General features: G+C 41.5%; 2 protein-coding genes across 4 annotated transcripts; both read right to left on the bottom strand.

Moving 5' to 3' along the window:
* Nucleotides 1-656: 656 nt before the first annotated feature.
* On the bottom strand, nt 657-20,165 carry sycp1 (synaptonemal complex protein 1). 3 transcript variants are annotated; one of them, XM_061928781.1, is made up of 35 exons: nt 20,039-20,165; nt 16,990-17,159; nt 16,826-16,910; nt 13,755-13,792; nt 13,511-13,675; nt 13,381-13,448; nt 13,244-13,317; nt 13,089-13,147; nt 10,934-11,000; nt 10,797-10,870; nt 10,619-10,727; nt 7,489-7,583; nt 7,082-7,266; nt 6,924-6,991; nt 6,788-6,849; nt 6,594-6,710; nt 6,430-6,534; nt 6,245-6,348; nt 6,083-6,179; nt 5,940-6,010; nt 5,735-5,819; nt 5,607-5,669; nt 5,465-5,527; nt 4,973-5,035; nt 4,785-4,901; nt 4,592-4,702; nt 4,421-4,513; nt 2,620-2,685; nt 2,439-2,525; nt 2,284-2,373; nt 2,106-2,159; nt 1,946-2,002; nt 1,776-1,880; nt 1,619-1,681; nt 657-1,547 (listed from the first exon to the last, which is right to left on the bottom strand). In XM_061928781.1, exons 2-35 carry the CDS (start codon nt 17,098-17,100, stop codon nt 1,407-1,409), a joined length of 3,012 nt encoding a protein of 1,003 aa, XP_061784765.1. In that variant the 5' UTR covers nt 17,101-17,159; nt 20,039-20,165; the 3' UTR covers nt 657-1,406. The 3 variants fall into 3 exon arrangements, with proteins under 3 accessions (XP_061784765.1, XP_061784782.1, XP_061784774.1); XM_061928798.1 differs by having other exon boundaries at nt 2,284-2,370; XM_061928790.1 differs by having other exon boundaries at nt 19,998-20,070.
* A 1,586-nt stretch (nt 20,166-21,751) lies between these two features.
* slc16a1a (solute carrier family 16 member 1a) lies at nt 21,752-40,265 on the bottom strand. Its single transcript, XM_061928769.1, has 5 exons — nt 40,158-40,265; nt 30,274-30,528; nt 23,271-23,414; nt 22,418-23,191; nt 21,752-22,359 (listed from the first exon to the last, which is right to left on the bottom strand). Exons 2-5 carry the CDS (start codon nt 30,488-30,490, stop codon nt 22,151-22,153), a joined length of 1,344 nt encoding a protein of 447 aa, XP_061784753.1. The 5' UTR covers nt 30,491-30,528; nt 40,158-40,265; the 3' UTR covers nt 21,752-22,150.
* Between the last annotated feature and the right edge of the window lie 20,683 nt (nt 40,266-60,948).

Raw genomic sequence — 60,948 nt, 5'->3', positions numbered from 1 at the left:
GGCAAAGAAGACAGAGTACAACCTGGACAAAGAAGACAGGGTACACCCTGGACAAGGAAGACAGGGTACACCCTGGACAAAGAAGACAGTGTACACCCTGGACAAGGAAGACAGTGTACACCCTGGACAAGGACGATAGAGTACACCCTGGACAAAGAAGACAGGGTACATCCTGGACAAAGAAGACAGGGTACATCCTGGACAAAGAAGACAGGGTACACCCTGGACAAGGAAGACAGGTTACACCCTGGACTAGGAAGGCAGCGTACACCCAGGACAAAGAAGACAGACTACACCCTGGACAAAGAAGACAGGGTACACCCTGGACAAAGAAGACAGGGTACACCCTGGACAAAGAAGACAGTGTACACCCTGGACAAGTGGTCACCTCATGGCAGGGCTAACACAGATAGACAAACAATCACTCACATTCACACACTCGGGCCAATTTAGTGTTGCCAGTCAACCTATCCCCAGGTGTATGTCTTTTGGGGTGGGAGGAGGCTGGAGAACCATCCAAAAATATATAATATCAGTGAAGTGAACTTTTATTGCCAGGGTATCAGGCCAGACCACAGTTGGGTACACCACCACGTCTTATCTAAGTGCAGCTAGAAATGTGCTGTATCTGGCAATACCAATAAAAGCACTCAAGGTAAAGATCCCATCTCTGTTTTAATTGAAAAGATCCTTTGCTTTGCAGCCCTAACGGGTTTGGAGCTAAATATTTAAAGTGAAAAAACCAGAACAGTACAATAGTAAAAATGTGTTTTTAGATGTTGAATAATGCCAGCAGACACTGCACATTCCAGACAGTGACACCCTTGGCATTGCTCAGGGACTTTACGATGGTGATCCCGTCCGTGACAATAGACACCCACCTCAACCACAACATCCAACCAATCTAAGTTCCGCTTACCGTTTTTTCACAAAGAATAATTCTGAAAATGCCAGTAATTCACCCATGACATTTCATAAGATTAAATTACAAAGTAATTTGAACATTGCTTGTACATTTTACTGTCAAACCAATGGAAGTGCATTTAAACATGAAACCATAACAGTACCAACTCTTAAAGGAGTTAAAACCATCACCCTGTGCAAAATAAATACTACTACTACAGCAGTACAACTACCAAGCTATGACTACTACTATTACTCTTTCAGTACTATGACACTAATACTATGAAACTCTCTATCTTAATACTACACTTCTATTCTTACAAGTCTGACTACCTCACTACAAGTAGATTAGCCCACTACTGTATTACTGCTACTAAACTAAGTCATACAAATACTGTACTATAACTGTACATTGACTATGTTCTGTACTGTCATAAAAGATGACTAATACAGTTGCAATAATAAACTGAGAGTGTTTTAGTGAATAGCAGGAAAGGTACTATTCATGCAAAGATCTTCTCATGAGTCTTTTTCTTCTTTTTGTCGCAGCCAACAACGGCGGTCCAACCAGCGTCTCTCATTCTCTTCATGGCTGCTAACTTCAGGGAGTTACCAGGAGACTTAAGAACAGTGGGGCTCTGGAGCTAAAAAAAAACAAATAGTTGCAACATGTTTTAGAATGATTGGTCAGTATTGAACATTTCCACATTTCTACCTGTTTGAACATGTGTTTAGAAAGGGGGCCAGGAATACTGGGTCCTGGTGTGTTTGCCAAAATCTGTCAGGACCAGAAAGCCAAATGAATGGTTTTCATAACCCGCTGCTGACCCTGACTAACAAATTGTCCACTAATAATACAAATACATAATCACCAGGTTGTTTTGATCAGAGCTGTCAGACTTGGGCTCCAGTTCCATTGTTGTCTTTTCCCAGGTTGCAAGCTTGTTGGCACTAGGGGGTGTCCTTATTCTGTAGGTCTGTGAGAAAACACATCACTTTACAGAATGTATATATGCGTCATTAAAATGGTGTCATCAATTACTTTGATCTTTGACGTTCTGCCAACTCTGCTTGTTGCACTTCCTGAGGTACTCAAGTCCTAAAGCGTAAATTCAAAGTTTGCTTTTCAATATTGTCACTGTGATAAACAACAGAAAATGAATGAGTAAATAATCATTGTTTAATACAGGAGGGGTTTTGACCTTGTTCTTTGCTGTAGTGCCATGCGTTTTTCTGATGGATCCAGAGTCCAGTTCCTTCAACATCAAACATTAAATGTTGCAAGTTAAGCTGAATCAGTTTTCATCAAGTCAAAGTAAATTTGAATCACAAAACATCAAATGAATTCCACCATCTTTGCACAGAGCGAGTTACACAGACCTTGGAGAAGTCAAAGACACTTATCCTTGAAGAGCTGCTTCTTGGTGTGTCCACACATCTCCCTTCATTGGCTTTGAAGGCCCTTGGCTGCTAGGGTCCCCATAAAAAGTTTCAGACATCTTACAGATCATGAATTTGCTACTTGTTCATTCTACCTTCTTCTTCTTTTCTTCTGACAGCTGTAAGAATTTGAGTGATGACAATTCTTTCCTCAGATCACTTAAATCCTTTTGAAAGTTATCCTGTAAGCAAAGTAATATTAATTCTCTGCTGGACACACAATTAAAGTATAATACATTTAAACGGTGAAGCTTATCAGATTAAAATGATCCATACCTTTTCTGTCAACAGCTGCTTCTTTAGTTGACTATTTTCACTCTTAAGCGTGGAGACATTCAACTCCTATTACAAACGATATGATCAGAAAAGCATATTTTATATTAGGGCTGGGCGATATTGCCTTTTTTTAATATCTCGATATTTTAAGGCCATATCGCGATACACGATACATATGTGGATATTTTGCCTTAGCCTTGAATGAACACTTGATACATATAATCACAGCAGTATGATGATTCTATGTGTATACATTAAAACATTCTTCTTCATACTGCATTAATATATGCTACTTTTAAACTTTCATGCAGAGAAGGAAATCACAACTAAAAAAATCACTAATTTTTTTCATACGGTGTTGATGTGGAAATGTTTGCCTCGGCATTTTGATGGTGTGGACGTGTGGCACCAAACGATGTTGACATGCGGAGTGAGCACTCTTCATTCTGCAGGGGACTTTATAAATGATGCTACATATTAGCAGTGCAGCCGAGTGTCCTGGGTTCGCCTATACAGTGTACTTATCTAATAAAATAATAAACGGGAGACATCAGAGCAGGTTCGGTAGCCACCATTTCTTTAATGTCAACATCACACACCTCCTTCCACAACCACACACACCCTACGTCACAGCCCTACGGCAACTCTGGAGGGACAAAACTCCTCCTCCTTACCTAACACACTCCAGTAACTTGGGACACCCTGAACTGTTTGTTACAGCAGTAATGCTACTTTCTATAGCAACGCTTTCACCCCACACTTGACAAATTACGGTTGTCTGTTCGACATATTCCCACTTGAAGCCAAACCACAGCCAGACGATGGACCCCCTGCTGTTTTTCTTGGGAATTAATTCTTCCTTCATTTGTTACCAGCTTCGCACCTTCTTTCTCTCATATCACCGCTCGCACCACTCCGCTAGCATCACAGCTAACTTTAGCCATGCTGCTACCTCTCTGCTCAAGGAGGGCGTATACCAGGGGTGTCAAACTCAAATACAGAGTGGGCCAAAATTTAAAACTGAACAAAGCCGCGGTCCAAAGTTGAACAAATTAACCTTTTAATAGGGACCCAAACAAGTTTTGCATTGAATATTGAACAACCCCCCCCCCCCCCCCCCCGTCCGTGCGTACCTACCCGTTCTGTGCCCTATATAAACCATGGTATGTGAACGCTTCTATTAAAATCTCCTGATGATTGAGGGAACCCCTCATGAAACAGGCCTGTAGAGATGAAGTAGTCTTGTGATTTTTTTCCCCACACATACATATATTGCGCTCTACCACGGTATCGAGCACTATTTTTTGGATAATCGAATTAAGACATATATATATATATATATATATATATATATATATATATATATATATATATATATATATATATATATAGTGGAGTCTCACTCAAGCACCGCCTGACAGGTAGGCACCTCACAGACTTGTACAATAAATGCCCTTTTCGGCTTGCTGCAAACCCAATCCTGTGTCTTGGTGAGAATCAGGTGCCACAATATATATATACACATATGTATGCATATTTCATATATATATATTGTAGATATATATATATATATATATATATGTATATATATATATATATATATATATATATATATATATATATATATATATATATATATATGTATATATATATATATATATGCCTATTTTATATATATAAACACATACATACATATATATACATACACACAAATGTAATTAATGTAATACATTTTCAAGTTCAGATTGTTTAAGTTTTGAGTTAGAACTAAAGTGAGAGTGAGCATGTTCAGTTCTTATACCAGTGATTTGCTGCAATCAACTGCCTTCATCTCTCTGGTCTTTGTCTCATCAAGCTCTGCATCCTTTTCTTCTACCATGCGGTCATACTGGCTCTAGGAAGGACAAAGTCAAGTATGTGTTTAATGGTCAGTTATAGTTTGCAGGCTCCATCTCTAGAAAAGAAGATGTACTTTGTGTTTTTCCATCAGTGCCAGCATCTCTGCTGTCTTGTGCTGACACTTGAGTTCTGCATCTTCTTTGTTCTTGACAGCATCAGCTGCTGTTGATCTAAGCTTTTGTATCTGTGGACGAAAAAGTAATTCTATAAGACTAAAGGGATACATGATCAGCTAATATCATACCACATGTAATACAAAGAGAAACCTCAGAGTCACGGTCTGCAGCTACTGATGATGTTGATTCAAAATCTTTCAGTAGCTTCTGGTGCTTTTCCTCATGTTGTCTTTTGAGGTCCTGTGACTCCTTGTGTAGACTGCTTATCTAAAGACAATAAAAGTAGCATAATCATTTACAATACTTATTATATGAACAACAACAGGAAAACGGCATACCTCCTTTTCAAGTTGACTGGATTTCACAATCTCTTTTGCCACTTGCTTCTTTAGCATTTTAATCTGAAAAACACAAATTCACAGAATAGAGAAAAACCTGAATCTCTTCAGTGTTTCCCAGATGTTTATATCTTGACACAGACACACATTATTCCAATGTTAATGTTAATGAATCCTCTGATATCAAAAAATGTCTAGGTGGTGTGACCTGAAGAGAACAAACAACCAACATGTTAACAGCTAGCTACACAGCCGTGTGCCAATTACAACCAGAGGGAGTGAAAGTGGGGATGGCCATGCACACGTTAGTGAGAAATGGCACAGCCAACCGTTGAGCGGTCTTAAGTATACCAGGCTTCAACTTGTCTCAAGACTTGAATTTATATAGTGTAACATTAGGGTTGTACTGTAAAAACTGCCTTTTGAAAAAGTACAGGGGATAAGAAGTATGTCCTTTAATGGCAGAGGATGCATCTATGACTGAGTACAAACCTCGTTCTGGTATTTGTCTTGGACTTGGCGATTCATTACAGTTTTCTTCCTGAGATTAGAGAGCTACAAACCAAAGAAATAATAGGTTCATTAGTCATTAGATGCAGCAGAAAAGTGACATAACAAGGTTGTTTCTTGTCACCTTTGCCTCTGCAGCTTTGACCTGCCTCTCAGCTTTTATGAGGTTCTGCTGCAGATGTTGACACTACACAAAGACACATTATCATCAGTTTCTGACAACACTCACTAAGCTTTAGCTGACACGCTTACATTGTCCTCCATTTTCTTCTGCAACGTCGTCAATGTTTCTTCACATTGTCCTTTGATTAGTGTTGGAAGAGAGTTTATCTCCTTTCTGTAAAATATGACAAAATGTACAGCAGCTAATCTCAGCCCAGCAATCATCAATAGACTCAATTATGTTATTTGCTTTGAGCATGTCACACACTATTATGTCTCGAAAATGCAAGCTGACCTTAAACGCTGGTTTTCCTCCTCCAGTCTCTGAACATCCACTGTGAGCTTGGTGGCTTTCTCCTCACTCGCCTGCCAGTCAAATCATGTTTTATTATTAGATGAACACAACACGAGTCTACACTTGTGCAGCAATGCTCACACCTTCATGTTTGCCTCCATAGTTTTCACATTAGAGGATATGTCTTTCTTTTCAGACCGAATGTCATTAAAGTTGCACAGAAGCTCTTCATGTGTGGCCCTAAAAATCGGCACATCTCATATTAGTCAAGCATGACGAGGTAGTTTTTTATTAAAGTGACTCACTGATTTTGTGCAAGTTCTTTCTGGAGTTGCACCATTGCAATACTGTATTCTTTTGTTTTGTTCCTTTCATTGATCAATTGTTCCCTCAGCTCATGTACTTTGCTCTTTAGAATGACAAAAACCACAGCAAGTCCAATAACATCAAGAGGTTGTAAATGTTAGAATTTGAGGAATTGTGTAAAAACCTCTATGACATTGCACTTCTCCACTGAAGTTTCTTTTGCCTTTTCAGCAGCTTCACAAACTTTCCTCAGTCGCTCGTTTTCAGCTAATGTAGTCTTTGCTTCATTCTGGATGGAAGAACGTTGCTTGGTCATGGCAACATCTTTTCTGAGAAAACTGGTATTACCATGCTGAGCTGGGCTTCTTTGGCCTTTGATGCAAGCTCAATGTGGAGTTGCTTTACTGTGACCTCTAGTGCATCACTTTTCTCCTTTATCAACTCCATAGATGTCCTGCTGTTGTCCTAACAACACAATTTAACGCATCCAGTGAATTGGATGCTTGAAAGACAAAAAAGGAAAGGATCCAAGTAAAATTCACCAGTTCACTCGCAAGGATTCGAATCTGCTCATCTTTTCTTGCACTTTGCTCTTTGGTCTCAGCTGTGAAGTAAATGAAGTATTTTACTTCAAGTCTTTTTTACTGAATTCATAAAGTCGTTGTCATGGAAACTTACCTAAAAGGAATTGACTTATTTCCAGTTCCTTGCTATTTTCCAGCAGCTTTGCCTCAAAGTCCTTAGACCTTCAACATAAATTAGTTGCAGGGACAAAATGACAAGAGGAAAAACTATCCAGGGATTGGATAATCTTGTAAAGTCCAAACAGTTTATACCTCTGCTCCTCCATGGCCAATAAATTCTGCAGCTCTAGAAGGGTGGTCTGAATTTGCTCAAGCTTCTCAGCTTGTTCATGTTTTACCCTGCAAAGATCCTGCAAGCTTAAATCTTTGCTGCTGAGGACTCTCGCATGTTCCTCTTTGCTCTCCTCCAGCATTGCAGTGATGGCTTCCACATGTGTCTTTGATAAAGCAAACATGTTTCAGTGAAAGTTAAAGTACCAATTATAGTCACACACACACTAGGTGTAGTGAAATTATTCTCTGCATTTGACCCATCCCCTTGTTCACCCCCTGGGAGCAGTGAGCAGCAGCAGTGGCCGTGCTCGGGAATCAAAAGCCAACATTGCAGCGATGTAGTGTTTTGAGAAGTCTCTGTTGAACACACCAGGAATAGAACTCACCTCACTTTCTTTGCAGCGCTGCTCTGAAGAGTGCAGTTTTCCACAAAGGGATGCCATCTCCATTTTAGAACTTTTGACAACGTCACTCAGTTCATCTGCAAAAGTGTGAATAAATACAGCGTTTATATTTTGTGCAAATTATTATTTGAGTTTATTTTAATTTTAGATGTAAGCTATTTTTTCCTATATTGTTCAAATGCTTGAGTGGAAAATGTTCCTGTAAAGTTGATTTGCATGAAGGTTATCTGTACCTTTATCTGTGCCACAAAGTTTGGCAGGTGGGAGAAAATTCAAAATAATGATGTCACTGTCAAAGAATTGGGATACGGTACAACCTTATGGAACATTTACCATGAAAACACTGATGAAATTATAATGTTTTACAATATTTCCACCATGGTGAAAATCTATATTATTCAGATTTTATCTTATAACTTCTTCCTTTAATTATTTCCTTCATAAAAACGAGTAACATTTGAAAATAACAACGAACCAGTCTTTTGAATGGCTCTTTAAACGGAACAGCTCTTCAAGATTTGTCTCTTTCAGAAAGCCATAAATGCCATCTCTAGCTTCATAAAAAGGTTTAAAGCCAGCACCAGCAGACAATTTGAAATACAACCATTTAAAGAAGCTTCTTTCAAATCTGTTGAAAGCTCGTCGAGGGGAGAGCTCTCACGACTGCAGCTCGTTGTTCCCTGAACACATTTCGCCCACAATGCGGACTTGCAGGTAAAACCATTTGGCCAGTCTGGGAGATTCAATTTACTAGAGTTCATCAGAAGAACACAATTCTATATTTAAATATATTGAATTACACTTTTGTAGATATTCCTTGTATTCAAACACTTTTGTGTTTTGCCACAAAATATTCCTGAAATTGCCACACATTGTTTATTTGCACTAGCTCTTGTTCAAACTGTACTTGAAGGTTGTGTCACTCAAGACAAGCTACTGTATGTGGGTCACTGCTTGCCATGAAGGTGTGGTGATGTGATCTAGCCTTTTCCCACCAAGCCATCAAAGAAGGGAATAGGCTCCCAGACAATCTAAACAACTCAAGTTCCTCACAGGCAGTCCAAGACTGTCTTATAGACCAGCAGTCCTGCTCACATGAACAATAGCAGGCAGGTAGTTGACCATCAGATGATACCCTGGTCTGATGGCCACCAGAGTACCAGTCTAATCTTGTAACATCGCAATCTTCTTTACGTATGCAGTACCAATAAGGTATATGGCTATTGGATGATACCCTTATGGGTACCATCTGATGACTACTGCACTGTATGCTGTGTTATGTGGACTTTGATAAAAGCTGCTGCACTTGATATACTTCTGCACTTTAAATAAAGCTGCTAAAATTCTGTAACTTGACCGCCCACTGACCCTCTATGTATTGTACCGTATTTTCCGGACCATAGGATGCACCGGATTATAAGGCGCACTGGCGATGAATGATCTATTTTTTTTAATTTTTACGTTTTTTCATATATAAGGCGCACCAGATTATAAGGCGCATTAAAGGGGTCATATTATCATTTTTTTTCTAGATGTAAAATACTTCCTCGTGGACTACATAACATGTAAGGGTGGTTCTTTGCTCAAAATGTTGCATAGATGATGTTTTACATTTCTGACAGTCTCTTCAGGATGCGCCGTTTTGTGGGCGGTCTTATTTACGTGCCTCCACTTGGACAGCGTCTTTTCCCCGTCATCTTTGTTGTAGCGGTGTAGCGTGCAAGGACGGGGGTGGAAGAAGTGTCAAAAGATGGCGCTAACGGTTTTAATGACATTCAGACTTTACTTCAATCAATAACAAAGCAGCATCTCCTCATCCGTGGCTCACTAGCGCAACAGCAACGCCCGAAATGTGTCCCGTGAAAAAACGTCCGACCGGAACTCTAATAACTAAAGTTCCTTGGGTGAATAATGTAAACTCACTACGCCGATATGTTTTAGTGCTTTCATGGTGAGTTTACTGACAGATATAAGTAAGAACTTTACACTACTTTATATTAGAAATGGCAACAGCGGAGGATGAATGTCACATAACAAGAAGATAGACAAAAAGAAGAAGATTATCCGCTACGTTGTCGACACGGACTACAAAGGCGGATGCGCGCAATTTTTCAGGATTTATGCAGATCTCAAAAACAGATCAGCAGGTACTAGGAGGTAAGAAAAGTTGCTTTTGCATAATATTGCGAAACAAAATGCCAAATAATATGTCTTACCTTATACACACACCATAATAATACTCCTATGTTGAAGCACAGTACAATCCATCAAGCGGTGTGGCTTCATAGCTTACCAAAGTCATACTAAAACATTTTGATAGATTTTTGAGCACCGTGTGTAATGTTCTATATTTTCAATGGAACATTTAAAATGTTGGTGTTGTTTACTTGAGTCATATTGCCATCATATTGCAGTCTACATGTATCTCTTATGTTTGACTGCCATCTACTGGTCACACTTATCATTACACCATGTACCAAATATAATTGCTTCGAAGTCGGTAAGCAAAACCGGAATTATTCCGTACATTAGGCGCACCGGGTTATAAGGCGCACTGCCGAGTTTTGAGGGAAAAAAATGATTTTAAGTGCGCCTTATAGTCCGGAAAATATGGTACTTGTATTTTAAATTGCTTAGTATGTAAACTGCTTATGTAATTTAAATGTTGTTGTGTCATTTTAATTGTGGATGTTAAATGCGCCATAAAAGGACTCCAGATGGAAATTAGCATGGTGCTAAATCTGGTGCAGCCATCTTCTTAATGTAACTGCATATTGTCCTTCAAGTAAACAAATACAAACAAACAAACTGGTGAGAAGCACTGGTGTAAACTGGTATCAAGGAATACCAGGAACTTCACTATTTGAAAGTGTTGTGTTTAGTTACTGTTAACTTAAGTCCTGTAGTATGCAGTACACAACTGATACTGTGTTTGCTGCAAAATGTAGTTTATGGTATGCTGATGAGCACAATAAAGAGTCGTTTTGGATAGGAAAAAAAGTTGTTTTGCTTAAAGACAAAACACCATACTGAAAACGAAAGGAAATGGTGACTCAAAAAGTACGGCTCGCACCAAGGGTAGTGTTCAGCCCTACTAATGCACGTGTCTTACTTGTTGCCTCTTGAAGCTTTTTGTATTGATCTTGAGCATCACTGAGTTCACGTTGCACCTTTTCTAGTTCACCTTCTTTATCACTAAGTTTAGTTTCCAACACCGACACCTGAGAAGCAATCACATCTTTTAATAGTAATGGTAAAAATAATACCAATATTTTGTGTGTGATTCTAACTTCTTGCTCTTTCATTGTGTATTCTTGCTGATACTTCACTTTGAGCACTTCAAATTGCAGCAAGGCCTCTTTGACTGTGGGTGAAAAGGGAGACTGTAAGTCAATGTTTACATGACTTTCAAGAAGTTCATAACAACCTGATTGCATCTCCTTCTGATCAGCTTCAGCTTGACTGCGAAGGCCCTCAAATGCTGCAATCGATTTCTAGAAAAAACAATTATATATATATATATATATATATATATATATATATACACAGTATATATATATATATATATACACAGTATATATATATATATATATATATATATATATATATATATATATATATATATATATATATATATATATATATATATATATATACATATACACATATACACTAAATTAATGACTATAGAATTGGATGTGTATTCATTGGGCCTGGACAATTGTGCCAAAAACAATAATGATTATGTTGATCGATATTATAATCACAATTAACACTAGTATTCATTCATTTGAAAACATGCATATTTATTGTACCACCACAACTCAATTGTGTATATAGTTTAAAAGAACAACGGATATAAATTAGTAAAGAATAAAGTACAACAAATAAAATAATATTTGTAATAACAATACATTAAAATAAAGTAACAATAACATTCAGTTTTTCCAATTTAATTTTTTGGAATTCCGTTGTTTACCATTTTCACTTATTTTACCACCATAGATTGTGTGCTTTTTGTGTCATTAATTACATTTGATAACAGTTTTGTTAATCAAAAGCAACAATCCTCACAATTCTTGGTGCAAGACATCTTTGAACAATTTGACCAGCACTTTAAGTCAAAGCATACAAATTGTGTAAATGTATCAATAAGTGCTTTAAGTACATTGTGTTGTGTAAGGTACTGTTTTAAAACCTTTATTTTGTTAGTGCAGTCAGACCGGATGTGGTGCACAGCTCTTTTATTGTGAAGGGGGGAAGTGTGCTGCTGTTCTGAGTCTGAGGAGTTTTGAGACGACTTAAAGCTGTTAAGAAGCTCTCAAATTGTGACTGCTGTTTGTACATTGATGTTACATCCATGATGTCGTTCACAACAACACAACAGATGACATGTGTTGTGTGTGTATGATTGTTTGTACATGGATGTTACATCCATCATGTCGTTCACAACAACAAAACAGATGACATGTGTTGTGTGTGTATGATTGTTTGTACATTGATGTTACATCCATGATGTCGTTCACAACAACACAACAGATGAGATGTGTTGTGTGTGTATGATTGTTTGTACATTGATGTTACATCCATGATGTCGTTCACAACAACACAACAGATGAGATGTGTTGTGTGTGTATGATTGTTTGTACATTGATGTTACATCCATGATGTCGTTCACAACAACAAAACAGATGACATGTGTTGTGTGTGTATGATTGTTTGTACATTGATGTTACATCCATGATGTTGTTTACAACAACACAGATGACATGTGTTGTGTGTGTGTATGATTGTTTGTACATTGATGTTACATCCATGATGTCATTCACAACAACACTACAGATGACATGTGTTGTGTGTGTATGATTGTTTGTACATTGATGTTACATCCATGATGTCGTTCACAAAAACACAACAGATGAGATGTGTTGTGTGTGTATGATTGTTTGTACATTGATGTTACATCCATGATGTCGTTCACAACAACACAACAGATGACATGTGTTGTGTGTGTATGATTGTTTGTACATGGATGTTACATCCATGATGTCGTTCACAACAACACAACAGATGACGTGTTGTGTGTGTGTATGATTGTTTGTACATTGATGTTACATCCATGATGTTGTTCACAACAACACAACAGATGAGATGTGTTGTGTGTGTATGATTGTTTGTACATTGATGTTACATCCATGATGTCGTTCACAACAACACAACAGATGACATGTGTTGTGTGTGTATGATTGTTTGTACATGGATGTTACATCCATGATGTCGTTCACAACAACACAACAGATGACATGTGTTGTGTGTGTGTATGATTGTTTGTACATTGATGTTACATCCATGATGTCGTTCACAACAACACAACAGATGACATGTGTTGTGTGTGTATGATTGTTTGTACATTGATGTTACATCCATGATGTCGTTCACAACAACACTACAGATGACATGTGTTGTGTGTATGATTGTTTGTACATTGATGTTACATTGATGTTACATTACGTTCACAACAACACAGATGACATGTGTCCAGCTCTACTACTCTTTGAAATGAATATAAAGCAGTTTTGTACCTGAACACTGTTACTATTTTCCATGAAGAGGTGATGAGTTTCCTCTCTTTCAGATTCAACTACAAAACAGAATTCAAAGTCAGTTTCTTTGCAAGTGACTGATGCACATGCAAACACACACTTTTACATTTGCATTTTAACAAACACACACTTACACATTTGCATTTTAACAGCTGAGCGCTGGAAGGTTTCCTTGAGTATATTACACAAGTTGCGGGTTGCATTGTTTCTGCATGACAACATTTCATTAGAAACATCTGAAGTGTGCTCTATTCAAACAATTCAACCATACTTGTTCCTCAAATCCTCATTTTCACTCATCTGCTCTTCAAGCTTGATGCTGATACTTTCACTTTGAAACTGTAAAGAGCAAACAACACGTAGTAAAACTTTGTACTTCCTTTGTGTGAAAAGGCAGGCACCTGCAGCTCTTTAATGGCTTTGCGCTGACTCTCAATTGTTCTTTTGTTCTCCTGAAGTTTCCTCTCGCTTTGCACAGCGTCACAGTCCACTTTGGCTTTCCAGCACTGGATTTTCTCCACTTCGTCAAACATTTTGGAATAAAGCTGCACAGGACTACATTCACTCTGTGGAACAATGGCAGGAAGATGTTCAATGAGCTTTTGAGTGGTGGCAGATTGTTGACTGTTTAATGTTCATTCTCACCTCTTTTTCTCTTGGGGCAACTTGCATCTTGACGGACTCTTTTCAGGGGAGACAATTCATCAATAACAAGTGGTGACTTAAAGGGGAACTGCATCATTCACAATCCTTATGTGGGACAAGAACACATGTTTTTCTAACTCGTAAATAAATGTTAGCAAAAGTCAGCTTACAGTCGCTCTCTTCTGCTTATAAAGCACCTAAAACCTCCAAACACTTCCATCAGTGTTTTACATAGTAAGTGCATACAGTATGTAATGTACTAACATTCATTGTCATGTGTATTATTTACGCATTTTGCTCATTTCAAGCATACAGCGGCGTATTTGTTTCACAGACGCATCACAACGTTCGCTTTTCCTTCAACAACACTACTAATCATGGCAGACTTCATGAGAGACAACAAACATGAGAAAATAATAACTTACTGTACAACATCTGCTCTCACTTGAATGACGACTGATGGGATGTTTATATCTTCCCCTGTACATGAAGAATGATTCATAAATCCTCGCCAAGAAAAAGTAGGGTGCAACCGAGCATCCTTTCTGGTCTTTTTCGTGGTTTCTGGGTCTCAATTGGATGTCAAACATTGACCAACTTGATGATTTATGTCCACAACCTTCTACAATCCGGGTGAGAGGCGTGATTTAAATCTAGAATAAACTTACACTAAATCAGAGTCGATGCAGCAGCTCATGATGTCGATATACTGTAGTAGCATAAGCTACGTAGCGCTCTGTGATCAATGTGCCGCTAAATCTAGGCCCTTAACGTTGGTGCTTATAATAACAATACTGCTATTTGGTTAATATTCAGGTCATGAGTATTGTTGGCACTTTTTGGATGTTTTGGGGGGTTTTAATGTACAAAATAGGCGCAATGACGTCATGGCTCCTATTCACTCCATTGTAAGCTGACTTTGATGTACCGTATTTTCCGCACTATAAGCCGCACCTAAAAACCACAAATTTTCACAAAAGCTGACAGTGCGGCTTATAACCCGGTGCGCCTTATATATGGATTAATATAAATATTTATTTTCATAAAGTTTCGGTCTCGCAACTACGGTAAACAGCCGCCATCTTTTTTCCCCGTAGAAGAGGAAGCGCTTCTTCTTCTATGGTAAGCAACCGCCAAGGTAAGCACCCGCCCCCATAGAAGAGGAAGCGCTGCTTCTTCTACTGTAAGCAACCACCCGCCCCCATAGAAGAAGAAGCCCCCGGATATTGCGTTTCATTTCATTTGTGTGTTTACATCTGTAAAGACCACAAAATGGCTCCTACTAAGCGACACGCGTATAACGCAGAATTTAAACTTAAGGCAATATTTAACCAAAGAACTCCAACCGCTCGATATTGGTGTCAACAGGGCATTTAAAGCACGACTGCGAACGGCGTGGGAACAATGGATGACCGAAGGCGAACACACCTTCACTAAGACAGGGAGACAGCGCCGGACGACATACGCCAACATCTGCCAGTGGATCGTAAATGCCTGGGCGGATATTTCGGTCACAACTGTGGTCCGAGCTTTCCGGAAGGCAGGATTCACAGAACTGCGACGAGACGGAGCCGGCCATTTTGGATCCCGTATTCGCCCAACTTTTTAATTCGGACACCGAAGGAGAAGAATTCGAGGGATTTATGAATGAAGAATAACTTCAGAAAGTGAGCGTTATGTTTATTTTGTGTGTTGTGACATTAACGTTCGAGCAACATTAAGTTATTGATGCTTATTGATTGCACATTTGCACATTACCGTACATTTTGGGAGTGAACAGAGTTGTTAGAACGCTGGTTTTTAATATATTATTAAAGTTTGACTGACCTATCTGACTGTTTTTTTGACATTCCCTTTAGCGCAGTTAGATGCGGCTTATAACACAGGGCGGCTTATAGGTGGACAAAGTTTTGAAATATGCCGTTCATTGAAGGCGCAGCTTATAACCCAGGGCGGCTTATGGTGCGGAAAATACGGTAAGTTTATTACAGCAAAGAGTTCTTGTCTGACATACTTATCTCCATTGCAGCTAAAACTGTCTGTTGGAAATTGTGTACCTTTTCATCCAGAAAAACTGCACTAAGGTCAGATAGAATCATTCTAATGCACAATTATTTGCTCTAAATTGTGTTTTATGTTTTGAAACCATTCACAGTTTGTATTCAAAACAGCATGCCTATAACGTAAGTATACTCATGTCGCTATTGACTAAATACAATTTAATTAGAAAAATGTCACGTGTCTATAGCATGGTATGATGTTTTTTATTTACATACAGTACAGGCCAAAGGTTTGGACACACCTTCTCCTCATTCAATGTGTTTTCTTTATTTCCATGACTATTTACATTGTAGATTGTCACATCAAAACTATGAATGAACACAAAAAAAGGTGAAATAACTGAAAACTAAATAGCCATCCTTTGCTCTGATTAATGCTTTGGTTTTCACTTCACAGGTTTACTTGAAGCTCATGGAGAGAATGCCAAGAGTGTGCAAAGCAGTAATCAGAGCAAAGGGTGGCTATTTTGAAAGAAACTAGAATATAAAACATGTTTTCAGTTATTTCACCTTTTTTTGTTAAGTACATAACTCCACATGTGTTCATTCATAGTTTTGATGTGACAATCTACAGTGTAAATAGTCATGGAAATAAAGAAAACGTGGCGCAGTGGGCGAGTGGCCGTGCGCAACCCGAGGGTCCCTGGTTCAATCCCCACCTAGTACCAACCTCGTCATGTCCGTTGTGTCCTGAGCAATTGCTCCTGATGGGTGCTGGTTAGCGCCTTGCATGGCAGCTCCCTCCATCAGTGTGTGAATGTGTGTGTGAATGGGTAAATGTGGAAGTAGTGTCAAAGCGCTTTGAGTACCTTGAAGGTAGAAAAGCGCTATACAAGTACAACCCATTTATCATTTATTTATAAAACACATTGACTGAGAAGGTGTGTCCAAACTTTTGGCCTGTACTGTATATTTACGAGTAAATTAAATTAATTAAAAACTAAATGTGTTCTCGTCTCTCATAAGGATTGTGAAATATAGTTAGAATGACAAGTTAGTTACTTGACTTACCTTGTCTGCTTGCTTTAGTCAGTGCAACCACACTTTTATTGAGGAAAGGCGTGTTTTGGTCTTGGGCAAAATATTTACTGGCTCCCTAAATGAAAGCAGTCATATAAATGTATCCATTACTGTCAATCATGAGAGTGTTAGTCCGTTATTACACAACAACTTACCAGCTCGGCTCCCTTGTCCACACTTTCTTGTGGTTTGACGGCAGACACCTGGTTTCTCTGCACTCTGGGCGGCACAAGAAGTTTGAAGTTGAAGCGCCGGTCTTTCTCCATCTTGCCGAGTCACCACTTGATGTGTACACTTCTTGCCGAGTCACCACTTGATGTGTACACTTGTGGGGAAAGTCGGACAAAAAGAGACACAAGTGTTATTAATGAACGACTGGAATTAGCTAGTTACCTAATAGGCTGACCATACGTCCTCTTTTCCCCGGACATGTCCTCTTTTGCGGGCCTGTCCAGGCTGCCAGGGCGGGGTTTCTTAAATGCCTCAAATGTCCGGTAATTTGAGTTAGGGTTGCGTGTATTTTCAATGTACGTCCAGGGTTAAGAAGGGGTTAAAAACTAAACAAATTGTGAAGGTGTGCGCACGCAGCAACATTCGTGAGGGAGGGGCAGAGACATAGAGCGAGACAGACAGAACACAAGAGCGAAGCCGAAACGTAAATGCAACTTCACGGATGATTTGCGGGAAGAGTATCTGTGTTTTCGTTCTGGCCGTGACACATGGAAAGCAGAATGCACTGTGTGCAAAGCAGGAAGGTGGCAAATAAAGATCTACAAGCCCATATCCACACTACAAAGCACAAAAAAGCTGTGCAGGGCGAGAGCTTCTCTGCTGTTTTTTGTTTAAATTTAATTAACTTGTTTTTGTCAGGCTTGCCCTGGACAGTTTGGTTGTGTTTTAGTTTTTCCTCTGTGTGTGTAGTATTTCCTGTCAGCGCTCTTGTTTTGGTTCTGTTTCCTGTTTGTCTCCCTGAGTGCTGTGTCCCCTCAGCTGTGGCTGATTGGCACCTGGCCACACCTGGTGTCAATCAGCCAGCTGCTATTTAAACCTGCCTTCCCCTCCAGTCAGTGCTGGATTATTGTCATTGTCATTGTCGCTAGTACTTGTTGTCACTACTACCTGTCATAATACCTGTCATTTATACTCTGTCTACAGAGCTACAACGACAAGCACTGACTGGAGGGGAAGGCAGGTTTAAATAGCAGCTGGCTGATTGACACCAGGTGTGGCCAGGTGCCAATCAGCCACAGCTGAGGGGACACAGCACTCAGGGAGACAAACAGGAAACAGAACCAAAACAGGAAATACTACACACACAGAGGAAAAACTAAAACACAACCAAACTGTCAGGGGCAAGCCTGACAGTTTTGAGGCAGGCCCTGCGATGAGGTGGCAACTTGTCCAGGGTGTACCCCGCCTTCCGCCCGATTGTAGCTGAGATAGGCTCCAGCGGCCCCAAAGGGAATAAGCGGTAGAAAATGGATGGATGGATGGATGTTTTGAGGCATTATTTATGTTTAGATTATATACAAGAGGTTATTTATTTCTACCTCTGCACTTTTTTCCAAAACTGTGAATGTTACAGAATATAAGTGTGACTTATTTTGTAATACTGTCAAGCAGTGTTGACGTTAACACACTTTTTGTGTCTTTTTAACGCATTGAAATCAGAAAGGACGCATATTTTTATTTTTTTCTTACCATTTGCGGCCCCCAGCTAATGTTTTAAAGGCCCACGGCACATTCTAAAAATACTATTAAAATTTAAAAAAAACATAACAATAGTGAAATTAAAAGCTTAAAGGTGAAATGTAATTTAGAAAAAGTTGCAATGTTGACTAATAAAACAAAACTGTTTTTTTTTTTTTTGAAACGGTCATTGCTCAAAACTTAATATTGAATCAAAATCAATGTTATCATGAATTATTAACCTATCAAAGGTTCCCATTACTTCACATCAAATATTACACTTTGAAAAATATTTTTGGTGGAAGATTTTGCATATTTTGTGTGTTTGCCATAAAAAAAACATAGTTTTGTTTGACAAAAAAGGGCTGAAAACAAACAAAAAAACAACATAAAAAAATTCAAACATTTTGAAATGAGGAATAGATGTGAAGTTGATGTAGACTCCAGAGATTTAAATATAAAATGTATGTATGCCCTGGCACACCATTATCATCATTTCATGACCCAAGCAAAACACTTTTTACACTTTTATACTTAAATAAATACACCTACAACTTATTAAATAAAATATAGAAACAACTAGCAGCAGCGGTAAAGTTTAGATCCATGAAGGAAAGAAGAAAGTGAATGAATGTTTATAACTGAATACATCTACATATGTATACACATTTGTTTTCTTTTGTATTATCTTTTTTAATGAATTAAGTAACGTTAATGACAACCTTTTTCCAAAACACAAAAGAGAATGTGAGCTATAACAGGATAATGTATACGTTTATCATTTGTTTTCAAAACGCTTACAAAAAAGTGGCACCCCAAAAATGTACTGTGGGACCCCATTTTTATGACTTGATGGGTCCCTGGGACCACATTTTGAAAATTCTTAGCGCCAACACTGCTGTCAACAGAGGAGAAAAAATGCTTTATTTAAATAAATATATTATTTATAAAGCAAGTTGGAGTATCATTGGCAAATGTTCACCTAGTCCCGGCCTTGGCACGCTTATATGTGTCCTCTTTTTGACATGTCACTATATGGTCAGCCTATGTTACCATGAATTGATTAACGTGGACCCCGACTTAAACAAGTTGAAAAACTTATTGGGGTGTTACCATTTAGTGGTCAATTGTACGGAATATGTACTGTACTGTGCAATCTACTAATAAACGTCTCAATCAATCAATCAATAGCGTGTTTAGCTAGCTAGCTAACTAGCTCCCGCCAAACTGAACAATAGCCATCGAAACACCGAGCAACTCTCAGCGAAGGAGTTTAAAGTCGTTCGTTACCGGTAATTACTTGATGTTACCTCTTATAAACGTCACCAACAGGGTAATTACATGATGTTACCTCTTATAAACGTCACCAACAGGGTAATTACTTGATGTTACCTCTTATAAACGTCACCAACAGGGTAATTACTTGATGTTACCTCTTATAAACGTCACCAACAGGGTAATTACTTGATGTTACCTCTTATAAACGTCACCATCAGGGTAATTACTTGCTGTTACCTCTTGTAAACGTCACCATCAGGGTAAAATGCCGACATATTGAGCGCCAGGACGTCCGTCACCTCCTCAAATTAACTCCACACTGCGCTCGAGCGACGTGTCGTTCACGAAAGATCCGAGTCTTTTGAACGGTTCTTTTTAAGTGAACCATTGTGGCGTGAGCCGTCAGTTTGGGGGCCGTTTTTATGCACACGCAGAAACAAAAGTCACCCGTTTGGTAACAGGACTAAAAAACCTGATCTTTTAAGTAATTTGTTTGTTTATTTTTATTTTATTTAGTCACTATTTTTATTTGGATCCACTTTTACAGTTCGTTGTTGTGATGTCGGCCTGGCGTACACCACGAGGTCTATGAATAATACAATATTGCATGTTCATTATCTAGAACATTCCAAATGGTGACATCACTGTCACATCATGGGGCTATAGAAGATCAAATTACAGTAAAATAAAAAATAAAAAAATACAATTATTGCCAATGTTTCAGAATAATTCTTACTAATATAGTAATATTTGTGTGAATTTAAATGATTGTGATTCACATCTCGCAGTTATTGGACTGAAATGTTGAATACTTTGTCTTTGTTGATTGGTCATCATTGTGTGGATTCTGAGAGACTCACAGTCAAAATCTATTTGAGTGACAAACTGTGCACTGACTGTACTGTACTTACAGTGTCACCAGACAACACATATCTCCTTTTTTTTAGTTTATTGTAATATTGTTACTATTTTTATTTTTATTTTTGAAGAACTATGTTAATTTAATTACAAAGGCATATACATTTTGGAAATAATGTGTTTTATTTATTTAATAGTTAATATATATTAGTTATCAATTAAGTATTATCTTATTATTATATTGGCTATTGTTATTAGTTATTTTATAACATTTATTTAACATCAAATCAGTTTACGTACTCTGACGCCATCTAGTGGTCGAGGTTGGCCGCTGCATGCATGAAGAGAAGAACTACATCGAACCTTTTGACCACATTTGGTGAAAAACATTTGGTAAATAATTATTTCCCCCACAATTTCCCTTCTGTCCTATTTGTTTCTTCTTTTCTCTGTCGCCTCCTGCTCTGCTCCGGCCGCCCCAAACATGAAAAAGAGTCCAACATTTAGTAAAGTCAAATCACTCACTTCTCTCTGGACAGCAGATATGATCATCAGGCTGGAACCTATTTATTATCATCCAGACTTATGCTGTCTTTAAGTTGAAGTAGAGTGGCCACAGTAACTCATGAAGTTAGACTCATGTACTGTAAATGGGCTGCAGGACTACTTTATCGGACATTTCTCATGCAGGCTGATATCATTTGATCGTTGTTTTTTTAAGCTATCAGAACGATATGTGATATCATATCAGATTGTGACACTACTAACCTAAATATCTCTTTGTCACCTTGAGTTATGAGTGGTCCATCATTACACATATAAGAAACAAGAGGCAATTCACATGTACTATAGTGGCCTGCAATGTGGCCCTCAATGAAGAGAGTTGCTTTAAAGTTTGAGAATCATTGCTGCACACCACATTTGATGAATGATCTTTATTTGTGTGGGGCACAAGAAAGTGTTCAAGTTCCACTGGAGAACCAACAGTTTTCATTTTTGTATTGTTTCAGAAATACATTTCAAACCTGGCAAAATCAATCAATCAATCAATCAATGTTTATTTCTATAGCCCTAAATCACAAGTGTCTCAAAGGGCTGCACAAGCCACAACGACATCCCCGGTTCAGAGCCCACATAAGGGCAAGGAAAAACTTTAATATTCTTTAGAACTTGTCAATATATTTTCCATGAACAAGAATACATAAATGTTGCAATTATCAACCTGTCATAAATGGCTGAGTCAGCAGTTTGATGGACGCTGATGCAGACAAACAAGAGGAAATAATTAGTCATGTTTATATTGAGAATGTGTAGTCTTTACAGAAATACACACACTCTGTGTATGTTTGGGAGAGTAAACAATATATTGAATATCAATTTATCTAGTGTGTTAAAGTGATTGCAAACCAAAGACGTAGTAGAATATACATGTTTAAGTGCGTGTGAGGAAGAGTATAAAGGTTCTAGAAGGTGGGAGTCAGGAGCAAACGCTCAGACGGTGTCGGTGCTTCTGGCTTCCACCACCCTGGAGGACTTGGGATGTCCTGCTCTGGCCAGCCGCTCCTCCTCTTGTTTCTCCTTCCTCAGCAGACGATAGTTGAGGCCCATCCCCATGAAGAGGAAGAAGCTGGAGACGATGAGGAGGATCCCGCAGCCCTGGTAGGTGTACTTGTAGTCGTGGTAGACGTCCTTGAACTTGCCTGCCAAAGTCAAAGGTTGGTGTTTGTTGTGCAGATCAAAGAAAGAACAGTGAGTTACCTAGCAGAGGCGGGCCGAGCAGCACGGGTCCACATTCGATGATGGTCACCAGGCCCACGGCGCTGGAAAAGCGTTGGGCTCCCACCAGGTCCATCAAGGTCTCGAACAACACGGAGCTCAGCCAGCCGAAAGCAAAGCCAAAGAAGATGGAGTAGATGACAAAGCCTTTGTAGTCCACGGACATGGGGGCCAGGACGTGGCACACGCCGTTGTACAGCACAGAGGCGGCAAAGAAATACTGAATCCTGGGCCGGACCCACTTGGTGTTGGCTACAATGCCCATGGAGGGCCGGGCCACCATGTCAACAAAGGCCAGAACTGACAGCAGGAACGCTGCTTTCTCTTTTGGGATCTCCTTGCTCTTTGCAAAGTTACTGAGGAACACCAGCGGAGCAAAAAGACCAAAGAACATAATAATATTGCCCGAGATGTAGAGCAGGAAGCCGCGGTGCTTGAACAAGGACAGGTCAATGAAGCTGTTCAGGATCTGCGAGCAGCCCGACCTCCCCGTGGTCTTCTCGGCGGGCTTGGCCTTGGGTCCGATGGGCCTCATGAGGGACCCGGCCACGCAGCAGTTGAGCAGCAGGCCGCCCAGGATGAGGAAGCTTCCTCTCCAGCCGAAGCGGTCATAGAACCATGTGTTGAGAGGGGCCAGCGTGGAGAGGAAGACCGGACTGCCGGCCATGGCGATGCCGTTGGCGATGGGTCGCCGGTTGTAGAAGTATTTCCCGATCATGGTGAGGGCGGGGTTGAGGTTGAAGGACAATCCCAGTCCTGAAAACATTTACAGAGGATCAGCACTTTTCCAACAGCAGGTGGCAGCAGTGTGCATGACCAACAACAACACCAGTACCTCCCACCACACCGATGCACAAGTACAAGGCTTGCACGGAGTTGCAGAAGGAGGCGGCAACCAGACCCAGACCGGACAGACATCCTCCCAGCATCATCACACGCCGACTCCCGTACTTGTTGACCAGGATGCTGCTGATGGGACCTGAGAGTTCACAAACAGTTCAGGTGTGTGTTTGTCCACAAGAGGGCGACAGCAGAACATCTCTCGCAAAACCACTCCTGCAATCATTTGTGTCAGTGCTGTAGTCCACTTCTTTATACACTTTTAATAAATAATTTTTTTATTTGTGTCAGTGCTGCACTGCAGTGTAGTCCACTTCTTTATACACTTTTAATGTTGGGTGTTGATGTGTGAGGGAGCAGGGTTGGGGTGGGGACGGGGTTTGGTGGTAGCAGGGGTGTATAATGTAGCCCGGAAGAGTCAGGGCTGCATGGGATTCTGGGTATTTGTTCTGTTGTGTTTATGTTGTGTTAAGGTGCAGATGTTCTCCCGAAATGTGTTTGTCATTCTTGTTTGGTTTTGGTTCAAAGTGTGGCGCATTATTAGTAAGAGTGTTAAAGTTGTTTTATATGGCCACCGTCAGTGTAACCTGTGTGGCTGTTGACCAAGTATGCCTTGCTGTCACTTACGTGTGCAAGCAGAAGATGCACATAACAAGAGGCTGGGCTGGCACGAGGTTAGTACAGATTGCAAGGGGCGCTAAGTGCTGTAACATCATAGCACGCCCTTATTATTATTGTAATTGTGAAAATCAGAGAATATTAATCTCAGGAGTTTAATGCGAGAGGCGCTAAAATCCGGAAGTCTCTCGGGAAAATCGGGGGGGGGGGGGTCGGCAAGTATGCAGCTGAGCCGCATCAGAGTGATCAAAGAGCCGCGGGTTGCCGACCCCTGGCCTAGTACCTGACTGCCCCCTAGCCAGGGATACGGTGAAGACCTCAACGGCGGAGCAGGCGGAAAACGGTAGATGTAAGAAGTACCGCAACAGCTGCGATGGCGGAAGAAGGCACCCCCATATCCATGTGGGCCCAGTTATGGGGAAATAACCCAAGACCTCAACGATGGAACAGGCGGAGGATGATTGCTAACCCTATGGAGCGTCACAACGGCTGGGAGGCGGATGAAGGCTGCAGCAGAAAAGGGTCCCCAGTCGTCTTGGACTCCATGCCACTGGACCCTGATCCGGATCTGTCAAGGATGGTGTGGTGACTGTCTGTGCACCAGTCTCCCCATGTTAAACTACTGTAAGTCACGCACAGGCATCCTCCATAAAGGGATACACCCCTACCAGGAGGATCGTCATACTCGCTTCGAGTAACCGCCGATGATGATGGTGTGTGTGTGTGTGTGTGTGTGTGTGTGTGTGTGTGTGTGTGTGTGTGTGTGTGTGTGTGTGTGTGTGTGTGTGTGTGTCATGCCAATATTGGTATGACTCAGTGGTGTGCCAGCAAGGCCTTCTCTGCTGGTCTAACATAAATCATGATCATAAACCAATACAAGTTTTTATTTTTAGTTAGTTTTGTATTTACTTTTCATAAATATATAAAAGTATTCATCACATTCTCTTCATGTCATATTAGGCTCCAGTGTTGCTGTTTTTAAGTTAGAGCTTTTATCCAATGAGAATTAATCTTGCTTGTTGCCAGCGCTGGATGAAGTCCTTCTGAACCAGTGCAGTGGAAACAAACAAAGACCTTCAGTTAACAGACAGTTGCCATCAGATCAGCAGTTGTTGACAGCAGCCCATCTAGGCAGCCTCACGTTGAACATGACTGTGATTGCATACTCACTTGTCACTCCCAAGTATCCAATCACAAGTTGGGATTTACGAAAGCAGAAAGTGGCACCGGAGCTATACCCGGCCAGCGGAGAAATCAGCGGTACTCACTTTTTTAACCAACAAAAAAGCAGATTAGGTCGAGATATATATTTGCAAGGGCAATTTCAAGAAGGATATTTAAAGAGAAACTAGATCTTGTGAGACGACGTCGGCCGACCCCGGAAACGAGTTAAGCTGTCCTGGCGGTGAAATGGTTTGCCTGCCACTTCCACTCGGATCAAGCAACTACGAGCGGTACCACTGGTTTATACGCCATCAAATTCTGACTTCAAATATATTTTTCACATTCAATATGTTTTTTACAATTATTTTACTTTAGACAGAACCACGTCCGATGCGGGTTTATCTATGTTTAAATGCACCAAAAATAGCCCGACTGGTACAGTAGTGACACATTGAGGAGATTCAATGCCCAGTAGTGCACACCTGTATGGTATTTGTCATGTGGCGACATACATGGTGGTCTTTTTAGTGGTATTTATTGAAGTAGGACTAAGTAGGACATGATTGAAGGCCTAGGTGGGAAACACCACTGCTTTGACTCCACACGTCTGGGAGTGTGAGACTTTGCAAGGTGTATTGGATGTGGTAATGGATGAAAATATTATGAAGGTAATGGATGAAAATATTATGAAGGTAATGGATGAAAATATTATGAAGGTAATGGATGAAAATATTATGAAGGTAATGGATGAAAATGTTATGAAGGTAACGGATGAAAATATTATGAAGGCAACGGATGAAAATGGAGGTGCTTGCTAATGAAGTGGTGATGTGGACGTGCAGTCAAACATTCTCCTGCTGTCAGCTGAGTGTTGACACACAACATTTGTATTCATAACATAAGAAGCTTTGGATGCAAACATCCTGCTTGCTGAAGTAATGAGGGATTAGTGAACAAGCTCCTGTTGACACAACAGTAAATAACTGGTGAGTACATCATGTGTGTATGGACACAATGCAGCAGTTGACTTCACAGCAGGAAGTGTCATCCACAAACATTCTGACAAAAAGTATTGTTTGTTTGTCTGCTCTTCAAACATAATAAGTGCTAAAGTGTTTATTGTAAGAATGAGGAGAACAAAGCCTGTCATCATCTGCCAGTGAGACACACGTCACGTGCTGGCACACGAGCCATGCTGCCATCAAAACAAGCACAGCTCATCCAGCCTGCAACTACCAGTAATTGTTACTCTGAGAGAAGCTTCTTCCTCCTCCAGTGATGACACACTGTAATGATGTCATGTCAACAAACACCGTACCATACAGTAACATGTACAGTCAACTAACACCGTACCATACAGTAACATGTACAGTCAACTAACACTGTACCATACAGTAACATGTACAGTCAACTAACACCGTACCATACAGTAACATGTACAGTCAACTAACACCGTACCATACAGTAACATGTACAGTCAACTAAAACTGTACCATACAGTAACAAGTACAGTCAACTAACACCGTACCATACAGTAACATGTACAGTCAACTAACACCATACCATACAGTAACATGTACAGTCAACTAACACCGTACCATACAGTAACATGTACAGTCAACTAACACTGTACCATACAGTAACAAGTACAGTCAACTAACACCGTACCATACAGTAACATGTACAGTCAACTAACACCGTACCATACAGTAACATGTACAGTCAACTAACACCGTACCATACAGTAATAAGTACAGTCAACTAACACCGTGCCATACAGTAACATTTACAGTCAACTAACACCGTACCATACAGTAACATGTACAGTCAACTAACACCGTACCATACAGTAACAAGTACAGTCAACTAACACCGTACCATACAGTAACATTTACAGTCAACTAACACCGCACCATACAGTAACATGTACAGTCAACTAACACCGTACCATACAGTAACATGTACAGTCAACTCACACCGTACCATACAGTAACACTTACAGTCAACTAATACCGTACCATACAGTAACACTTACAGTCAACTAACACTGTACCATACAGTAACATGTACAGTCAACTAACACCGTACCATACAGTAACATGTACAGTCAACTAACACCGTACCATACAGTAACATTTACAGTCAACTAACACAGTACCATACAGTAACATGTACAGTCAACTAACACTGTACCATACAGTAACATGTACAGTCAACTAACACCGTACCATACAGTAACATGTACAGACAACTAACACCGTACCATACAGTAACATTTACAGTCAACTAACACTGTACCATACAGTAACATGTACAGTCAACTAACACCGTACCATACAGTAACATGTACAGTCAACTAACACCGTACCATACAGTAACACTTACAGTCAACTAACACTGTACCATACAGTAACATGTACAGTCAACTAACACCATACCATACAGTAACACTTACAGTCAACTAACACTGTACCATACAGTAACATGTACAGTCAACTAACACCGTACCATACAGTAACATGTACAGTCAACTAACACTGCACCATACAGTAACAAGTACAGTCAACTAACACCGTACCATACAGTAACATGTACAGTCAACTAACACCGTACCATACAGTAACATTTACAGTCAACTAACACCGTACCATACAGTAACATGTACAGTAAGTTACTGTCCTACTCCAGTAATTATGTCATGCATCATATTGTAAACTAACAAGTAACATTTACAGTACATTACTGTAAATGTCTTTACAATTATTTACTGTAACTGTAGAGCGGTGATTTTACAGTTAATTACTATAAAGTTACAACTAAATAATGCTGTACTTTTTTTGAACGCTTTGAATCCTGCGGCTTATAAAACGGTGCGGCTCATTTCTTCGCCAGCGGCCATAATGTTTAGTATTTATCAAATAGTTTTCTTGTCACACCGACAGTGACACTGAAAAGGTGTGTTATTATTTGTGCTACAGCGCCATATTTAAGTATTAATATCTGGAGTGTTGGCAACAGACACTAGACTATATGTGACCAATCTAAGTCTAAGACTATATGTGACCAATCTAAGTCTAAGACTAGATGTGATCAATCTAAGTCTGAGACTATATGTGACCAATCTAAGTCTAAGACTAGATGTGATCAATCTAAGTCTGAGACTAGATGTGACCAATCTAAGTCTATGACTGGATGTGACCAATCTAAGTCTAAGACTAGATGTGACCAATATAAGTCTAAGATGAGATGTGACCAATCTAAGTCTAAGACTATATCTGACCAATCTAAGTCTAATACTAGATGTGACCAATCTAAGTCTGAGACTAGATGTGACCAATCTAAGTCTAAGACTAGATGTGACCAATCTAAGTCTAATACTAGATGTGATCAATCTAAGTCTAAGACTAGATGTGACCAATCTAAGTCTAAGACTAGATGTGACCAATCTAAGTCTAAGACTACATGTGACCAATCTAGGTCTAAGACTAGATGTGACCAATCTAAGTCTACGACTAGATGTGACCAATCTAAGACTAAGACTAGATGTGACCAATCTAAGTCCAAGACTATATGTGACCAATCTAAGTCTAAGACTACATGTGACCAATCTAAGTCTAAGACTAGATGTGACCAATCTAAGTCTACGACTAGATGTGACCAATCTAAGACTAAGACTAGATGTGACCAATCTAAGTCTACGACTAGATGTGACCAATCTAAGTCTAAGACTACATGTGACCAATCTAAGTCTAAGACTAGATGTGACCAATCTAAGTCTACGACTAGATGTGACCAATCTAAGTCTAACCCTATATGTGACCAATCTAAGTCTAAGACTAGATGTGACCAATCTAAATCTACGACTAGATGTGACCAATCTAAGTCTAACCCTAGATGTGACCTATCTAAGACTAAGACTAGATGTGACCAATCTAAGTCTACGACTAGATGTGACCAATCTAAGTCTAAGACTATATGTGACCAATCTAAGTCTAAGACTACATGTGACCAATCTAAGTCTAAGACTAGATGTGACCAATCTAAGTCTACGACTAGATGTGACCAATCTAAGACTAAGACTAGATGTGACCAATCTAAGTCTACGACTAGATGTGACCAATCTAAGTCTAAGACTACATGTGACCAATCTAAGTCTAAGACTAGATGTGACCAATCTAAGTCTACGACTAGATGTGACCAATCTAAGTCTAACCCTATATGTGACCAATCTAAGTCTAAGACTACATGTGACCAATCTAAGTCTAAGACTAGATGTGACCAATCTAAGTCTACGACTAGATGTGACCAATCTAAGACTAAGACTAGATGTGACCAATCTAAGTCTACGACTAGATGTGACCAATCTAAGTCTAAGACTACATGTGACCAATCTAAGTCTAAGACTAGATGTGACCAATCTAAGTCTACGACTAGATGTGACCAATCTAAGACTAAGACTAGATGTGACCAATCTAAGTCTAAGACTAGATGTGACCAATCTAAATCTACGACTAGATGTGACCAATCTAAGTCTAACCCTAGATGTGACCTATCTAAGACTAAGACTAGATGTGACCAATCTAAGTCTAAGACTATATGTGACCAATCTAAGTCTAAGACTAGATGTGATCAATCTAAGTCTAAGACTAGATGTGACCAATCTAAGTCTAAGACCAGATATGACCAGTCTTAGTCTAACACTAGATGTGACCAATCTAAGTTTAAGTCTAGATGTGACTAGTCTAAGTCTAAGACCAGATGTGATCAATCTAAGTCTAAGACAAGATGTGACCAACTAAGTCTAAGACTAGATGTGACCAATCTAAGTCTAAGACTAGATGCTACCAGTCTAAGTCTAAGACCATATAAGAACAATCTAAGTCTAGGACTAGATGTGACCAATCTAAGTCTAAGACTAGATATGAACAATCTAAGTCTAGGACTAGATGTGACCAATCTAAGTCTAAGACTAGATGTGACCAATCTAAGTCTAAGACTAGATATGAACAATCTAAGTCTAGGACTAGATGTGACTAATCTAAGTCTAAGGTCCTGAACTGATGAAGTCTACTGGGATGATGGGCCGAAGTCTTCTAAGACGGACCAAAGAGTTTTCTTCATCTTTCTCAAGCTGCTGTGCCGAGTCTCAAAGACCAGCAGGATTATGGTTGTCAAGTCCAGTACTGGCATGGAGTCTGTAGACCAGTAGAACTCACCTCCTCCGTAAGTGACTGCCAGCATGATGGAGGAGATCCAGGAGACTTGGCTGCTGGTCACGTCGAAGATGGCCTCGATCTCTTTGAAGAAGACGGTGATGGACTTGGGGAAGGCGTAGGAGAAGCCGATGGAGATGAAGGCTCCGATCACCACCATCCAGCCCCAGCCTCCCTCAGGGGGGGTGTAGCCCACAGGACCGCCCACTGCTGCCGGCATCTTCTGCTTGTGTGTGTGAGCTGCAGCGAGGACTTCCTCTGCACGACAACACAACTTGGACTTTACACCACATAGTTCATGTTCACACTGAGAAACTTTGTTATGTTTGGCAAATAATCATGAACTTAGAATTTGAAAAAAAAAAAGGCATTTTTACCAGTGTGTTACATGGCCTTTCCTTTTAACACTCAGTAAAGGTTTGGGAACTGAGGAGACACATTTTTGAAGTGGAATTCTTTCCCATTCTTGCTTGATGTACAGCTTAAGTTGTTCAACAGTCTCCCTTCTCATATTTTAGCCTTCACACATTTTCAATGTTGGACTACAGGCAGGCCAGTCTAGTACCTGCACTCTTTTACTATGAAGCCACGCTGTTGTAACACCTGGCTTGGTATTGTCTTGCTGAAATAAGCAGGGGCGTCCATGGTAACGTTGCTTGTATGGCAACATATGTTGCTCCAAAAGCTGTATGTACCTTTCAGCATTAATGGTGCCTTCACAGATGTGTAAGTTACCCATGTCTTGGCCACTAATACACCCCCATACCATCACACATGCTGCCTTTTACACGTTCACCCTAGAACACTCCCCATGCTTATTTTCCTCTTTAGTCCACAGTTTCCAAAAACAATTAGAAATGTGGACTCGTCAGACCACAGAACACTTTTCCACTTTGCATCAGTCCATCTTAGATGAGCTCGGGCCCAGCGAAGCATTTCTGGGTGTTGTTGATAAATGGCTTTGGCTTTGCATAGTAGAGTTTTAACTTGCACTTACAGATGTAGTGACCAACTGTAGTTACTGACAGTGGTTTTCTGAAGTGTTTCTGAGCCTATGTGGTGATATCCTTTAAACACTGAGGTGGCTTTTTCATGCAGTAGCGCCTGAGGGATCCAAGGTGTGTAATATCATGGCTTACGTGCAGTGATTTCTCCACATTCTCTGAACCTTTTGATGATATTACGGAGCGTAGATGGTGAAATCCCTAAATTCCTTGTTGAGAAATGTTGTTCTTAAACAATTTGCTCAGGCATTTGTTGACAAAGTGGTGACCCTCGCCCCGTCTTTGTTTGTGAATGACTGAGCATTTCATGGAAGCTGCTTTTATACCCAATCATGGCACCCACCTGTTCCCAATTAGCCTGTTCACCTGTGGGATGTTCCAAATAAGTCTTTGATGAGCATTCCTCAACTTTCTCACTATTTTTTGCTACTTGTGCCAGCTTTTTTGAAACATGTTGCAGCCATCAAATTCCAAATGAGCTAATATTTGCAAAAAAGAACAAAGTTTCTCAGTGTGAACATGAAATATCTTGTCTTTGCAGTCTATTCAATTGAATATAAGTTGAAAAGGATTTGTTGTATTCTCTTTTTATTTAGCATTTACACAACATGACAACTTCACTGCTTTTGGAGTTTGTACTTTTAACATTTAAATCTCAACTTCAGGTCTATCTGTTGATTATAATTATTTTTTAATGTTTTTTTTGTTTGTTTTGTGCCCTTTTTGTCAACCAAAACTTTGTCTTTTTATGGCAAACACACAAAATATGCAATATTTTCCCCTAAAAATATTTCAAAGTGGAATTTTTGATCCTTGGAGCCTTGATCGGTCAATAATCCATAACAACATTGATTTTGATTCATTGATATTTTTGGAGATATAAAAAAACAGAAGACTCTATGAAAAATAAAAACAAAGGACCCAGTTTTCCCTCACCCGGACGCGGGTCACCGGGACTCCCTTCTGGAGCCAGGCCTGGAGATGGGGCACGATGGCAAGCGCCTGGTGGCCAAGCACAGCCCAAAGAGGCAACGTGTGTCCCCCCTCCAATGGGCTCACCACTCATGGGAGGGGCCATAGAGTTCAGGTGCGATGTGAGCTGGGTGGCAGCCGAAGGCAGGGCACTTGGCGGTCCGATCCTCGGCTACATAAGCCAGCTCTTTGGACGTGGAACGTAACCTCGCTGGGAGGGAAGGAGCCTGAGCTAGTGCGCAAGGTGGAGAAGTTCCAGCTAGATATAGTTGGACTCACTTTGACGCACAGCAAGGGGTCTGGAACCAGTTCTCTTGAGAGGGGCCAGACTCTCTTCCACTCTGGCGTTCCACGCAGTGTGAGGCGACGGACTGGGGTGGCAATTCTTGTTGTGCCCCGGCTCAAAGACCACACGTTAGAGTTCAACCCGGTGGACGAAAGGGTAGCCTCCCTCCGCCTTCGGGTGGGGGGACTGGTCCTGACTGTTGTTTGTGCTTACGCACCAAATAGCAGTTCAGAGTACCCACCCTTTTTGGATTCACTCGAGGGAATACTGGAGAGTGCTCTCCCAGGTGATTCCCTTGTCCTACTGGGGGACTTCAATGCTCATGTTGGCAACGACAGTGAAACCTGGAGAGGCGTGATTGGGAAGAATGGCCGCCCGGATCTGAACCCAAGTGATGTTTTGTTATTGGACTTTTGTGCTCGTCATGGATTGTCCATAACAAACACCATGTTCAAACATAAGAGTGTCCATATGTGCACTTGGCAGCAGAACACCTTAGGCCGCAGTTCCATGATCGACTTTGTAGTTGTGTCATCGGATTTGCGGCCTCATGTTTTGGACACTCAGGTGAAGAGAGGGGCGGAGCTTTCTACCTATCACCATCTGGTGGTGAGTTGGCTGCAATGGTGGGAGAGGATGCCAGACAGAACTGGCAGGCCCAAACGCTATGTGAGGGTCTGCTGGGAACGTCTAGCAGAGTCTCCTGTCAGAGAGAGTTTCAATTCCCAACTCCGGAAGAACCTTGAACATGTCACGAGGGAGGCACAGGACATTGAGTCCGAGTGGACCATGTTCCGTACCTCTATTGTCGAGGCGGCCGATTGGAGCAATGGTCGCAAGGTGGTTGGTGCCTGTCGTGCCGGCAGTCAAGCTGAAGAAAGAGTCCTATTGGGTCCTTTTGGCTCATGGCACTCTGGAGGCAGCGGATAGGTACCGACAGGCCAAGCGGTGTGCGGCTTCAGCGGTCGTGGACGCACAAACTCGGACATGGGAGGACAATCGGGGTAGCCATGGAAAACGACTTCCAGATGGCTTCGAAGCGATTCTGGACCACCATCCGCCGCCTCCGGAAGGGGAAGCAGTGCACTGTCAACACCGTGTATGGTGAGGATAGTGTGCTGCTGACCTCGACTGCGGATGTTATGGATTGGTGGAGGGAATACTTCGAAGGCCTCCTCAATCCCACCAACATGTCTTCCTGTGAGGAAGCAGTGCCTGGGGGTTTTGTGGTGGGCTCTCCTATTTCTGGGGCTGAGGTTGCCAAGGTACTTAAAAAGCTCCTCGGTGGCAAGGCCCCGGGGGTGGATGAGACCCGCCTGGAGTTCCTTAAGGCTCTGGATGCTGTGCGGCTGTCTTGGTTGACAAGACTCTGCAACATCACGTGGACATCGGGGGCGGTACCTCTGGATTGGCAGACCGGGGTGGTGATTCCTCGCTTTAAGAAGTTCCAACTACCGTGGTATCACGCTCCTGAGTCTTCCCGATAAGGTCTATTCAGGTCTACTGGAGAAGAGGCTACGCTGGATAGTCGAACCTCGGATTCAAGAGGAACATTGTGGTTTTCATCCTGGTCGTGGAACTGTGGACCAGCTCTATACTCTCGGCAGGGTCCTTGAGGGTGCTAGGGAGTTTGCCCAACCAGTCTACATGTACTTTGAGGACTTGGAGAAGGCATTTGGGGGAGTGCTCAGGGAGTATGGGGTATCGAACTGTCTGATTGTGACGGTCCGCACCTGTATGATCAGTGTCAGAGCTTGGTCCGCATTGCTCCACTAATAGTACTAACCTTTAACACTTCATTTTACTCATTTTCATTCATTACTAGTTTCTATGTAACTTTTTTTATATTGTTTTACTTTCTTTTTTATTCAAGAAAATGTTTTTAATTTATTTATCTCATTTTATCTTATTAATTTTTTTAAAGAGGACCTTATCTTCACCATACCTGGTTGTCCAAATTAGGCATAATAATGTGTTGATTCCACGACTGTATATATCGGTATCGGTTGATATCGGTATCGGTAATTAAGAGTTGGACAATATCAGAATATCGGATATCAGCAAAAAGCCATTATCGGACATCCCTACCTAAAATAGTTTCGTTCGGGTGTAAAAACTACGACTTGATCAACTGAAAATGCAAAACATGCAGTTCGAAGATCACAGACGGAGACGCAACAACTTCCAACTTGGTTCGACATTTGAAGTTGCACAAAGAAGGGTAAGTTTTGAATGTAAGCTAACGTTTATTGGCTAAGTAACGTGACTTTTATTTGCTGTGTACTTAAATCAGTGAGGCTGCAAACTCACTGCTAACGTTATAACCATAGACATCTTATAAGTAGACGCAGCATGGAGCGCTACTGCCTACTGGCGCTGACGAGACGCAGGGCCGCCATCTTGGAGTGGTGATCCGCTCCACTCAGTGCAATTCATTTGGCAGGAGTAATGAACATTTAATTCATCTTACCTCACTGAATACCACTGATTTTCACCCCTTTTTTGTCATATGTGTAGCTATGATAAAGGACACATGTTTTTTTATTCATAGTTTGCTTAACAGTAATGTAACATTCTTATACGCTATAAGTGACCAGATCAAAACTGGGAATATAATCCCAGAGAAGGGGAAAAAAACGGTAAGCTATTTTGAAGTTGAAGAAACGATATGATTAGGTTATATATACATGCTACATAAACAATGTATGAATACATTAGATATCTATATATCTTATAGACTGTATCTCTGTTGCTGCAGCAGCAGAGAGTTTATTCTGTCTTGACACTTTGTATTGATATTTTCTATTACATTCTTCCCTTACATGATCATGTTTACAGTGATTGTTTTATATGTATTTTTTATGTATGTTGCTTTGGATAAAAGCGTCTGCCAAATACTTCAACATAAACATATATAAACACCTGAAAGTCTTTATATCAACTAAAACCACCAATCTGTTTCACTGGATTCAGAATAACACCAAATTCTGTCTTACCCAACAATGTTAGTATTTGAATATTGTTACTTGAAGACTTATTCCTGGTTACAATTAAACTGTTAAGAAAGTATTGTCTTATATTTTGCCTAAAATGAAAATGCATCATAATCAGTGGTGGCTGGTGAATTTTGTTTTAGGTGGGGCAGAAAGTTCGTAAAGCAAACCCCTGTAGGGGGTCATCCTCCCCCAGAAGATTTCTTTGGGATTTTCACATACAAATATTGAAGATCTTTGCTCCTTCTCAACTCTGTGCTAATATTCTTTTCACAAAATACAACCAATAGTACGTTAATGTTAAATCTTACTTGTGAAAAGTAATCCCCCGATTCCTATTTTCAACAGTCCGCTCATTTGAGCAGGAAAACGCTGAACACCATCTTTGTTTTCTACCTGTCAACTGTCAGTTTAGCATCTTTGTTTTCTACCTGTCAACTGTCAGTTTAGCATCTTTGTTTTCTACCTGTCAACTGTCAGTTTAGCATCTTTGTTTTCTACCTGTCAACTGTTAGTTTAGCATCTTTGTTTTCTACCTGTCAACTGTCAGTTTATCATCTTTGTTTTCTACCTGTCAACTGTCAGTTTAGCATCTTTGTTTTCTACCTGTCAACTGTCAGTTTAGGCTGCTGGCCAGCTCCTCATCACCACTTCAAGATGGCGGCCAAATTGCTCGTGTCACAGCAGCCAATGCTGCGTCTACTTATAAGATGTCTATGGTTATAACGTCATTGCAAACACGGCAATATGTTGCGTCCACTGCAGTTCGCTACCTTATTCATACTTTTTGTCAAGTGATTTTCTTTAAGCAGGGTTGCATGAGGTACCTACACATAACGTTACGTTAGTCAATGTATCACACACAGTAACGTAACGTTAGTCAATGTATCACACACAGTAACATTACGTTAGTCAATGTATCACACACAGTAACGTAACGTTAGACGGCGGTCAGCAGCACCGCGTATTTTAGCCACCTACAAAAAGACAAACATAGTCAAATAAAGGTCAGTTAAAATGTATACTATGTTAAGAATATGTGTACATATTGCAAAGGGCCCTGACATCTAAAAAGTACAACTGTGTTCATTGTTATGTTCATGTATTTGTTATGTTTTTCATGTGTACGCACACATCAACACACATACAGTATGAGATGAGATTAATGAGATAAGGTAAGAACAGGATAGAAATTGCTGTGGAACTAGTTACAATGCAATATGCCATGGAAATACAAACCCCGTTTCCATATGAGTTGGGAAATTGTGTTAGATGTAAATATAAACGGAATACAATGATTTGCAAATCCTTTTCAACCCATATTCAGTTGAATATGCTACAAAGACAACATATTTGATGTTCAAACTCATAAACATTTTTTTTTTGCCAATAATCATTAACTTTAGAATTTGATGCCAGCAACACGTGACAAAGAAGTTGGGAAAGGTGGCAATAAATACTGATAAAGTTGAGGAATGCTCATCAAAGACTTATTTGGAACATCCCACAGGTGAACAGGCTAATTGGGAACAGGTGGGTGCCATGATTGGGTATAAAAGTAGATTCCATGAAATGCTCAGTCATTCACAAACAAGGATGGGGCAAGGGTCACCACTTTGTCAACAAATGCGTGAGCAAATTGTTGAACAGTTCAAGAAAAACCTTTCTCAACCAGCTATTGCAAGGAATTTAGGGATTTCACCATCTACGGTCCGCAATATCATCAAAGGGTTCAGAGAATTTGGAGAAATCACTGCACGTAAGCAGCTAAGCCCGTGACCTTCCATCCCTCAGGCTGTACTGCATCAACAAGCGACATCAGTGTGTAAAGGATATCACCACATGGGCTCAGGAACACTTCAGAAACCCACTGTCAGTAACTACAGTTGGTCGCTACATCTGTAAGTGCAAGTTAAAACTCTCCTATGCAAGGCGAAAACCGTTTATCAACAACACATAGAAACGCTGGCAGCTTCGCTGGGCCTGAGCTCATCTAAGATGGACTGATACAAAGTGGAAAAGTGTTCTGTGGTCTGACGAGTCCACATTTCAAATTGTTTTTGGAAACTGTGGACGTCGTGTCCTCCGGACCAAAGAGGAAAAGAACCATCCGGATTGTTATAGGCGGCATGTGTGATGATATGGGGGTGCAATAGTGGCCAAGACATGGGTAACTTACACATCTGTGAAGGCACCATTAATGCTGAAAGGTACATACAGCTTTTGGAGCAACATATGTTGCCATCCAAGCAACATTACCATGGACGCCCCTGCTTATTTCAGTAAGACAATGCCAAGCCACGTGTTACATCAACGTGGCTTCATAGTAAAAGAGTGCGGGTACTCGACTGGCCTGCCTGTAGTCCAGACCTGTCTCCCATTGAAAATGTGTGGCGCATTATGAAGCCTAAAATAGCACAACAGAGACCCCCGGACTGTTGAACAACTTAAGCTGTACATAAAACAAGAATGGGAAAGAATTCCAACTGAGAAGCTTCAAAAATGTGTCTCCTCAGTTCCCAAACGTTTACTGAGTGTTGTTAAAAGGAAAGGCCATGTAACACAGTGGTGAACATGCCCTTTCCCAACTACTTTGGCACGTGTTGCAGCCATGAAATTCTAAGTTAATTATTATTTGCAAAAAAAAAAAAAAAGTTTATGAGTTTGAACATCAAATATGTTGTCTTTGTAGCATATTCAATTGAATATGGGTTGAAAAGGATTTGCAAATCATTGTATTCCGGCTTCACGGTGGCAGAGGGGTTAGTGCATCTGCCTCACAATACGAAGGTCCTGAGTAGTCTTGGGTTCAATCCCGGGCTCGGGATCTTTCTGTGTGGAGTTTGCATGTCCTCCCCGTGACTGCGTGGGTTCCCTCCGGGTACTCCGGCTTCCTCCCACTTCCAAAGACATGCACCTGGGGATAAGTTGATTGGCAACACTAAATTGGCCCTAGTGTGTGGATGTGAGTGTGAATGTTGTCTGTCTATCTGTGTTGGCCCTGCGATGAGGTGGCGACTTGTCCAGGGTGTACCCCGCCTTCCGCCCGATTGTAGCTGAGATAGGCTCCAGCGCCCCCTGCGACCCCAAAGGGAATAAGCGGTAGAAAATGGATGGATGGATGTATTCCGTTTATATTTACATCTAACACAATTTCCCAACTCATATGGAAACGGGGTTTGTACAATGTTAACACTTTTGTGCAAATAAGTACAGTTGCATTTGTTTTTCAAATGTGTTTATTCTGTAAAGGAATGAGTTAAATGTTTAAAATGATGCTATTATGAAGTGCAATGTCAGCACTATTTTTTTTCCTGCAACTTCAAATGCACTTCTTTTAATAAATAAATACAGCGTTTTAAAAGCATACACGATCTATGTAAATATATTAGTCTGTGGTTAGAAGGACTTGAAAGGACTCGAAACTCAAAATGCAGGACTTGGGACTTGACTTGAGACTTTCAAGTCTTGACTTTGGACTTGACTCGGGACTTGACTCAAGACTTGACGGCAAAGACTTGAGACCTTGCAAAACAATGACTTGGTCCCACCTCTGGCATATAGTAAACAACACCACTACTTTCTTGTCAGCTGACCACTAGAAACTGAAACTTAACATAGGTTGTTCCTGGCATACATGTCCTACTTTTAGTGTACTACCAGTTGTAGAAACAAGATACAAACAACTTTTAATTTGAAAGAACTTCCTGACCACTGAACTTCCTTCAAGGCTGATATTAATCATCTCATTGGTTCATTCCAACCTTCTAGAATCTCCAAAAGCCTCTGAAACCTCATAAGTCCTCACCAGGACTATGACTCCTGAGGACTATTGTCACATCAGGTGACTATTTCACCTGGACAGGTAAATAACACCTTTTCATAACACCTGTGTGACCCTATGGCTGGGCCGTTATCTGATGGTGTACTCTTCAGGTCCACCATAACAACACTAAACTAATGTCAGTGTTGTTATCTCAGTAAGTTCATGAAATGTTGAACTAATCCCTGACTTTCTTTGGTTTTTAGTAGATGTTATAAAACTGTCTTGTTAAATACAACATAAAACATGGTGGTATTAATCACGATGATATGAAAACAATAATGTTTATTATTTGTGATTTGTTATTTTTTTAATTTTAATTTTAATGTATATATACTGAATATATATATATATATATATATATATATATATATTAAAGTTTTTATTGACATGGTGCATCAGACATTCCTATCCATGACGTCATATTTGCATCCATCATACATCTCTTGTCTGGTCAACATGTCAAAGTTATATTTTTAAGTTTACATCCCAACAATGCCAAATCTCCCCCAAAAGAAAAAAAGAAAAGAAAAGAGAAAAACAACACAAAAAAACCACAGAACAAACCAAAGTAGTAATAATTACAAATGAATAAATAAATAATAATACTAAAATATATTATAATAATAATAACAATATTAATAATAAAAAATGAAAGAATATAAACAGATAGTAAATGAATAAAATAATATTTTTTTGTTTGACTTCTTGGCCATACGGCCCAGCCCTATGTCCCTACTAGCATTGTGACCGTGGTCTACGTGCACCATGAGGTATTTTGGCTCGCGTGAAAGGCTTCAGCATCTTACCTCTCAAAGCGGGCCAGATAATCTCAGCAGGACACGTCCACACGAGTCATCTGAAGATGTCCACACAAACACCAATGATGTACTTCACAGATGTTCCAGAAGTCTTCTGTGGTTCTCCATCAGGTGGACCACAGAAGTGTTGCCTCAGACCTCATCAGGTGCCAACAAAGTCCAGTTGGGAGTTGATTCAGTGGCCAGAAGAAACCTGGACCCTGTGGAGCCAAGTGCTTGTGTGGGTCAGCTCTTATTGGCTTAGAACCATGGTCTTACAATGGCTGTCCCCGCCCCCTGGTCATGTGCTAGGTCTGGGTCCTTCACATGGTGACCTCAGGAAGTGCCAGCAGGTCTGGGCTCTCAGAGATAAGATGTGACACCACTTCCTCCATTGGCTGATTCATTGACTATGACCCGCCTCCAACAGATATTGTTGATCACCCCTAGAAGCACTTGAAGACCTCACAGGTCCTACATGAACCAGTCCTTTGTAGAAGCACTTGAACACCACACAGGTCCTATATGACCCAGTCCTTTGTAGAAGCATTTGAAGACCTCACAGGTCCGACATGACCCAGTCTTTTGTAGAAGCACTTGAAGACCTCACAGGTCCTACATGACCCAGTCCTTTGTAGAATCACTTGAAGACCTCATAGGTCCTACATGACCCAGTCCTTTGTAGAAGCACATGAAGACTTCACAGGTCCTACATGACCCAGTCCTTTGTAGAAGAACTTGAAGACCACACAGGTCCTACATGACCCAGTCCTTTGTAGAAGAACTTGAACACTTCACAGGTCCTACATGACCCAGTCCTTTGTAGAAGAACTTGAAGACCACACAGGTCCTACATGACCCAGTCCTTTGTAGAAGCACTGGAACACTTCACAGGTCCTACATGACCTAGTCCTTTGTAGAAAAACGTGAAGACCACACAGGTCCTACATGACCCAGTCTATTGTAGAAGAACTTAAAGACCTCACAGGTCCCACATGACCCAGTCCTTTGTAGAATAACTTGAAGACCACACAGGTCCTACATGACCCAGCCCTTTGTAGAAGCACTGGAACACTTCACAGGTCCTACATGACCCAGTTATTTGTAGAAGCATTTAAAGACCTCAAAGGTCCTACATGACCCAGTCCTTTGTAGAAGAACTTGAAGACCACACAGGTCCTACATGACCCAGTCCTTTGTAGAAGAACTTGAAGACCACACAGGTCCTACATGACCCAGTCCTTTGTAGAAGCACTGGAACACTTCACAGGTCCTACATGACCTAGTCCTTTGTAGAAAAACGTGAAGACCACACAGGTCCTACATGACCCAGTCTATTGTAGAAGAACTAAAAGACCTCACAGGTCCCACATGACCCAGTTCTTTGTAGAATAACTTGAAGACCACACAGGTCCTACATGACCCAGTCCTTTGTAGAAGCACTGGAACACTTCACAGGTCCTACATGACCCAGTCCTTTGTAGAAGAAATTGAAGACCACACAGGTCCTACATGGCCTAGTCCTTTGTAGAAGAACTTGAAGACCACACAGGTCCTACATGACCCAGTCCTTTGTAGAAGCACTGGAACACTTCACAGGTCCTACATGACCTAGTCCTTTGTAGAAAAACGTGAAGACCACACAGGTCCTACATGACCCAGTCTATTGTAGAAGAACTTAAAGACCTCACAGGTCCCACATGACCCAGTCCTTTGTAGAATAACTTGAAGACCACACAGGTCCTACCTGATCCAGTCCTTTGTAGACACACTGGAACACTTCACAGGTCCTGCATGACCCAGTCCTTTGTAGAATAACTTGAAGACCTCACAGGTCCTACATAACCCAGTCCTTTCTTCTCAAGTCTCCAATGAGTCTGGACCAAGGCTGGGGAACAAGTCACACAATCCTCAAACTGGACTTGGTTGGAGTCTGTAGTGACGTTCAATGTAGGGAGATGACAATGTACTATAATAATACTCAGTAATACTCATAGTACTAACCTGGTAATACATAAACTCCTGTAATACTCATAGTCATATAATGATGTCATACAGTGATGTCATATTGTGATGTCATAGATTGATTTCATATAATGATGTCATACAGTGACATGTGTGTTGAAATGTTTCTCTGCATTTGACCCATCACCCTTGTTCACGCCCTGGGAGGTGAGGGGAGCAGTGAGCACCAGCAGTGGCTGCGCCCGAGAATCATTGTGATGTCATACAGTGATGTCATATAGTGATGTCATAGAGTGATGTCATATAGTGATGGCATATAGTGATGTCATACAGTATTGTCATATAGTGATGTCATACAGTGATGCCATATGATGATGTCACACAGGGATGTCACATAGTCATGTCATACAGTAGTATGGAGTTAAAAAAAATAAAAAAATAAAAAATAAAAATATATATATATATATATATATATATATACATATTGTGGTATCTGATTCTCACCAAGACACAGGAAGAAATTGAAATTGAAGACCACACAGGTCCTACATGGCCTAGTCCTTTGTAGAAGAACTTGAAGACCACACAGGTCCTACATGACCCAGTCCTTTGTAGAAGCACTGGAACACTTCACAGGTCCTACATGACCTAGTCCTTTGTAGAAAAACGTGAAGACCACACAGGTCCTACATGACCCAGTCTATTGTAGAAGAACTTAAAGACCTCACAGGTCCCACATGACCCAGTCCTTTGTAGAATAACTTGAAGACCACACAGGTCCTACATGACCCAGTCCTTTGTAGACACACTGGAACACTTCACAGGTCCTGCATGACCCAGTCCTTTGTAGAATAACTTGAAGACCTCACAGGTCCTACATAACCCAGTCCTTTCTTCTCAAGTCTCCAATGAGTCTGGACCAAGGCTGGGGAACAAGTCACACAATCCTCAAACTGGACTTGGTTGGAGTCTGTAGTGACGTTCAATGTAGGGAGATGACAATGTACTATAATAATACTCAGTAATACTCATAGTACTAACCTGGTAATACATAAACTCCTGTAATACTCATAGTCATATAATGATGTCATACAGTGATGTCATATTGTGATGTCATAGATTGATTTCATATAATGATGTCATACAGTGACATGTGTGTTGAAATGTTTCTCTGCATTTGACCCATCACCCTTGTTCACGCCCTGGGAGGTGAGGGGAGCAGTGAGCACCAGCAGTGGCTGCGCCCGAGAATCATTGTGATGTCATACAGTGATGTCATATAGTGATGTCATAGAGTGATGTCATATAGTGATGGCATATAGTGATGTCATACAGTATTGTCATATAGTGATGTCATACAGTGATGCCATATGATGATGTCACACAGGGATGTCACATAGTCATGTCATACAGTAGTATGGAGTTAAAAAAAATAAAAAAATAAAAAATAAAAATATATATATATATATATATATATATATATACATATTGTGGTATCTGATTCTCACCAAGACACAGGAAGAAATTGAAATTGAAGACCACACAGGTCCTACATGGCCTAGTCCTTTGTAGAAGAACTTGAAGACCACACAGGTCCTACATGACCCAGTCCTTTGTAGAAGCACTGGAACACTTCACAGGTCCTACATGACCTAGTCCTTTGTAGAAAAACGTGAAGACCACACAGGTCCTACATGACCCAGTCTATTGTAGAAGAACTTAAAGACCTCACAGGTCCCACATGACCCAGTCCTTTGTAGAATAACTTGAAGACCACACAGGTCCTACATGACCCAGTCCTTTGTAGACACACTGGAACACTTCACAGGTCCTGCATGACCCAGTCCTTTGTAGAATAACTTGAAGACCTCACAGGTCCTACATAACCCAGTCCTTTCTTCTCAAGTCTCCAATGAGTCTGGACCAAGGCTGGGGAACAAGTCACACAATCCTCAAACTGGACTTGGTTGGAGTCTGTAGTGACGTTCAATGTAGGGAGATGACAATGTACTATAATAATACTCAGTAATACTCATAGTACTAACCTGGTAATACATAAACTCCTGTAATACTCATAGTCATATAATGATGTCATACAGTGATGTCATATTGTGATGTCATAGATTGATTTCATATAATGATGTCATACAGTGACATGTGTGTTGAAATGTTTCTCTGCATTTGACCCATCACCCTTGTTCACGCCCTGGGAGGTGAGGGGAGCAGTGAGCACCAGCAGTGGCTGCGCCCGAGAATCATTGTGATGTCATACAGTGATGTCATATAGTGATGTCATATAGTGATGGCATATAGTGATGTCATACAGTATTGTCATATAGTGATGTCATACAGTGATGCCATATGATGATGTCACACAGGGATGTCACATAGTCATGTCATACAGTAGTATGGAGTTAAAATATATATATATATATATATATATATATATATATATATATATATATATATATATATATATACATATTGTGGTATCTGATTCTCACCAAGACACAGGATTGGTTTTGCAGCAAGCCGAAAAGGGCATTTATTGTACAAGTGTTTTTAGGAAGGGCGGGGTATGGAATCAGCAAACTTAAAGTGTCCATTAATAAACATAAATATCTCCCATCTGGGGCTCTCAGTCCTTCACACAGCACACTTCTCTAAAGGTCAAAGGTCATTGCCTATCAAACAAGAGAAACACAACATAAGTAAAACATTTCACCAGTAATGTCTTTAGTGGGGAAATAGTGGATGTCTCACTTACCGCCTGATGCACCTGCCTTGACACAGAGGAGAGCCAGACCTGAATGAGGCAGAGTTAAGTAGGGTTTGTAGCTGGGCCCCACCTGGCCGCACAGCTGGTGGCACTTCAGGCTGATTGAGCAGGTACAGGGGAATGTACCGCCCCTCGATGATGCGGCCAAGGCTGGGGCGTTGTCTTCCTTGTTCCACTCTGCCTCCCTTCCCTGGCTCCTCCCCTGTGAGGTGCCTACCTGTCAGGCGGTGCTTGAGTGAGACTCCACATATGCCCCCCCTAAGCTCGCCGGTCGGTCCGGTAGCTTCTTTGTCCTCTTCATATAGGCGGGACATGGCGTCTGCATGTGGGATGGCCTTCCCAGGCCGATATTCCACGGTGAAGTGGTAATTTTGGAGTTCCAGGAACCAGCGTGTGACGCGATCGTTTCGGTCCTTATTTGTGGACATCCACTTCAAGGGGGCGTGGTCTGTCACCAAGGTGAAGGTCCTACCCCATAGGTAGTAGCGGAGGTGGTGTATGGCCCACTTGACTGCCAAGCACTCCTTTTCTACTGTGGCATAATTTCGCTCATGGCTCTGGAGCTTCCTACTAATAAATGTCACTGGGTGCTCCTCTCCATCCACGAGCTGGGCGAGCACGGCTCCAATTCCTGTGCCTGAGGCGTCAGTGTGGAGGATGAACGGCTGACAGAAGTCGGGGGCTTTCAACACCGGTTCTTCACATAGGGCTTTCTTCAACATCTTGAAGGCAGTCTCGGCCTCAGCCGTCCAGGTGACATGATGGGGCAATTTGTTCCGTGTCAGTTCATACAATGGTGTTGCAATCGTAGAGAAATTTTTAATAAACTTTTGATAATATGATACCAGGCCAATAAATGATTTTACTTGCTTTTTCGTCAAGGGTCGGGGCCATTCCCTGATGCGCTCCACTTTGCGGGCCTGGGGTTTTACGCAGCCTCTTCCTATGGTGTAGCCAAGATAATCGGTCTCAGTCAGACCCACTCGGCACTTCTTAGCGTTGACAGTCAGTCCGGCACGTCTAAGGGCTCCTAGGACTGCGTCGAGATGCTGGAGATGGAGAGACCAGCTGGTGCTGTGAATCACAATATCGTCTAGGTAGGCGGCTGCGTGTTCTTGGTGGGGCCGTAGAACTCGGTCCATCATCCTCTGGAATGTTGCCGCGGCCCCGTGGATCCCGAAAGGCAAGACGGTATATTGGAATAGCCCCTCTGGTGTGGAGAAGGCCGTTTTAGGTTTCGCCCTTTCCGTCAATGGTACCTGCCAGTAGCCCTTGGTCAGGTCCAGGGTGCTGACGAAGCGAGCAGGGCCAAGCCGCTCTATCAGCTCGTCTACTCTGGGTATGGGATAAGCGTCACACAGTGATATCTCATTCAATTTACGAAAGTCATTACAAAATCTCAAGGACCCGTCTGGTTTTGGCACAATAACAATCGGGCTGGACCATGGACTATGGGATTCCTCTATTACTCCAAGTTCTAACATTTTCTTTACCTCTTCTTTTATAGCCGCCCGCCTGGCTTCTGGGATTCGGTAGGGCCTTTGTCTTATCACCTTTCCGGGTTTGGTCTCAATGTCATGTTTGATCGCCTGGGTCCTTCCTGGCAATTCCGAGAGGCGGTCCTGGTTCCGTCCCAGAAGTTCCTTCACCTCCTGCTTTTGGGACGGGGAGAGGTCCTCTCCTATAGGTACCGGGGGAGTGGTCTGGGGAGAGTGTGCAGTTAAAAACGCAGTAGATGGCAACGGCTCTGCCGCATGCCATTTTTTCAGAATATTTACATGGTAAATTTGGTGACCTTTCCGCCGGCCTGGCTGGTTTACCTTGTAGTTGACGGGGCCCATTCTCTCAATTACCTTGTAAGGCCCCTGCCATCTGGCCAAGAACTTGCACTCGCTGGACGGAACTAATACCAGCACTTTTTCCCCAACTTGGAACTCTCGGAGTGTGGCACCTCTGTTATACGTTTTCGCCTGTTCTCTTTGGGCTTTTTCCATATGTTCTCTTACCATGGGCCAGATTTTGCGAGCCCGGGCTTGTAGTTGGGCGACATGGTCGATCACACTGCGGTGTGGCGAGGGTTGGTTCTCCCAGGTCTCTTTCGCAATGTCCAGCACGCCTCGGGGACGTCGGCCGTAGACTAGCTCAAAGGGGGAGAAGCCAGTGGACGCCTGGGGAACCTCTCTGATGGCAAAGAGGACATATGGAATGAGGTGATCCCAGTCTTTCCCGTCTTCGTCGGCTACTTTTTTTAGCATCTTCTTCAACGTACAGTTGAAACGCTCCACCAGGCCATCTGTCTGAGGATCAGTCTGAGGATGACCGTGCGTGACTGCTCGCTGACTGCTCGCTGTTTCGAAAAAGCTAAGTATCGTTCTATTTGTGTGCTTTTAAATTGTTCTGCAGCTTTCTTTATTACTTTCTCAACATATTTAGTAGTACTATTTAACTTGTAAATCACCCGATCTCTGTCTCTCCACCCCTCCCGCAGCTAGCTAGCAGCTAGCTGCTAAGCTAACGAAGCTAGCGCGGAGAAAGGCGTCGCCGGGCGCCAGTCAGAAGGAGTCTACTCCTGCACACCGTGACCAGGACTTCTCGGAAGACAGCAGGAACTTCACTCGGTGACAGAAAACACCGTGAGTATGGCTTCCTGCGCGTCTTGCACCTTACTCACGGAGAGGCTGGCTCTGCTAGAGGGCCGTGTCCGCCAGTTAGAGCAGAGTAATCTCGTAACTTTAGATGTTGCGGACACATCTGCTAGCGTTAGCTGTAGCGAGCTAACTAGCCCAGCCTGTAGCAGTCCTAAGCGGCCTACAAGCTACGGTGTACCGGTTGAGACGCATAATAGATTTAGCTCTTTAGCTAGTCCTACACCCCAGTCTACCGGGCACCACACCTTAGTCATAGGGGACTCCATCACCCGAAACATAAAGCTTAGCAAACCAGCCACAATTAAGTGCATCCCGGGGGCCCGAGCACCTGACATTGAGGCTAATCTTAGGGAGCTAACTCGCAACAGGCCTAGTAAACACGTACGACAGGCTAATCGCACCACTAGTTATGCGAATATAGTTGTACACGTTGGCTCCAATGACACTAGAATGAGACAGTCAGAGATTACAAAGAGAAACATAGCCAGGACTTGTGATCTCGCTAGAAAGATGTCCAGGCATCGAGTAATTGTCTCTGGCCCCCTGCCTGCGAGAGGCAATGATGAGAGATATAGCAGATTAGTCTCGCTTAACAAGTGGCTGGCTAGCTTCTGTAGACAACAGGGACTAACGTTTATTGATAATTGGCCCTCTTTCTGGGGCAAACCAGGCTTGCTGATGAGGGACGGCCTTCACCCTAACCAGGAAGGCGCCATCATCCTGTCTAAGAATATAGACTACTGTTTAAGTCACATTTGACTAACTACACTAGAGCAAGCCCGGTCACAGGCAATTACAGAGCCTGCTAGTCCGGGTGAGGAGTCAGTTAAGCTAGAACTAGCCAGCACCAGGCTGGATAATTCCTGTACGCATAGCAATTTTCTTAGAATAACACACAACTCACATAATGTGTTTTCTGTTGTGAATGTGTCCGGGGTAGATATGCATTCTACTGAGGTGGCAAATCATGATGCGTTCAGTCGATCGCAGCATCAAGTAAACAATCTGAAAATTCCCGTCGTATCAATTCCTAGATATGGTCGAAACTATTTAAAGTGCACTACGTATAATAAACGCAACATTATTAATATTTCTACTACGGATAATTTAAACAAAAACTCGTCAAAACAGCCCAATACTTATAATATGGGCTTTTTAAACATAAGATCATTGTCTCCCAAAACGTTATTAGTTAATGAGGTCATTAGAGACAACAATCTTAACGTCATTGGTCTTAGCGAAACCTGGCTCAAACCAGACAAATTTTTTGCGCTAAATGAGGCATCTCCTCCTAACTATACGAATGCGCATATTGCCCGTCCCCTTAAAAGGGGTGGGGGGGGAGGGGGGGGGGGTCGCACTAATATACAATGAAAACTTTAACCTTACCCCTAACCTAAATAATAAATACAAATCGTTTGAGGTGCTTACTATGAGGTCTGTCGCACCGCTGCCTCTCGATATGGCTGTTATCTACCGCCCCCCAGGGCCCTACTCGGACTTTATTAATGAATTCTCAGAGTTCGTTGCTGATCTAGTGACGCACGCAGACAATATAATCATAATGGGGGACTTTAATATCCATATGAATAACCCATCGGACCCTCAGTGCGTGGCGCTCCAGACTATAATTGATAGCTGTGGTCTTACACAAATAATAAATGAACCTACACATCGCAACGGCAATACGATAGATCTAGTGCTGGTCAGGGGTGTCACCACCTCCAAAGTTATGGTACTCCCGTATACTAAAGTAATGTCCGATCATTACCTTATAAAATTCGAAGTTCTGACTCATTGTCAACAAACTAATAATAATAATAACTGCTGTAGCAGCCGCAACATTAATGCCGCCACAACGATGACTCTTGCTGACCTACTGCCTTCGGTAATGGCACCATTCCCAAATTATGTCGGCTCTATTGATAACCTCACTAACAACTTTGACAATGCCCTGCGCAAAACCATTGATAGTATAGCACCGCTAAAACAAAAAAGGGCCCCTAAAAGGCGCACCCCATGGTTTACAGAGGAAACCAGAGCTCATAAATTATCATGTAGAAAGTTGGAACGCAAATGGCTCGCGACCAAGCTTGAGGTTTTCCATCAAGCATGGAGTGATAGTTTAATATCGTATAAACGCATGCTTACCTTAGCTAAAGCTAAATTTACTCAAATCTCATCCGCCTCAACAAAAACGACCCTAAATTTTTGTTTAGTACAGTAGCATCGCTAACCCAACAAGGGACTCCTCCCAATAGCTCCACCCACTCGGCAGATGACTTTATGAATTTCTTTAATAAGAAAATTGAACTCATTAGAAAGGAGATTAAAGATAACGCATCCCAGCTACAACTGGGTTCTATGAACACGGATACAACTGTATCTACGACGGATACTGCAATACAAAATAGTCTCTCTCTTTTTGATGAAATAACATTAGAGGAACTGTTACAGCGTGTAAGTGGGATAAAACAAACAACATGTTTACTTGACCCACTTCCTGGGAAACTTATCAAGGAGCTTTTTGTATTATTAGGTCCATCAGTGCTAAATATTATAAACTTATCACTTTCCTCTGGCACTGTTCCCCTAGCATTCAAGAAAGCGGTTATTCATCCTCTGCTCAAAAGACCTAACCTTGATCCTGACCTCATGGTAAACTACCGACCGGTGTCCCACCTTCCCTTTATTTCGAAAATCCTCGAAAAAATTGTCGTACAGCAGCTAAATGAACACTTAGTGTCTAACAATCTCTGTGAACCTTTTCAATCCGGTTTCAGGGCAAATCACTCTACGGAGACAGCCCTCGCAAAAATGACTAATGATCTACTGCTAACGATGGATTCTGATGCGTCATCTATGTTGCTGCTTCTTGATCTTAGCGCTGCTTTCGATACCGTCGATCATAATATTTTATTAGAGCGTATCAAAACACGTATTGGTATGTCAGACTTAGCTTTGTCGTGGTTTAACTCTTATCTTACTGACAGGATGCAATGCGTCTCCCATAATAATGTGACCTCGGACTATGTTAAGGTAACGTGCGGAGTTCCTCAGGGTTCGGTTCTTGGCCCTGCACTCTTTAGTATTTACATGCTGCCGCTAGGCGACATCATACGCAAATACGGTGTTAGCTTTCACTGTTATGCTGATGACACCCAACTCTACATGCCCCTAAAGCTGACCAACACGCCGGATTGTAGTCAGCTGGAGGCGTGTCTTAATGAAATTAAACAATGGATGTCCGCTAACTTCTTGCAACTCAACGCCAAGAAAACGGAAATGCTGATTATCGGTCCTGCTAAACACCGACATTTATTTAATAATACCACCTTAACATTTGACAACCAAACAATTACACAAGGCGAATCAGTAAAGAATCTGGGTATTATCTTCGACCCAACTCTCTCGTTTGAATCACACATTAAGAGTGTTACTAAAACGGCCTTCTTTCATCTCCGTAATATCGCTAAAATTCGTTCTATTTTATCCACTAGCGACGCTGAGATCATTATTCATGCGTTCGTTACGTCTCGTCTCGACTACTGTAACGTATTATTTTCGGGTCTCCCTATGTCTAGCATTAAAAAATTACAGTTGGTACAAAATGCGGCTGCTAGACTTTTGACAAGAACAAGAAAGTTTGATCATATTACGCCTATACTGGCTCACCTGCACTGGCTTCCTGTGCACTTAAGATGTGACTTTAAGGTTTTACTACTTACGTATAAAATACTACACGGTCTAGCTCCGTCCTATCTTGTCGATTGCATTGTACCATATGTCCCGGCAAGAAATCTGCGTTCAAAGAACTCCGGCTTATTAGTGATTCCCAGAGCCCAAAAAAAGTCTGCGGGCTATAGAGCGTTTTCTATTCGGGCTCCAGTACTATGGAATGCCCTCCCGGTAACAATTAGAGATGCTACCTCAGTAGAAGCATTTAAGTCCCATCTTAAAACTCATTTGTATACTCTAGCCTTTAAATAGCCCCCCTGTTAGACCAGTTGATCTGCCGTTTCTTTTCTTTTCTCCTCTGCTCCCCTTTTCCTTGAGGGGGGGGGGGGGGGGGGGGGCACAGGTCCGGTGGCCATGGATGAAGTGCTGGCTGTCCAGAGTCGGGACCCGGGGTGGACCGCTCGCCTGTGCATCGGCTGGGAACATCTCTGCGCTGCTGACCCGTCTCCGCTCGGGATGGTGTCCTGCTGGCCCCACTATGGACTGGACTCTTACTATTATGTTGGATCCACTATGGACTGGACTCTCACAATATTATGTCAGACCCACTCGACATCCATTGCTTTCGGTCTCCCCTAGAGGGGGGGGGTTACCCACATATGCGGTCCTCTCCAAGGTTTCTCATAGTCATTCACATCGACGTCCCACTGGGGTGAGTTTTTCCTTGCCCGTATGTGGGCTTTGTACCGAGGATGTCGTTGTGGCTTGTGCAGCCCTTTGAGACACTTGTGATTTAGGGCTATGTAAATAAAGATTGATTGATTGATTGATTGATGATATATAGAGGTTCGTATGCGTTTCACTTTCAGCCATTTGTACAGCATGGTTAACACTTGTGACATAAAACATGTGCCCTGGTCCGTTAAAATCTCATCGGCAATTCCCACTCGGCTAAACATCATAAACAGTTCATGTGCTATCGCTTTGGCTGAGGCTGTGCGTAATGGTACAGCCTCAGGATATCGGGTGGCATAGTCTAGTATTACCAGTATGTAGCGATGTCCTCTGGCTGACTTTGGGAGTGGTCCAACGATGTCCATTGCCAGACGTGAGAATGGGGTGCTGATGATGGGGAGCGGGACCAAGGGGTTTCGATAGGTGGGTCTCGGTGCATTCTTTTGGCATTCGGGACAGCCCTTGCAAAAGTCTTCAACTGAGGTTCTGATCATTCCACTGGGCAGTGGCAAACTCGCCCGTTTTTTGGTTGATGCTCTCTTCTGGTACGGGGAACTCCACAAAGGGGTCCCCTTCCTCTTCTGCCTCCTCCTCCTCCTTCCTGCTCTCCCGTCGCTCCTCTTCAGCCGAGCTGTCACTCCGTGGAGCCTCTGACGAGGGCCTAAACGTGGGGTAGGCTGCAAGCGGTCTCATATTTTTGAGTCCATTGTTGCGACGGCGACGCTGCCGTGGAACGGCACTTGGAATGTAGCTTGGGGTCCAGTAACGGCCAAAGAGAACACAGTCGGACCCGATGAGTAGGGGAACAGGCAGGTTTGGTACCACTCCAGCTGCTACTAGTGCATTCCCTCGGGGTGTCTGAACATGTATATGGCTCACCGGATACTGGCGGACATCTCCATGTACACACGTCACTGGAACAGTGTCTTCGCTGAGGGGTCCGGCCAGGTCAACATGTACCAGGGTCACGGCGCTCCCACTGTCCAGCAATGCATGTGCATCGGTCCCCCCGATCTTCACTGGAAGGCTTGCATGCTGTCGTCGTCCACTCCCCGTGTGGAGGCATAGTTTTCCTGCATCTGAGCTGGGGGCTGTGGCCATGGAGACATCACGGTCGCGTTCCGGGCACGCCCAAGACATGTGGTCCGGGTGTCCACACACATAACATTTCCGATGTGGGGCCCGACTGGGTCTCACGGGGGCAGCGCCCTGAGGTCGGGGTGGGGACGGAGCTGGCGGTGGCGCTCTTCGGCGGTCGCGCCCTAGCTTCTCTTCCCCGGTGGCTCTGGCCGTTTCCATACGGGTGGCTCTCAGCATTTCCATGCTCACTTGGTAGTTCTCTAATAACGCCACCAACTGCTCCACAGTTAAAGGGCTTACTTGTGCGGCATACTTCCGGGCATCAGGCGGCAAGGCTCGGATACAGCGGTCTATCACCAGTCTATCTACAGAGGGGGGGGTTCCCTTCGGTCGTTAGCCAGCGGTGTGTTAGGCGGAGCAGTGTGGCTACCTGCTGTCGCGGGGGTTGTGTGGGCTGGAAGGTCCAGTTGTGATATTGCTGGGCCCTGGCAGGCAGACTGCACCCTTGGCTGTCTAGAATGGCTTTCTTTAGTTTCTTAAAGTCTTGAGCATCCGCCAATGCCTGGTCGCTACACACCCGCTGGGCTTCTCCAGTGAGGAAAGGTGCCAGAATGGATCCCCATTCAGCTACCGGCCACTTCTCCCGGGCCGCAGTGCGCTCAAAAAGCTCCAAGTAGGCTTCCACATCATCCTCACCCGATAACTTAGTTAGGACTGCAGCGGGTGGCCCTGTACTAGCCACGTCTTTAGCAATTTTTTTTACTAATTCTTGTACCGCACCTTGAAGTTCAGCTTGGCTTTTTAACAAAGCACTCAGTGCTTCTGTGTGTGACATCATCAGAGGTTGACAAAAATCAGAGTGCCCGCATTCTCCACCATATGTGGTATCTGATTCTCACCAAGACACAGGATTGGTTTTGCAGCAAGCCGAAAAGGGCATTTATTGTACAAGTGTTTTTAGGAAGGGCGGGGTATGGAATCAACAAACTTAAAGTGTCCATTAATAAACATAAATATCTCCCATCTGGGGCTCTCAGTCCTTCACACAGCACACTTCTCTAAAGGTCAAAGGTCATTGCCTATCAAACAAGAGAAACACAACATAAGTAAAACATTTCACCAGTAATGTCTTTAGTGGGGAAATAGTGGATGTCTCACTTACCGCCTGATGCACCTGCCTTGACACAGAGGAGAGCCAGACCTGAATGAGGCAGAGTTAAGTAGGGTTTGTAGCTGGGCCCCACCTGGCCGCACAGCTGGTGGCACTTCAGGCTGATTGAGCAGGTACAGGGGAATGTACCGCCCCTCGATGATGCGGCCAAGGCTGGGGCGTTGTCTTCCTTGTTCCACTCTGCCTCCATTCCCTGGCTCCTCCCCTGTGAGGTGCCTACCTGTCAGGCGGTGCTTGAGTGAGACTCCACAATATATATATATATATATATATATATATATATGTATATATATATATATATATATATATATATATATATATATATATCAGTGTTTCCCACACATTCATTTATTTGTGGCGGCCCGCCACGAAAGAATTACGTCCGCCACAAATGGATTTTTCGGCTTTTGACTCGGTCGACCGCTCATAAAAGCAATGGGACTGTCTGTGAATGTTGCTTGTAGTTACACCTCAGGTGCAGTAGGTGGCGGTAGCCTACTATGCACTATGCAATAGCACTTAATTCACCTGGTGGGCCAGAAGAAGAAGAAGAAGAAGAAGAAGAAAAGGGACGGACGGAATCAAAATACTCGCCGGCTACTTTTCATAATGATGGCGCTTCCTACGTTTCTACCTCAAACGTCCAAAAGCTGCTGAAAGCCTTGATCCAGGATGCCATGGGGAAAAAAACTTAAATGGTGCCTTTTGGCGACAGTTAGCAGCTTGGTGGCTCATAGCCGGCTAGCTAACGTTTGCTAGCGTGGTAGCATTGCTTCATTTTTACAGATGTTATAGGTAGATAGTAGTGATGGGTCCGGCAACACCGATGCATCGGCGCATGCGTCGAGCTCATAGAGCGAAACCCTGTGTCGGTGCGCGTACCGCTTTTAGAAAGTCACGTGACCGATCATGAGCTGTTTTGGTCACGTGACCGATACGCGAACTGTGTCGCACTGACGCCTCCTCTGTGCCCTGTGAGCGGCTCTTTTCTACAGCCGGAGAAATAATAACTAAGAAGAGAAAGCGTCTAAAATTGAATACGTTGGAAAAACTGTTTTTTTTTTAATATAAATGTGTAAAAAATAAATAAATAATAATTTCCAGGTCCACAAGCATCCTCATTCACAACACGTTCTCTTAGATTTCCATGTTATGATACATGTTCACATTATTTGACTGTATCTAAAAAAGACAAAAAATATATTTTTATTTAAATGAAGTTATGAAATAATGCTAAATGAAATACAATGACTTGGTTTATATTATTGTATATACTAGGTCAGTGGTTCTCAACCTTTTTTCAGCAATGTACCCCCTGTGATTTTTTTTTAAATTCAAGTACCCCCTAATCAGAGCAAAGCATTTTTGGTTGAAAAAAAAAAGATAAAGAAGTAAAATACAGCACTATGTCATCAGTTTCTGATTTATTAAATTGTATAACAGTGCAAAATATTGCTCATTTGTAGTGGTCTTTCTTGAACTATTTGGAAAAAAAAGATATAAAAATAACTAAAAATTGTTGAAAAATAAACAAGTGATTCAATTATAAATAAAGATTTCTACACCTAGAAGTAATAATCAACTTAAAGTGCCCTCTTTGGGGATTGTATTAGAGATCCATCTGGATTCATGAACTTAATTCTAAACATTTCTTCACAAAAAAAATAAATCTTTAACATCAATATTTATGGAACATGTCCACAAAAAATCTAGCTGTCAACACTGAATATTGCATAGTTACATTTCTTTTCACAGTTCTTTTTGACAGACATTTTAGTGACAAACCTGAGCTTGTGCTTCACTGAGTTTATGAACTTACATTCATATTTTGTTGAAGTATTATTCAATAAATATATAAAGGATTTTTGAATTGTTGCTATTTTTAGAATATATTTTTTTTAAATCACACGTACCCCTTGGCATACCTTCAAGTATCCCCAGGGGTTCGCGTACCCCCATTTGAGAACCACTGTACTAAGTCATAAAATCAGTGTCAGTTGAGTTGGTCCATAAGTTGCCTGTAGGGATTTTTAATATCCAGCAGATGTCAGTATTTAGTGACACAGTATCGACACAGTATCAATACAGTTTTGCAATGTGTCAAAACGCTTCATGACGCCTCATCAACCCATCACTAGTAGATAGGTTATAGCTGCATCGCTCGCGGCTCGTCATATATTTAACGTTAATCCGTGATTTCACCGAGCGTTTCACTGACGGTGAGCAGCCTGACGCTGCTTCATTAACACCGCCGCTGTTTGACTCGTGGCCCGGGGCAGACGCTCGTAGTAACAGTCACGTGTTACAATACCGACGAGCTAACGTGTCCAGGTTATAACCATGTTGTCAATAAACACACATGGACTGAAGCTAAATTGTCCACTGTCCACTGCAGCATGTGAATGCAATGAAAATAATAAAATCTGAGCCAACCAGCTGTTAAAATGTTGTCCAGGTTAATGTTTTGGCCATTAAAGACCATTCATTTCAAGATTTCAACTGTGATTGGGCTTTAAACAGGTGGCTGACCTGTTCAGATGAGTGTAACTGCTACTGGTCAAATAATGTGAAATAGCATTTAATTTTACATGTATGCAATGCCATTTAAATGCAATTATAGATAATAATAATAATAAATACTGTGTAGTGTTGTAAATAGTCAACGGGAAGGATTCTATTAAGATATAAGCCATGAGCACTACACAGCCAGAAAAAAACCTAGGCAGGACAAGTACAAATATTGGGGCAAGTAGATTTGAGAAGTCAGACAAGTAGAAAAAAACCTTAACGTTGAACCCTGCATGTGTTGAGCTGCTGCCGCTTAAGGTTAGACGGCACTGTACATAGAGCGGTTCTGCTCGTTAGTAATACATTCTAATGTTAGATGTTCACTCCTTCACACAGATGAGTATAGAAAAATATTTTCAACGGCCGAAAAGGGCTCGACTTGGAGAGGAGGTAGGCCTACAGTTCGGACCACAGGTGCGACCTGTTCAGCAGCAGCAGCAGGAGGAGGAGGAGGAGGAGGTTGACTGACTGTGGCAGGACACCTCTGCCTCTGTTTCACTTCATGTTGCTGGTAAATAATATGGTTGTAGTAGTAGGCTAAAGTTAAATTATTTAGTATTCACTAATTAAAGGGGCAGAGCTTTAAGAGACATTTTAGCTTTTATATTTTATAAGATATATTTTTTGTAAGAACCACAATTAATAAATATATTTCAGTGAATCACTAATTGTTCAAATCTGTATATAAATATGTACATAAAATGTTGTAATTATATTCCAACTCCGCGTTCTTCTTGGTCATCGCCGCTGCCCCCCCCCGCCCGCCCGCCGACCACACCACCACAAATAGATGCCTGTCCTGTGGGAAACACTGTATATATATATATATATATATATATATATATATATATATATATATATATATATATATATATATATATATATATAAATATATATATATATATATATATATATATATATAAATATATATATATATATATATATATATATATATATATATATATATATATATATATATATATTTATATATACATACATACATATATATTTATATATATATATTTATATATATAAGTATATATATACACATATATAAATATATAAATATATATATATATAGGGTTGGTAATACAGTGCATATATTTCCGCAGGTTCTGTCTCACTTGTTCTCTTGTTACGGCTCAGACTCCTGCCAACGCCGTTCATCCATCTGTGCGCGCGTCTCCGCCCAGCAGAAGCCGCCAGCTGCAATCATTTACCGGCAATCGGCACACCTGCCTGTGATGATCAAGCGGTCTTCTTAAGCCTGGACAACCTGCCGTCGCTCGCCGGAGTATAGTCTTCTTACCCTTCGCTTCCCGTGTTCTTCCGTGATCCCCTGTTGTTTCCCTTACCTCCCGGACTGTCCTTTTGGATTCTCGACCTCCCGCTTGGAAACGGATCTTGCCTCTTCTCTCCTGCCCTGGATCATCTGCCTGCCCAACGGACTGTCTTCCTGCCTTGTTCCTCCTCTCGCCCAACACAACACTTGGTAACACACACTACAGCTAATCACACACATAGCCACACACCACATATACTTTTGGATCTAGTTCACACTCCATTTTCCTTAGTTTATATTTGTATTGTTTGATTATATATATATATATATATATATATATATAATAAATCATTGTACATACCGCCATCTAGTGTCTGTCGCCGTCACCTCCCCTTTAGTCCACACATAACATCTCTCCTAGAGAGTATTTGGACTTCTGCATGAAAACAAGGTGATTGGTGATGAAGTTGCTAGAAAAACAAATACTATCCAACATGAAATTGCCTCCAGTCTTTTGACGTCAGCAGGCTGATGCAGGTTCAAGTTTTCAGGACTATTAGTCGCACCTTACTATAAGTGGCAGACATGTATGTTGTGAAATGACTTATTTATACACAATGTTTATTTACATACCTTCATTGTTTCCAAACAGTGTCTGTAACAGGGCAGTAAAATGGGTGATCAAACAAAACAGAAGTAATGGTCATGGAACCACTAGCTGCGCAAGCTAGCTCTCCAATCAGCTAAACAGACTCAATATGGTGACGTTTTGGTGAAAATACTGAGGAATTTGTGAAAGTGAAACAATACAAAAAGTTGTAAGTTAATAATACTAACACAGACACTTGTAAACCTGTTAGCATATTAGCTTATGCTAACGACACTAGCTTGATTACATTACAATAGCAGGTAAAAATATGCATGAAAACACTCCTACAGACATCACACATGGGACACTTTAGTAAGTAAGAATGGTTGTAGTTATATTGTAAAATTTACAAACGTTGCTTGGAGTGATGAATGAAGAATACATACAAGTAGAAACACTATGGACGGCTGGAAGACAAAATCGCAAATATGTCCAGAAGATGGTGACATACCACAAACAATAACACACCTTTTCAGTGTCTTTGCTTGTTCTTTTTTTAAACTGTTTGCGTGACGGACTTCAGTCAAGGAAAATACAGAAATTAGCCGCAAAGTTTTAAAGGCCGCAGGGTTTGAAGCGTAGGACAAATATTTAGGATACATAAAAATTACACATGGCATCACTTTGTAAGAGTGATATTGATCATAATAGTAAATATCCTCAATGTTTCTTTGTCAAACAATATTTGTTAAAGGTACTACATGCTGTCATATATTGTGCAGCTACACTTCATCAACTCTTTGTTTCCTTGCTGTTTAAGCAGCTAGCGCCATCAGCTCCAGCAAGTGTGGTCTGATACTGACTGCATCTTATTCTCATACACAATAAAAGATTATTGACTGCATCTTATTTTGCAACAATATACGATTATTCACTGCATCTTATTTTGATACACAATAAAAGATTATTGACTGCATCTTATTCTCATACACAATAAAAGATTATTGACTGCATCTTATTTTGTAACAATATACGATTATTGACTGCATCTTATTTTGATACACAATAAAAGATTATTGACTGCATCTTATTTTGTAACAATATACGATTATTGACTGCATCTTATTCTCATACACAATAAAAGATTAGTGACTGCATCTTATTTTGATACACAATAAAAGATTATTGACTGCATCTTATTTTGTAACAATATACGATTATTGACTGCATCTTATTCTCATACACAATAAAAGATTATTGACTGCATCTTATTTTGATACACAATAAAAGATTATTGACTGCATCCTATCCTGATACACACCATGAGACCTGCCCTCGGTCTTGCATGGGTTCATGCATCATCAAGTGGTTTGTAGGATCACTAAGCAGTTCAGTTCTATGTTATCGCTGCAACACCAGCAGGCGCCACAAAGAAAGGAGAAATGTGGGAAAGGTTCCTGATAAATACCCACTTTGTGTTGTGATCTTTTGTCTTATTTCCAGGACACACAACATTAGTTTAGAGACTTGACACACTCCTTTGTGCGACACACAATGTTCATGTCACACTTCTTCTTCCTGCAAGTGCCACAAACACATTTTACACTTCAAGTCTTTAAACATTCTACTTTTATCCACAAAACTGAAAAAGTTCAGAGGAAAATCAGAAGTCTGAGCACTAGAACTAGGTGTAGTAATGTGACAACTAGAACTAGGTGTAGTAATGTGAGCACTAGAACTGGGTGTAGTAATGTGACAACTAGAACTGGGTGTAGTAATGTGAGCACTAGAACTGGGTGTAGTAATGTGAGCACTAGAACTGGGTGTAGTAATGTGACAACTAGAACTGGGTGTAGTAATGTGAGCACTAGAACTGGGTGTAGTAATGTGAGCACTAGAACTAGGTGTAGTAATGTGAGCACTAGAACTGGGTGTAGTAATGTGAGCACTGGAACTGGGTGTAGTAATGTGAGCACTAGAACTAGGTGTAGTAATGTGAGCACTAGAACTGGGTGTAGTAATGTGAGCACTAAAACTGGGTGTAGTAATGTGAGCACTAGAACTAGGTGTAGTGATGTGAGCACTAGAACTGGGTGTAGTAATGTGACATCTAGAACTAGGTGTAGTAATGTGAGCACTAGAACTGGGTGTAGTAATGTGAGCACTAAAACTGAGTGTACTAATGTGAGCACTAGAACTGGGTGTAGTAATGTGAAAACTAGAACTAAGTGTAGTAATGTGAGCACTAGAACTGGGTGTAGTAATGTGAGCACTGGAAATGGGTGTACTAATGTGAGCACTAGAA

The sequence above is a fragment of the Nerophis lumbriciformis genome, linkage group LG03, assembly GCF_033978685.3.
Source record: "Nerophis lumbriciformis linkage group LG03, RoL_Nlum_v2.1, whole genome shotgun sequence".
Taxonomy (NCBI): Eukaryota; Metazoa; Chordata; class Actinopteri; order Syngnathiformes; family Syngnathidae; genus Nerophis; species Nerophis lumbriciformis.
Note: the sequence above shows the minus strand (reverse complement) of the source record. Positions and strands in the feature narration are given on the sequence as shown.

Coding starts and splice junctions, on each gene's coding strand:
- sycp1 (XM_061928781.1), bottom strand. CDS start 17,100: ATGGAGAAAGACCGGCGCTTCAACTTCAAACTTCTTGTGCCGCCCAGA. Junction 13,793..16,825: donor GACTAAAGCAAGCAGACAAG/GTAAGTCAAGTA, acceptor TCCCCTGAAAAG/AGTCCGTCAAGATGCAAGTT. Junction 13,449..13,510: donor AAGCCATTAAAGAGCTGCAG/GTGCCTGCCTTT, acceptor TGCTCTTTACAG/TTTCAAAGTGAAAGTATCAG.
- slc16a1a (XM_061928769.1), bottom strand. CDS start 30,490: ATGCCGGCAGCAGTGGGCGGTCCTGTGGGCTACACCCCCCCTGAGGGA. Junction 23,415..30,273: donor GGCAGTCACTTACGGAGGAG/GTGAGTTCTACT, acceptor GTGAACTCTCAG/GTCCCATCAGCAGCATCCTG. Junction 23,192..23,270: donor GTGCATCGGTGTGGTGGGAG/GTACTGGTGTTG, acceptor AAATGTTTTCAG/GACTGGGATTGTCCTTCAAC.